Source organism: Nicotiana tabacum, chromosome 12, assembly GCF_000715075.1.
Source record: "Nicotiana tabacum cultivar K326 chromosome 12, ASM71507v2, whole genome shotgun sequence".
NCBI lineage: Eukaryota > Viridiplantae > Streptophyta > Magnoliopsida > Solanales > Solanaceae > Nicotiana > Nicotiana tabacum.
Genome location: NC_134091.1, coordinates 107,108,777 through 107,180,865, shown reverse-complemented (window position 1 = coordinate 107,180,865; position 72,089 = coordinate 107,108,777). Strand labels below are relative to the sequence as shown.

Below are 72,089 nucleotides of genomic sequence, written 5' to 3'. Positions count from 1 at the left end.
ATACTTATTTTTTTGTTTTAAATCCCTTCCAATTTAGGAGGATATATAGTGTTTTCATTTCTGTGACTAGAATTCAATAGATATATTTAAAACTTATGAGTGGGGACTCTTACCATTTATAAAGTCTATGTCTTTTTTTATTGAGTAAACAATTCTTGACCTCTCTCTGGCTGCTGTTATACTTGCAACTTGCAGATCAAATGATCTGTACCTCTTCTCTTTTAAGAAATAAAATTCCACTTGAGCATACAGACAAACCAAATATAATAAAGTAAAAACAAAAGTTTTAGGACAAATTAAACATGTAACGTTTCATGTTTATTTAATTTTATTTAAGGAGTCATATTACTTTAATTTTCCTATCTTTCAAAATCGTACATCGTCTTTACGCCCTTCCGATAAAATCATTCTCACATGCAATACTCAAATACTACAATAATAAGAAAGGCAAGTTCAAGAAGAAAAAGTAAATCTCAAACAATCACAAAAAATATATATATATATCGTTTGCACGTGGTGATTTTCAATAGTAGAGCATGGAATTTACTTAGTAAATATCCTATTTCACTAGAATGAAACAAGTATTTAGAGAGAAAATCCCTATCTAATGTCATCATTTTAGTAGGAAAATGACCTCAGTGAAATTCCGCAGCTAACATGCGCCTCTGACCGTCATCGTATCTGTAACAGTATTCACGAGAATCTGTATATCTTTTTAATCACAATTCACAACTTAGGATAACTGAGTGGGCGTTTGGACATAAGAATTGTAACATAAATAAAATAAAAAGTGAAAAATATTTTTAAGTGAAAATAGTATTTGAAAATTAGAGTTGTGTTTGGACATGAATATAATTTTGGGTTGTTTTTGAAGTTTTGTGAGTGATTTGAGCGAAAATTTTGAAAATCAACATTTTGAGTTTTTCAAATTTTCGAAAAATTCAAAAAAGTAAAAATTAAAAAAATTATGACCAAACACTGATTTTTTAAAAAAAAAGTAAAAATTTTTTGAAAAAAAAGAAAAATTTCTTATATCCAAATGGGCTCTGAATATGTCACGGCATGTTCAAGTTGATACGTATGGTACTACTACGATCAGATACTTCGAGTATAATTTCAGTTTATCTTAGAGTTAAAACATATCATGGAACAAATTTCATAACTAAAATCAGTACGTGGAAAATGCCAGTTTGAAATAGGGGTGGTATGTGGGCCGGTCCGGGCCCTAAACGGGTCAAGTGGGCCAGTCCAAATCGTTCCGATCCGGTCCCTAACTAAACGGGCCAAATGGTCCTAGGCTAAACGGTTTTTTTCTAGGAAACGGTCCGAGACCGGGCCACGAACTCATGGTCCCTGGCTAAACGGGCCGGGCCCGTGGCTAAATGGGCTAAGTAGGCCCAACGGCTAAAATATTATTTTTTAAAAAAAAAAATAGAATTGAAATTAGAGACAAAAAGATGTAAAAAAATATCTAAAGCAATGCCTTGTAAAATTTCTTATAAAATTGTGACCTAAACTTTTTAATTCAAAATTTAAAGACAAAAATATTATAAAGAGATATTTAAAGCAATGCCTTATAATTTTATTATAGTATTAAAAGAATATGGTAATATCTTTCTTAGTCTTCTTCCTCCCTATGGAATGAGCACAACAAGGTGCTAATACCACCATTGAGAAAAAAAAGAAACTAATCAAAGATGTGCCAAAATACAAGTTATATAATACACACTAATTTTTGTTCATACAAGTTACATGGTATCTCTTACAAACTTCATAAATCCTTCAAGGTTCGGAGAAATTTTCGTTGGTGGTGGCAGAAAAGTAGCTTGGTCATCGCCGCTTCCATTGTCGGGCGAAGCAGCATCCTCCGCAAGTTCAGCTAGCAGTTCTTCGTAAGCTTCGTCTTCCTCTAGTTGTGATTCAGCAAGTCCAAAATTTCTTCTTTTCGAACAGATCCAATCTCTGAAAAGTACTGATTTTTACAAGCTCTCCCTCATAGAAGCTCTATAATCACCGAGTTGAAGTCTTGCTTGACTGAAAGCGCTCTCCGATGCCACTGTTGAAGCTTGAATAGTTAAAATGTCTCGGGTCATCCTTGAAAGAATCGGAAAGTATTTTTCTTTGTCCTTCCACCATGGCAAAAGATTAAAGGAGCCGTCGGGATTCACTTCCTCAATTTGCTGCGACAAATAAAATTCAAGCTCATTTATTTGTGAAACATCATTACTACTAGAACCTTGAGAACCCCTAAACCCCGCCCAAGCACTAAGTGCTCTTACTCCCGCAGTTCTTTTAGATGATTGAGAATCAGAAGAAGAAGGAGTTGGAATATTTGTTCTAGCATGATTTAATGCAACTTGATAAGCATTATAAATAGTTTGAGCATTTGTTTTAATTGAGGCTATTGCTTCCGGAAGTCCAGCCAACTCAGCATCTTCAAGTACTAAACCATTATAAACAGTTTCATACCAAAATTGAGGACCTCCTAATTTCATAAAAGGATTTAACAAAGCAGCAACACCATAAATAGGGGGAATAGGAAAAAATATTTTTAAACTTTTTTCTCATAGAATCAATAGCAAGTTTATAAATTTTCTCACCCTCTGAAAAATGAGTAAACAAATTTGCAAGTTCTGCAATATAAACTAAACAGTTAGAAATAGTAGGATAATATTGCCCAGAAAATTCATTTGTAGCAATATGAAATTTTTCTATAAAATCAACAAGTATTTTAACATTAGCCCAATCCTCATTTGTAAGGTGCTCATCATCATCATCACTTACATGTGCATTAAACATTGAGTTTATGGGGTTTCTATATTCATTTGCAACAACCAAACTTTCATACATGTAATTCCATCTAGTTGGACAAGGTTTAGGAACCTTTCTTTCTCTTAGGCCAAATTCATCACATCTTTTAAAATATTCTCTAAGTCTACTTCTACGGTTTGAATAAAAAAAAATTATTTTAGAGCCATTTTAACCTTTTCAATTTCAATATTTGAAATTATCATACCATCACCCACAATTATATGATAAATATGACAAATACATCTAACATGAAAAATGTTACTAAATGCAGGATTTAGCGTAGTGGTAAACAAGTCTATAGCATTTGTGTTATTAGGAGCATTATCCATTGAAACCGGCATTATTTTATCACTAATGCAAAAATATCTGCAAATATCCGTAACTGTGCTAGCAATAAACTGCCCTGTGTGACATGAAGCAATTATTCTATAAGCAATTATGCGCTTTTGCATTATCCAATTCTCATCAATCCAATGACTGGTAACAGTAAAGTAATCACATTCATTGCCACTTCTACCAATATCAGTTGTAATAGCAACACGATAATTTATATGAGTAAATAAATAGCGCAAATATTGTTCATATTCATGCTTATATTTATAAATATCGCTCTTTACGGTTGTGCGAGAAAAACTTTTATAAGTAGGATTAAAAGGTTTTCTAATATAATGCACAAACGAAGGGTCAGAAGGAAAACTATAGGGTAGGCACATAATAGTTACCATTTTTGCCAATTCTTCATGTACATAATGAAGTGAAATCTCCTCTATTTATAAAAGAAAGGAAGTTGTTGTGGAAGCTGCTACTGCAAGCTGCTGTGTAAGCTTGTTGTAAGTTTTTATTGTACCAACGATAGATAATCTTCTACAGGAGGTAATATTAATTCATAATGGAGTACCGAAATGATAAGTTTCTTCAAGAGGCTTATTTCTAATAGAGTACTAAATAGATCAACATATTTACGGCGGAGTCCAATATGGATAAGCTTTTTCACGAAGCTTATTTACAACAGACTACTAAATGAATATCCATAATATAATATATTTATAACACTCCCCCTTGGATATTCATTAAAAGATAATATGCCTCATTAAAACCTTACTAGGAAAAACCCCGTGAAAAATAATCCTAGTGAAGGAAAAAGAGTACACATATTTAGTAATACGTATTGCTAGCTGCCTCATTAAAAACCATATAAGAGAAAACCCTGTGGGAAAAATCTTAGTAAGGGAAAAAAGAGTACAACGTGTATCTTACTCCCCTGATGAAAACCTTATTTCAAATATTTGAGTCTCCGCATTCCAATCTTGTATACCATTTTCTTAAAAGTTGAAGTTGGTAAAGAGTTAGTGAATAAATCTGTCGGATTATCACTTGAACGGATTTTTTGCATATCAATGTCACCATTTTTCTGAAGATCATATGTGTAGAATAATTTTGGTGAAATGTGCTTCGTTTTATCTCCTTTTATAAATCCTCACTTCAATTGGGTTATGTATACAATATTGTCTTCATATAAATTTGTGGGTCTTTTATCACATTCCAAACCACATTTTTCTCGAATAAAATGAATTATTGATCTCAACCATACACATTTCCTACTTGCCTCATGAATAGCTATTATCTCAGCATGATTTGAAAAGGTAGTAATAATAGATTGCTTTGTGGAGCGCCATTATATGACAGTACCTCCACATGTAAATACGTACCTGGTTTGAGATCGAGCTTTATGGGGATTGGATAAATAACCTACATCTCCATAACTAACAAGATCTATAGTACCTTTGTTAGCATATAATAAACTCATATCAAGAGTTCCCTTTAAATATCGCAATATATGCTTAATCTCGTTTCAATATCTCCGTGTAGGAGAAGAGTTATATCTTGTTAGTAAATTAATAGAAAATGTTATGTCAGACCTTGCAGCATTAGCAAGATACATAAGTGCACCAATTGCACTGGGATAGCGTATTTCAGGACCAAGGAGTTCCTCATCCTCTTCCAAGGTCAGAACGAATCCTTGTTCACTTCAAGTAATCGAACAACTATTGGTGTACTCAATGGGTGCGCTTTGTCCATGTAAAAGTGTTTTAAGATCCTTTCGGTATAGGCAGATTGATGAATAAAGATCTCGTCTGCTAAATGTTTAATTTGCAGACCAAGATAAGGTTTTGTCTTTCCAAGATCTTTCATCTCAAATTCTTTCTTAAGATATTCAATTACCTTTTGGAGCTTTTCTGGAGTTCCAACAAGATTTATATCATCAACATAAACAGCAAGTATAATAAATTCTGATGCCATTTTCTTTATAAAAAAATACATGATCAAATGACATCATTTATGTAATCCTCTTTCAACAATATTTACTGAGGCGATTATACCACATGTGCCCAGATTGCTTTAAACTGTACAAAGATCTTTGTAATATGATTGAATACATTTCTCGAGATTTTGTATATGCTTCAGGAATTTTAAATCCTTCAGGAATTTTCATATAAATTTCATTATCAAGTGAACAGTACAAATAAGCTGTAACTACATCAATTAGTTGTATTTCAAGCCTTTCATGTAGGGCTAAATTGATGAGTTATCAAAATGTTATGGCATCTATAACAGGTGAATATGTTTCTTCATAATCGACTCTAGGTCGTTATGAGAATCCTTGTGCGACAAGACGAGCCTTGTATCTTTCAATTTCATTTTTATCATTCCTTTTTTCGCACAAAAACTCATTTATGACCAACTGGTTTTATACATGTAGTTGTTTGGACTACTTTATCAAAGACCTCTCTTTTATCAAGTGTATGATTGAATTGTCTCTTGCCATTTTGGCCAATCAGATCATTGTTGACATTCTTTGAGATATCGGGGTTTAAGATTCTCACTATCTTGCATAGTATTAAGTGCAACATGATATGCAAAAATATTATCCACCACTATTTTAGATTGATTTAAATTAATCTCATCACATGTAACGATCCGATCCTGTTATTTTGAGCTCTGTATATTATCGAGATCGAGTTCGCCTACGAAATGAAAAGATAGGCTCGGAACATGACAATGCAAGACTGAAGATCGGCCCCGAGTCACGCCGGGCTAGAACCCGGGGTCAGGATACCTGCCTTCGAGAACATTGAGTCAGAGACTCCGGAGTTGACCCTAGCCCCGAACGAGCTCAGAGAAACATTGTTAGCATAACCAACGGAAGACCGAAATGTCCGTAACCGTGCAAATATTGCTGCGGGAATCTCGGCGCGTATCAGTGAGGAACCGGCAACCAACAAATCAAGGGATTTTTACCTTTTATAGAATTGTACCTAAAGTAGGACTACTCTACTATATAAAGGGGGTCTAATAATTTATTGAATACATTGTAATACGCACTCTAAACCAATACATGATTATTATTTCTCTTTAAGCTCTTGTTCTTCTGTGTCCCGACATCGATTGAAGCGTACCTGGCTCGAGGGTGATTAACTTTTCAAGGCTAAGACTATTCAATTCGTGTGGTTTGCATTTACTTTATCATTATTTATTTTAACTGCAATCTAATTTATCGTTCTGTGTCAAGTTAGTCCACATATCCTTAAAACCATTTACAAATTCAATTGTTATCCGATTTTGAGGGTAAACAGTTTGGCGCCCACCGTAGGGCCAAGGATAATAGTGGTTATTTTATACAAATCTCCATAACACACACTATTTTACACTTGTTCTTTGAAGTGTCTCTAATTGCAGGTTAAAACTCAAAATGTCGAGCTCTCAATCAGCACCCTACATGTTGAAAATGAGTCTGGTCATCGCGGTGAAAATAACAACATAGTGCCCGGTGACGAGGTACCGCCCGTTGATCCCATCGGAATTCCGACCGCGGACCCGATTGATACTAATTCACATGTGGCTATCGACACAAACCTGCCTACCGACCCTGAGAATAGTGTCCGTAGTGGAACCCGATCGGCAACTCAAAATCCACAAAACATTGGAGGAGATGGGATCAGTTTACGGGTGATCTTCGAAATGCTGCAGGCTCAACATGCGGCAATAGCTCACTAACAGAACCAAAGCCATGCACCGAGCAGAGTTAAACCCGATACACCCTGGGAAGTCACCCGCAGGGATGAACTGGTCGCAGAAAGGTCAAATGAAAATGAATCGGGGGCTAACTCCGAGATGATAAATATGCTCAAAGAAATGACAAAACGGGTAGAATCAGGGGAGAAGAAAATCAAAGCTAATAACAAAAAGGTGGAAACCTACAATTCCAGGGTAGACCAAATCCCAGGAGCACCGCCGATATTGGAAGGGCTAGATTCTAAGAAGTTCGTGCAAAAACCTTTTCCTCCGAGCGCGGCTCCAAAGTCTATCCCTAAGAAATTCCGCATGCCCGAGATTGCTAAGTATAACGGAACGACCGACCCAAATGAGCATGTAACCTATTACACATGTGCCATCAAATGGAACGACTTGGAGGATGATGAGATCGAGTCTATCACATTGAAGAAGTTTGGAGAGACCCTGTCAAAAGGAGCTATGATATGGTATCACAACTTACCTCCTAATTCTATTGACTTATTTGCTATGCTTGCGAATTCTTTCATGAAAGCACATGCCGGGGCCATCAAGGTTGAGACCAGGAAATCAAACCTTTTCAAAGTAAAACAAAAGGATAAAGAGATGCTCAGAGAGTTCGTGTCCCGGTCTCAAATGGAACGAATGGACCTGCCACCGGTCGCTGATGATTGGGCCGTTCAGGCTTTCGCCCAAGGGATCAATGTTCGAAGCTCGGTGGCTTCACAGCAGTTGAAACAAAACTTGATAGAATATCCGGGCGTTACTTGGGCCGACGTGCATAAGCGGTATCAACCAAAAATCAGAGTCAAAGATGATCAACTCGGGGCCCCTTCGGGGTCCGTTTATCCCGTCAGAACCATCGACAGAGTCAAGAGAGACATCGATCGTGAACTGAGATCAAACATGGATCGGTATCAGCCGTATAATGGAGACTGAGGAAGCAGTAGGCCCGGGCGGAACACTATGAGAAAAGAAAGGAGAAGTGATCGAGGTCAGAGCAACCGGGGACTCATGAGCAAAATCAGCTTCGACAGGCTCATCGGGCCTAAAGAAGCACCGAGGTTATCGTATTACAACTTTAACGTCGCTGCTACCGCCATTGTATCAACTATCAGACGCATCAAAGATACCAAATGTCCTTGACCTCTAAATCAAATCCAACCCAAAGGGATCCTAACCAGATGTGTAAATATCACGGCACTCACAGCCACAGAACGGAGTATTGGCGATAGTTGAGAGAGAAAGTAGCCCGACTATTCAACAACAGGCATCTTCGAGAATTCTTGAGCGACCGAGCTAAGAATCATTTAAGGAATAGGGATTCTAACAAATAGACCGAACAAGAAAAACCTCAACACATCATTAACATGATCATCGGTGGGGTCGATGTCCCTCAGGGGCCGATGTTGAAGCGCACCAAAGTGGCCATCACGAGGGAAAATCGGACTCGAGATTACATGCCGGAAGGAACCTCGTCTTTCAATGACGAGGACGCGGAAGGGATCGTGCATCCTCACAATGATTCACTGGTAATATCTATACTCATAAATAAATTTCGAGTTAAGCGTGTGTTAATTGATCCAGGTAGCTCGGCCAACATCATCCGATCGAGGGTCGTGGAGCAGCTTGGACTACAAGATCAAATCGTGCCTGCAGTCTGAGTACTAAAAGGATTCAACATGTCATGTGAAACCACTAAGGGGAGATAACATTACCGGTGAACACCGCCGGGACCATCCAGGAAGCTAAATTTTATATGATCGAAGGAGACATGAGGTACAACGCTTTGTTTGGGAGGCCATGGATTCACAACATGAGGGCAATGCCCTCGACTCTACACCAAGTGTTAAAATTCCCAACACCAGGTAGGATTAAAACAATCTACGGAGAACAGCCAGCCGCAAAAGATATGATTGCGGTCGAAGAGGCGATTCCGATATCCGCACTTGCAACGACAAAGAGGCCGGGTTCGGTCGCAAAGCAAGAAGCAAAATAGCAATTAACGACACTAGCACGGACTCGACTGGAGAAACAGGGGACTGATGAAGATGGTAATTGCGGGGTCCCAAATCTTTCATAGCCCCCGATGACTCCGACGCTACAAAATCAATGGTCGAGGAACTGAAACAAGTCGCATTGAGTGAACACTTTCCCGATCGAAAGATATACCTGGGCACGGGGTTAAGCCTCGAGCTCAGGAAAAAACTCATTCAATTTCTTATAGCTAATGAAGAATGTTTCGATTGGTCCCACCTTGATATGATAGGGATCCCGCCGGAGATAACCACTCAAAAACTGAGCTTGGACCCAAAGTTCCATTCGGTCAAGCAGAAGAGGAGGGCCCAGTCCGAGGTCAAACATGCTTTCATCAAGGAGGAGGTATCTAAGCTCCTTAAAATAGGGTCCATTTGGGAGGTCAAATACCCGGATTGGTTAGCAAATGTAGTGGTAGTCCCTAAAAAGGGAATAAATTAAGAATGTGTGTAGACTATAAGGATTTGAATAAAGCATGTCCCAAGGACTCCTTCCCTTTGCCCAACATCGATCACATGATCGATGCCACGGTTGGCCACGAGATCCTCAGCTTTCTCGATGCCTACTCCAGGTACAACCAAATACGGATGAACCCAGATGATCAGGAAAAAACCTCTTTCATCACTAAGTACGACACATACTATTATAATGTGATGCCATTCTGATTAAAAAACGCTGGTGCCACTTACCAACGCCTAGTAAACCAGATGTTCGAGGAACAAATAGGAAAATCAATGGAGGTTTACATTGATGATATGTTGGCTAAGTCCCTACGAGTAGAAGACCATTTAAAATATTTGCAGGAAACCTTCAGCATATTGAAGAAGTACAATATGAAGCTGAACCCGAAGAAATGTGTGTTTGGAGTTGGATCAGGTAAATTCCTCTGGTTCTTGGTATCCAACCGAGGAATCGAGATCAACCGCGACAAGATCAAAGCCATCAAAGATATCACGGTTGTGGACAACGTGAAGGTCGTGCAAAGATTAATCGGGCGCATAGCCTCCCTGGGGCAATTCATCTCAAGGTCCTCCGACAAGAGCCACCGGTTCTTCACACTATTGAAGAAAAAGAATAACTTCTCATGGACCCCGGAGTGCCAACGGGCCTTGGAGGAAATCAAGCAATATCTATCGAGCCCACCGCTGCTTCACATGCCGAAGACAAACTTTGTACTTGGCAGTATCAGAGATAGTGGTAAGTGGAGTCCTGGTCCAGGAAGAGCAAGGTACGCAATTTCCAATTTACTATGTTAGCAGGACCCTAGGTGAGGCCAAAACTAGGTACCCTTACCTAGAAAAGCTGGCACTCGCTTTGCTCAGCGCCTCTAGAAAGATATAACCATACTTCTAGTGTCACCCCATATGTGACATGACTACTTACCCGTTGAGGAATGTTATGCATAAGCCCGAGCTCTCGGGTTGGTTGGCCAAATGGGCCGTGAAAATCAGTGGGTACGATATTGAATAACGACCCCGGACCGCCATTAAATCTCAAATTTTGGCAGACTTTGTGGCCGACTTTACACCGGCCCTAATACCTGAGGCCGAAAGAGAGTTATTAATCAACTCAGGGACCTCCTCAAGGATCTGCACCCTCTTTACGGACTGCGCCTCGAACGCAAAAGGGTCCGGACTTGGCATCGTATTGAAGCCACCAATAGGCAATATAGTTAGACAATCTATTAGGACAGTGAAATTGACTAACAACGTGGCCGAATATGAGGCCATAATTACAGGTCTCGAACTAGCCAAAAGCTTGGGGGCATAGGTGATTGAAGCCAAGTGCGACTCCCTCCTCGTGGTGAACCAAGTTAATGGGACGTTCGAGGTCAGAGAAGAACGAATACAAAGGTACCTGGATAAGTTGCAGGTAAATTACATCGGTTCAAAGAATAGACTTTGCAACACGTACCTCAGGATCAAAACAGTGAGGCCGATGCCCTTGCTAACTTAGGATCATCGTCCGAGGATGATGAGTTTAACTCGGGGGCAGTCATACAACTTATGAGATCGGTAGTGGAAGAAGTCCATGCCGAGATTAACTCAACGAGCCTAACTTGGGACTAGAGAAATAAATATATAGAATATCTGAATACCGAAAAACTTCCCTCGGATACAAAAGAATCGAGGGCCCTACGTACAAAGGCAGCCCGGTTTATCCTGTCCGAAGATGAAATCCTGTTCAAAAGAACATTCGATGGCCCACTCGCAATATGTCTAGGACCAGGGAATACCGAGTACGTTTTGAGGGAAATCCACGAAGGCACCTGTGGAAATCATTCAGGCGCCGAATCATTGGTTCGAAAAATAATCAGAGCCAGCTACTACTGGATCGATATGGAAAAAGACGCGAAGGAGTTCGTATGAAAATGTGATGAATGTCAAAGACACGCTCCGATTATTCATCAGCCCAGGGAGCTGTTGCATTCGATTTTGTCACCATGGTCGTTCATGAAGTGGGGAATGGATATCGTTGACCCCCTTCCATGGGCACCCGGTAAGGCTTAATTTATATTGTTTATAACTAACTATTTTTCTAAGTGGGTCGAAGCCCAGGCATACAAAAAAGTTAGGGAGAAAGAAGTCATCGATTTCGTTTGGGACCAAATCATATGCCGGTTCGGAATGCCAACCGAGATCGTATGTGACAAAGGGAAACAATTCATCGGCAGCAAAGTAAGTAAGTTTCTCGAAGATCATAAGATCAAAAGGATCCTATCGACACTCTACCACCCTAGTGGGAACGGACAAGCAGAATCGACCAACAAAACCATACTCCAAAACCTCAAAAAGAGGTTGACCGATGCCAAAGGGAAATGGAAGGAAATCCTACCCGAAGTCTTATGGGCATACCGTAAGACATCGAAGTCCAGTACCGGGGCCACCCTGTTCTCACTGGTTTACAGCGCTGAAGCTCTGATACCGGTAGAAGTCGGAGAACCAAGTCTCAGGTTCCGATATGCAACCAAGGAATCAAAGGACGAGGCTATGAATACGAGACTAGATTTTTTAGACGAAAGGCGCGAAGCAGCCTTTGTCCGGTTGGCCGCCCAAAAATAGTAGATCGAGAGATATTACAATCGAAGGGCCAACCTTCGACATTTCAATATTGGGGACTTGGTATTAAGGAAGGTCACGCTAAATACCCAAAACCAAAACGAAGGAAATTTGGGACCAAACTGGAAAGGCCCTTATCAAATTATCGAGATCACCGGTAAAGGATCGTACAAACTCGGAACAATGAACGATGAGCAACTACCGAACAACTGGAACATAGCTCACTTGAAGCGATACTATTGTTAAGGTATGACCTCATTCATTTCCTTTCATTTATTTGCATCCCGAACTAACACTTACATGCAATCATCAAAGTACGATGCAATCTTTATGCCTGAAAACACGCATTACACTCTTTTTCCCTTGAACCAGTTTTGTCCCAAATGGGTTTTCCAGCAAGGATTTTAACGAGGCAACAGTAAATCGTGCTAACTTAGAATTGAAGGCCGGTTACGAATCGGTATCGAAGATCACGACAACAGTATTCGAGGCCTATCTATGGTCGGCCCGAACACTGGTGGGCATTACCCTTAGATAACAATTTTAGTAAGGAAAGAAGCTTTATGATTGAATGGTCTTGGTTTGAACGATAGGATTTACTGTAAGGGCCAAGCGGTCAAATGAATCGTTCCCGCATAGACTGCTCGAGTCCTGGCATAAAGCTTGTACACATGTGTAACTATTATGCATAAGAATAAAAAGAAGTCTCTACCTTGCGGATAAATATCTTGTCCCTTAAAAATTTCTTTTCTTTCTTAAGGAATTTCCTACATACGATCCCCTAAAGGTATCGAGCCCAAGGGATGCCTTATCCTGGTTCAAACGATCACTTCCAATCGGGGACTTATGTCCAAAAACAAAATCGGACGGCTCGGGCTATTAGAGCCCGGGGGTACAAGATCTATTAGGCAGCTCCCGAATCTTAAAGGCTACGGCCATACCCATTCGGGGACTTTTATCTTAGGCAAGCCTGGATAACTCGAGGTGACAACACCACTAGGCAACGTCCGAACTAAGAAGGCTACGGCCATATTAAAATGGCTCGGAGACGTCTGTGACACATAATAAAAAACAAGGCCTTGAAAAATTTCAAAATCGGTTCTAAATGCTATTCTCGGCAAACTATAATCTAAAAATTATAAGTACTTTGGGGAAAAGTTTCCGGTCATACCAAACCCTCGCGATGCCTTAAACAAAATAATGTCGAAGGCAAGGCCTGTTCGCACCTTCGAACATGACCTAACTATCTCATGCTAAGACATTTCGATATTTGCAAATATAAATAATAAAGCAAAGTTCACAACAAAACTCAGAGATTGCCGAAGGGAAAAACAAGCCTTGTATTATATACGTAAAGTCTTTACAAAGGCCAAACGGCCTTGACAAAAAGTACACAAGTACAAAAATACAAAAAATGTACAAGACACTTAAACGGCATGGTCTTTACCAGAGCCTGCCTCGTCGCCAGAGTCTCCTCCACCCTCGGATCTGCTCTAACCCTCAGAGTCTTCCTCGGGATAAGCCAACCTCTTGGCCTCGGCTTCGAGCCCCTTAACACTCTCGATTTGGGCCGACAAGTTGAAACCCCGAGCATGAATCTTCTTGAGGGCCTCCCTTCGAGATTGCCGCTTCTCATGCTCGATGATATATTTCGTTCGGACCTAGGCTGCCTCGGCATCGGCCTTATATTGGGCCACCATTTTATCAGCATCGGCGTTAACAACAATGATCACCGACTTAGCCGTTTCTATCTCCTTGGCAAGATTTCCTCGGTCGGAGACAACTACACTTAGATGAGACTGGAGCTCCTCAACCCTTTTGGCCAGAACCTCAGACTTTTCTTTTGCCGCTCGAAGCTGGGCCTCAGCGGAAGCCAGCTGCGCCCGAGCAGTCTCTTTTTTCGAGGCCAGGCGGTCCATCCCACCCCTTCATTAATCGGTCTCGGCCTTGACAGCATCCATCTCATCTCGCAATTGATCGATTCGATCGATTTTTTTGTTAGACCCTACCATTAGTCACCGATCCTAGCTCATCGTCACTAACCTCAAATTTTTTTTTACATGCTCGACCAAATCGGCATGCTCCTTCTGAGCCACCTCCAGCTCAGCTCAGAGGCTCTTAACCTCCCCCTCACGCTGCTCGCTGAAAAGTTTGTAAGAATCACTCCTCTCAGTGAGCCATCGGACCTCGGCCTCAAGCTTGTTTAGCTCATCCTGATATCGGAGAAAGGTCTCATGATGAAGCACCGAGGCCTGTAGACACAAAGACAAATGTTAAAATTATCTACAAATTAGTCTAAGTATGAATTGAAATCATCAAGAGATATTTGAAGTTACCCAGTTTAGAGCCTGTTGTGATTCATTTAATAGGAAGGGCGCATCTACTTCAATCATTTTAGCTTGGTCCTCCTCAATCACCAAGTGCCAAAGATAGCTGGCCATCCCTACAAGGGCGAAAAGGATCCGGGCATCCTCCGAAATGAAGATGACGATCAACCGCTTCCGGTCGGGATCCACACTCGGAGCAGGAAACCGGTTGACCAGCTTCGGGCTTGAAGAAGGCCCGCTTGTTCCCGAAGATGGAATTTTCTTCGGCACCTCCAAGTCACCCAACCCGGTGACGTCCTCCATGGCAGTAGAATCCACGCCATCAAAAAAGCCACGGAAGGGGTCATCCGCTCTAAAGACCCCTTGTTAGAATGTTCTTTCACCGTCTGAGCCTCATTGTACATGGACTCAATGAGCGAAGGCAACTCGATGGTGTCGATCATACCATGTGCTACCTTGGGGGCGTCTCCCATATCCCGAGAAGCTTCGGCCATAGCCTCCTTGTTGGCCTCCCTAACTTGAGGCAGATCGGCCTCATCTTTCTCCGGTTCGGATTCCCCTTGCCCTTCGAGTCGCGATGACATGCAGGCTATCAGATCGAAGGCTTCATCTTCTTCTTCGGATTCATCCCTCAACCGATAGAGTGAATCCGAAGAAGGTGCTCGAGCACTGGTGCTTTCTTTAGACTTGCGCACCATCCTTCTCATTGTTTTCTTCTTCTCCGAGCTCGGAGAACTTGGGGACCTCTTTCTTTTCTTCTCTTTGGCCTGTCTCATAGCAGCGGACTCGGCGGGGAGGTTCTCGCCACCGTATGGAGGCCTCAGTGTGGCATCCTTAGGTAAACCTGCAAAAAGAAGTAAAACAAGTGAGAACTTAATGAAGCAAAAAGGAACTCAAGTATTATTTACTCATGAAAGGGATCTCACCATGGGAACGGGCCTCCCATCGAAAGCTCGCGCCACGAACGCTCGGAATAAGGCCTTTATAATACGATGCCCTCGACCCACTCCTTCAGTCGAGGAACTGCATTCGGAACCCGAGCAACAGCTGCACCACCACAGAACACCGATAAGAAGGAAGGAAAAAAGTGATAAATTAAATTTTGGAAGCAAAATTATACTTACATGACATGTTCCACTTCTCAGGGAACGGCATGTGCTCGGTCGGGATCAAGTCCGAGGTCCTCACTCGGACGAAATGACCTAGCCTACCTCGATCCCTATCTTCATCGAACGGGGCTTTACTAGCTCGACGGGCAAGCGCGAGCTTGATCAGTCACCCCTGGTAGAGTCGGGGACTGTATAAATGCATGAGGTGGTCGATAGTGAAAGGGCACCCTTCGATCTTGCTTACAAATAAATGCAGGAGGATTACGATCCTACAGAAAGAAGGGTGAATTTGACCGAGGGTTATCTCGTATCTTTTGCAAAAGTCGATGATAACCGGGTCCAAGGGGCCCAGTGTGAAGGGATAAGTATAAACATTTAAAACTCCCTCGACGTGGGTGGTGATGACTTCATTAGGTTCGGGAACTACTACATGTTTGTCGACCCAGTTACAGTCCTTTTTTACTTCAGAGAGAACATCCTCGGTGATCGAGCATATATACCTCGAGACCTCCTCGCACCGGCCTGGTATGGAGGAGGTCTTCTTGACCTTAAATTCAGCGTTGACCGGGCACCCCCCACCCCGGATGAACATTTTCAGAGGAGGTCCCGGAACTGGTTCCTCGACAGCAGTACGCGAAACGGTCTCTTCGGTATCCGACCGCGAGGTAGAAGGAATTTCTTTTTTGGGGAACGGTTTTTGAAGTCTTCGCCATTTCTTTGAAAATGAAAGAAAAATATGGAAGTTAAAAGAGTAGACTTAATGGTTTGGGATGAAAACGAAACAAAAGTTCTTATAAAAAGATCTCAAATAATCGAAATATAAGTGCTTGAAAATATTAAGATTGCTAAGGTACAAGTGCAGAAGGTTTGAATGTAAAGTTTGAATGAGCAAATGAGGGGGTATTTATAGTTTTTCAAACGGCGGTTCACATCCAGGAGTGGCCGACCAACAACTGACAAATATTTAATGCCATTAAGACTTGACTGACGAGATGTTTCGACTATTTTTTTATTTCTGTCATGTGGTGTCAAAGAAAGAATCGGAGGCTCATGTTGTTTCTCTTCATCTACTCTCCGAAAAATGAGGGGACTATCTGTATACGGTCGAGATTGAGTTCACCTACAACATAAAAAGAGAGACTCGGAATATGACAATGCAAGACTGAAGATCGGCCCCGAATCACGCTGGGCTAGAACCCGGGGTCAGGACACCTGCCTTCGAGAACATTGAGTCTGAGACCCAGGAGTTGACCCTAGCCCCGAACAAGCCCGAACAAACATTGTTAGCATAACCAATGGAAGACCGAAATATCCGTAACCAGGCAGATATTGCGGCACGAATCTCGGCGCGTATCAGTGAGGAACCGCCAACCAGCAAATCAAGGAATTTTTACCTTTTATAGAATTGTACATAAAGTATGACTCCTCTACTATATAAATGGGGGTCTGATAATTCATTGAACATATTGTAACACGCACTCCAAAGCAATACATCATTATTATTTCTCTTTAAGCTCTTGTTCTTCTGTGTCCTGACACCAATCGAAGCATACTTGGTTTGAGGGTGATTAAACTTCCAAAGCTAAGGCTGTTCAATTTATGTGGTTTGCATTTACTTTATCATTTTTTATTTCAATTGCAATCTAATTTATCGTTTCGTGTTAAGTTAGTCCACATATCCTTAAAACTATTTACAAATTCAATTGTTATCCAATTTTGAGGGTAAATAAGCTCTAGCGCGTCGTTCAGTGATTTGAGGACTTAAGTAGCTTCACTTTATGAATTGTGACTTGTAAGTGTGATCGGAATTAAATTTCGGGAAGTTCGGAGTTGATTCGAAAAGAAATATTTCAATTTGGAAGCTTTAAGTTGGAAGAATTGTCCAAGGTTTGACTTTTGAGTAAACAACCTCGGAATTGGGATTTGAAGGTACCAATAGGTTGGTATGGTGATTTTGGACTTGGTTGTATTTCGGATCGAGTTTCGGGTGGACCGGGAGCATTTCAACGCTTATTGTGAAAAGTTAGCATTTTGAACTTTTTTGAATTTTCTAAGTTTGATTTGAAGTGGACTTTGGTGTTATTAACGTCTGTTTGGGATTTTGAGCCTTGGACTAGGTTCGTATCGTGAATTGTGACTTGTACGTAAAATTTTGCGTCATTTCGGAATGTCTAAGTGTGATTCGGACACGTTCGTCGAAGTTTGAATATTTGAAAGTTAAAAGAATGAATTTGATCATCAATTCATGGTTTTGGTGTTATTTGTGTTATTTTGAGCCTTTGAATAAGTTTGAATAAGGTATTGGGACTTGTTGGTGTGATTGGACGGGGTCTCAAGTGCCTCGGGTGTGTTACGGGGTGATTTCAGACCAAGTTTGGGTGATTTGCAGCTGCTGGTTTCTGGTGTCTTTGGCATGCTTCGCGATCACAAAGCGGGAGACGCGATCGCAGAAGGAAAGTGGGAGTTAATAGTCATTTGTTCTTCGCGTTCGCGGGAAAAGATACGCGATCGCGTAGTTTCCTGGGCTGGATCATCGCGTTTGCGAGTGGAGGTACGTGTTAGCATTATATTGAAGCGGGGGATGATGGAATTGGGCTAATCGAATGCGAAGTTGTCCCGCATTCGTGTTTGGTGGGCTAGTCGTGCTTCGCGATCGCGAGGAGTTAGACGTGATCGCATAGAGCATTTTTGGCGGCAGAGGTAGTATTGTTTCTCAATCGCAAGGCTTTAGACCGTGATTGCATAAGGCAATGCCTAGGCAGAATATATGTTACTCAATCGGAATTTTTGCTCATTTCTCTCTTGCTTGGGTGATTGTTGGACAATTTGGAGGAGCCATTTTCATCATCAATCTTGAGGTAAGTAATTTTTACAATATTGTGAGTTAAATACATGGACTATGTGTGGAATTAAACATGAAAATTTAGGGAAATTGTGGAATTTTAGGAGAAAACCTAGAAATTGGTATTTTTGGATTTTTACCACGAAATTAACATGAAATTGAGAATGAATTATATATTTGAGTTCGTGATGTAATGGATAATATTTTGCTTCTGAAATTTTCGGGATCCGGGCACGTGGGCCCGAGGGTTGACTTTTTTAGCTGAGTTAGGAATTGTTATAAATTGATTAATTACGAGTGGTGGAGCATATTTTGATTGATTTGAATGTTATTTGATTCGTTTTGGATCCTTCGGTATCGGTATGAGGTGTTAATGAGGCGTTGGAGCCGGTTATGGAATTTCAGAGCGAGTTAAGTCTCTTGTCTAACCTTGTGAGGGGGAATTTACCCCGTAGGTATTATATTTATTACATGCTACATGTTGTGGGATCTATGCACGTATGAGGTGACGAGTGTCCGTGCGTATGCTAGAATTCCTGATTATGTCCGGATATACTTAGACTCACGCCATGCTTTAATTGTACTATTTGAGTTACTCTTGCCTATCTAAATACTTTAATTTATATTTAACCTGACACTAGACTCGCGTAGAGTATCGGACTTGCTATTTTAGATACTTGACGAGATACTTGATTAGTTGTGGAAATTATACTTTCCTTTACGGATTACTTTCACGTTGTGCATATTCGTCCGATAGTTTTTCTTGAATTTTATAACTCACACGTGTATTCGTTAGTGGGGTCAGTGACCCATCAAAGTTTCATATTCTAAAGGGATCGGGATGAACGCCTCAGCAATACACTTGTGGGATCGGGTCGTTTGCCTCAGAGGTATCATGTAATTCACTCTAATGAGATCAGGCAGTTCACCTCGGCAGAGTAACATATTCTTATGGGATCAGGTCATTCACCTCGGCAGTATCATGTATCATATTATTATGGGATCGGGTCGTTCGCCTCGGCAAGATTATGTATCACACTCTTATGGGTTCGGGCCATTTGCCTCGACAGTTATATGAAACACTCTTATGGGGCCAGGCCGCTCGCCTCGGCAGAATCGTGTGAAATATTTGATAAGGAGTCCGCGTACTTATGAGTTTCCTGACTTGATATGTGACCGTTGATTTGGTGTTGACCATTACGTATTCCATTTGAGGAGGTATCCAATAATTGAGAACTTTTTGTTCACTGTTCAGTTGTAAACCGTATGATTTTCCTATATCTGTTCTCACTGTTTACTTACCATGTTTCATACTTGTCTATCTTATGATAGTTGAATTATTGGACCACTAGTAACTGTCAACGTCGACCACTCATCACTACCTCTTCGGGGTTAGGCTAGATACTTACATTGATTTGCGTACTCACGCTACACTTCTGCACTGAATGTGCGGGTACTGAGGCATGTACATTAGGTGGTCATCTTGGCACATTCGCTTAGCTGTTGAGGGGAATTTATGGTGAGCTACTTTCTACGATACGATTCGAAGCACACGGAGTCTCCATCTTGTTCACTTATTATATTTTATCTATTTTATATTCCAGACAGATGTTGTGGTAGTATTGTATTGTTCTAGTAGAAGCTCATGCTCTTATGACATCGGGTTTTGGGGGTTCCTAGTGGATGTTCATTATTTTATTTTACATTATTATTATCAATTTACTTTATGATTTATTTATATTCGGAAATTTGGTAAAGAAAAACACAGGTTTCAATGAGTGCAAGATTTTATTCTATTTATTTAATAAAATTCTTGATTTTAAATTTTTTAAATGGATAGTTAAGTGGAGGTTCACGCGTTGGCTTGCCTAGCAGCATAGTTGGGCACCATCACAACCTTTTATGGGATTTGGTTTGTGACAACTTGGTATCAGCGTGCTAGGTTCACTTATGTCTCACGAGTCATGATCAAGTCTAGTAGAGTCTTGCGTATCGGTACAAAGGCGTTTGTACTTATCTTCGAGAGGCTACATGGTTGTTAGGAGAGCTTCCCTTCCTTGATTCCTCATCGTGCGATTTGATTTTGTTGAAGCTTACGCCTTTAATTCCCTTTCTATTCATTCGTACGCGACGTCGAGAATTTGTTATCATTTGGGCACCAACGAGTTGTTAAGATGCTACAGATGTGGTGCGGGATGTTTTTCCCTACGTAATCGGGTAGACCACTATCGTCGCCTTGTGGAGGAGTGTTCTGTCATTTCAGCCCAGTGTTGGTGTTGCCTACGGTTTTGAGGTTATGCATAGTGTATCGTGATGTTCATGCGTTGTAATTGCACGGTGCCAGTATGAATTGTAGGGTGATTACTTATGTGTCGCGACAATGGATGATTCAAAAAAGAGGATTAGTTGGTTCATGATTGGGGATTCGGCAATTGATTCCAGCGGTAAGGAGGTAATCAGACTATGGATGTTCAGGCGTTGGTTGATGGAATCGTGAGATTTGATATTTCCAAATTTGGTGGAATTCTTGTTAATATATTGGTGTCCTCGTCCTTGATTGAATGCATTAAGGCTCGTCGGTATGTTCGTCTTTATTTGTCTTCTTCTGGGCACGGTGTTGTGAGATAGTACCTAAGAAGCAGTTATCAGAGGTAGCGGTGTGTTGCGACTTCAGAATTGAATTGGCATTTCCAGTGTTGATGGTTCAAGGGAGATGATCCCTGAGGTGGCTTCTGTACTAGAAAGTTTGAATGTGATGAGTAGGGCTTGATTTTAATGTAGGAAAATATTAATATTTTATTATTGTTTTGGATGCAATATGGCTACGAGTATTAAACATTTTGTTGGACTTTCGGGTGATGCTAATGAATTAAAGGATTCTTACGGCTGGCAGAATGGTGTGGACTCAGGGAGGTTAATTGATTTCATGATGGATGTAACTATGGCAATGACTTTGGAGGAGGACAATATAAGGTTTCACAGGTGGGCCATCTCCTGTGAGAAGGGTAGGGATTGTATGATTTCGAATAAAGTTCCTATGAAAAGTTTTACCTTCTATCCCACATGAGGCAAGTACGACAATGTAGGTTTGGGTTGCCTGAGAAGGATGGCACGACTGTTATGAAGTTGAGTATGCATTTTTGATTGATAATTCAGGATGTGTTATAATAAGTACAACAAGAGCTTGTGTGAAATTTGGCGGAGTAACGGTGCGAGATCCCTGTAGCAGAGAAGGAGGAATCATTGTGAACATAGCTTGAAGCTAAGTGGGGGAGCCTACCACCTACGGTTGGGTCACGTGGTTCTGTGCCTTGGCAATATCTAGTTACCGGTACGTTGGTGGGTTAGTTATGACTAAGGGAAGAAAACATCAAGTGTAATTCGGGCAGGGCATTTAATGAATGTGTGTTACATTTCACCTTATCAATTCATTTACAGATTTTGGGATGACTCAAATTTTATACTTCTTGTGGATGTGATATAGAAGGAAAAAGGATTCATTCAATTGCTTCTTTAGAGTGTTCACGTGCTAGCAGAGCACTAGTGTTTGGTTATATACTCGGGACTAGGTCAGAGTGGGTGATTCTCAATAATAGTTCTAATGGATTTGAGATTTTAGGTGTGGTGCTTAAGGATTTTTAGGTTCGTTATGTGGTTGAGGATTGGGTTTTGCAATAGAGTGTGAAGGGTACTTGGAGCATTTCTATGTTATCAACGGGTCTACCGTGCAGTATTAGAAAAATGGGAGAAACAAATTCGGATTCACAGAAGATCTAATCAGCGTAGGTGTATCAATTAGAGTTACTATAGACTGCATGAGGAGGGTATGCAATGGCTTATGGGAATTGAAATGACGTGGTCTCATGATTTGGGTCACTCGGGATGAGTGTTGATTGGGATTTGTTATGTGATTGAATAGAGGTATTGATTCTGAAGGCAAGTCAAGAAGAAATCGGAAGAAGTTGAGTCAACCTAGTAGTGGTTTGGATCGGCATGGGTAAGGAAATGATCGGTTCCTTCGGTGTGGTAAGGCAATGCAGGTGTTTCGTGGCTGTATGTGCGGGCTTAAAAGTCTTCGTAACTTGATTGATTTAGAGGTATTTGATTCTGGTGGTTTTGATTATGTGAGAATAGGCCCCGGAAGAGTTATGGCGGTTTAGAACACGACTTGAGTTCTATGTATTTTGCGGCAATGGGAAGTTGGTTATATGTTGCGATTTTTCTTCTAAAATGAGTGAAGTGAAAAGTTCTAGCTGATGAAGTTGGCTCAGGAGTTATGATGAAATTCTTCTACTCTCGTGTAGCAGCATGATAGGTGCAGTGGACGGTATAGAATTGGAATTTGGGGATCAAGGTTGTGATCCAGCTCTGACAGGACTGTCACGAGCTTGGAAGACCTGGGAGAGATTTCAGATGTTCAGAGCATGTTGGCATTATTTTTGTGTCACCTAAGAATGATGTTCCGTAGAAGAGGCATTGTGTATTAATTTATGGATTCTTGATTTGCATTACAGTAACCGTATGGTTGGTAGCCATGGATGTGCAAATTTTGCTACCTGGTGTGGAAGGTCGTGGGAGTATCTCCCGCGGGATGATTGTATAAGTGTGACGTGTCAGCCATTTATGTGGTAGAGATTGAAATCAGGTATGGAGATTCTAGTACTGTCAATGATGGGAGAGTTTATGTCTGAGAGGCTATTTCTTTGGTTGCAGACTGTGGGACTTTCTTCCAGGTTTAACGCTATATCGTATGTGTCATGAATAGGGTCATTGTGGATCTTTGGAAGGTTATTGGTCTATTTTAGGATGATCGGAATCGGTTTGAGGTCCGTTGGTAGACCTAATGTGAATGTCTATTTTATACTAGATCAGATATACTTATTCGGCATAGCATTGCTTATGTATGGGTCTTCGGACATAGTGGATGATATTCCTGGAGTCGTCTATTTCAAGTGCTACTCTCTTATGCCATGTGATTTGTGAGGCGGCTTGATTATTTCCATGTGTGTAGTGATCTTGTGCAGCTTGTGGTGTTATATCAGCGATATGGCTTTCGAGATGCTGATCTATTTATTGCACCTTAGTCATGTTTGGGCCCTTGTAGCGTATGACGCTATCTGTCTCCCCAGGGTTATATTTATGTACTCGTCATGCTTATTATTGATATACGTGTGTTTTGTGGGTATGAGCATTTTGACTCGATGAGTATTTCCCTTAATAATTGTTATATGTGAATCGGGTGGCTTGCCGCCATGGGTATGATGTTTGGATCGGGTGGCACACCGCCATGGGTATGATGTTTGGATCGGGTTGCACGTCGCAACGGTATAATATGTAGATCGGGTTGCCCGCCGCAATAGTAAGATTGAGTGCGGTTCCTTATACGTATTTTGTGTGTCTTGTTTCACATCTCTGAGTTAGGTTCATAGCATCTGTTTGGCCGTTTTATTCGTTATGCGGGCTGGATAGTTCTTTACCCGAGTTTATTTTTCCTTAATTGATCATATTCGAGTTGTGGCTTGTTGATGCATTGATGTCGTCGTATGAGATTTTAGGTGGTTTTTGATGTGGTTTGTCGGTCGAGCAGCTTGTACTGCGTAAGACAAGGTTGTTGGGCCTGAATTCAGTTCAATCGAACTTATATAAGATATTATAGAGGGGAAATGTCACTACTCAGTTCAAAATGAGGTAGACATGAAAAATTTTGGAAATTGTGGAATTTTAGGAGAAAACCTAGAAATTAATATTTTTAGATTTTGACCACAAAATTAAACATGGAATTGGGAAAAAAAATTATATATTTGAGTTCGTGGTATTATGAGTAATATTTATCTTCAAAAATATTCGTGATCTGGGCACGTGGTCCCGAGGGTTGACTTTGTTGACTTTTCGAGCATAGTTGGGAACTGTTATAAATCGATTAATTATGAGTGGTGGAGCATATTTTGATCGGTTTGCATGTTATTTGATTAGTTTCAGATCATTCGACATCTTTATGAGGTGTTAGTGAGGGGTTGGAGCCAGTTATGGAACTTCGAAGTGAGGGCTTGTGAGGGGGAATTTACCCCCTAAGTGTTATATTTATTACATGTTAAATGTTGTGGGAGCTACGCATATATGAGGTAACGAGTGTTCGTGCGTATGCTATAATTCCTGATTATGTCTGAGTACTATTAGACTTACGCCATGCTTTAATTGTACTATTTGAGTTACTCTTGCATGTTTAAATGCTTTAATTTACATTTAGCTTGAGACTAGACTTACGTAGAGTACCAGACATGCTATTTTAGATACTTGACGAGCTACTTGATTAGCCGTGGAAATTATACTTTCCTTTACGGATTACTTTCGAGTTGTGCATATTCGTCCGATAGTTTTTCTTGAATTTTATAACTCACACGTATATTCGTGAGTAGAGTCAATGACCTGTCAAAGTTTCATATTCTAATGGGATCGGGATGAACGCCTCAACAATAATCGTATGGGGTCGGGACGTTCGCCTTAGCGGTATCATGTAATACACTCTTATAGGACTGGATTGTTGGCCTCGGTAGAGTAACATATTCGTATGGGATCGGGTTATTCGCCTCGGCAGCATCATATATCATATGCGGTTCGCCTCGGCAGGATTATGTATAACACTCTTATGGGATCGAGTCATTTGCCTCAGTGGTTCTATGAAATACTCTTATAGGATTAGGCCGTTCGCCTCGGCAGAATCGTGCGAAATACTTGATAAGGAGTCCGCGTACTCATGAGTTTCCTGACTTGAGATGTGACCGTTGATTTGGTGTTGACCATTATGTATTCCATTTGAGGAGGTATCCGATAATTGAGGACTTTGTGTTCATTGTTCAGTTGTAGACCGTATGATTTGCCTATCTGTTCTCACTGTTTACTTGCCATGTTTCATACTTGTCTATCTTGTTATAGTTGATTTATTGGACCACTAGTAAGTATCAACGTCGACCCCTCGTTACTACTTCTTCGAGGTTAGGCTAGATTCTTACTGGGTATGCGTTGATTTACGTACTCACGCTATACTTTTGTACTGAATGTGCAGGTACTGAGGCATGTACATTAGGTGGTCATCTTGGCGCATTGGCTTAGCTGTTGAGGGGACTTTATGGTAAGCTACTTTCTATGCTACGATTCGCAGCACACAGAGTCTCCATCTTATTCAGTTATTATATCTTGTCTATTTTATATTCCAGACAGATGTTGTGGTAGTGTTGTATTGTTCTAGTAGATGCTCATGCTCTTGTGACACTGGGTTTTGGGGTTTCCTAGTGGATGTTCATTATTTTAAAATTTTTAAATGGATAGTTAAGTGGAGGTTCACGCGTTGTCTTGCCTAACAGCATAGTTGGGCGCCATCGCGATCTTTTATGGGATTTGGGTCGTGACATCACCAGTAGAACTTATTAAAAGTTCCTCGCTCACTTGAGTCTCGGGTTCATTGATTTCTTCAGGAATCTCAGAACTAATAAGATCTTGGGTCTCTTCAGGAGATCCCTTCATAGTATCATTTTGAATATTTGTCGATTTTCTTTTTCTAGGATTTCGATCCTTAGAACCCAAAGGAATACCACACTTTAGACGTGCTTTAGGTTCACTAGCTATTATGCTAGTTGATGGTCCTACTGGGGTAATCAATTTGGATAAGCACAATCTCTGCAGAGATATATGACTTAGTTATCTTTTTCAAATCAGTAAACGCGTATGGGATTTGATTTGCTATATTTTGTAAATGGATAATTTTTGGACCTCCTGGTTACATGTTTTAACGACCCGGTCGGTCGTTTTGAGTGTTGTAACTCTGTTCCCTCATTTACTGCTTATTTTGTGCTCAATTGTTGTTATGTGACTTGCCGGGGTGGTTGGTTTGATTCTGGAGATATTTCCGAATGAATTGAGACACTTAGTCCTAAGGTTGGAAGCCTAAGTTGAAAGAGTTGATCGAATGTTAACTTATGTGTAAATGGCTGTGGAATGGAGTTTTGACGGTTCTGATAGCTTCGTAGGGTGATTTTGGACTTAGGAGTGTGTTCGGATAGTGATTAGGAGGTCCGTAGTTGATTTTAACTTGAATTGGCGAAAGTTTGAAAAATAAAAGTTTGGAGAGTTGAGAAGTTTGACCAAGAATTGACTTTGTGGTTACCTAGCTCGGATTTTGGTTTTGAAATTTAGAATAGGTCTGTTGTGTCATTTATGACTCTTGTGCAAAATTTGAGGTCAATCGGAGTTCACTTGATAGGTCTCGACATCGAATGTAGAAGCTAGAAGTTCATAAGATAACGGATTGGAATTGGACTTTGAAGATTTCTGAATTCTTCTGATGTTATGTGTTCTAGTTTCCTTCTATGTGATCGCGAGGATAGGTCCGCGATCGCGAAGGGTCTTTAAGGTCTATTGAATTTTTCCTCTTTGCGTTCGCATATTGAGGGACGCGATCGCGGAAGTTGAGAAGCTTGTGCTTCGCGAACGCATACAGTGGATCGCGTTTGCATACAAGGAAGTGAAGCAGCTAGGGTCACGCGAAGTTGTTCTTCGCGATCGCGTAGGTATGTGAATTTGTGAATCGCGTTCGTGTGGAGTTATCCGCGTTCGCGAAGGCCATTTTGGAGGGGGGAACTTTGTTTTGTTCTTCGCAATCGCGATGGACTTTCCGCGATCGCGAAGAGGAATCATTGGGCAGCAGTGTTAAATTTAAAAAATGAGGGTTTGAACCCATTTTTCATATTTTGAGCTAGAGACCTCGGATTTGGGCGATTCTTGAAGGAATTTTCAAGGAGTTGATTGGGGTAAGTGATTCTAACTCGGATTTGATTAATATACATGAATATATCATTGATTTCATCATTTAATTAGTGTTTTGGGTTGGAAAAATGGAAAAAAATTGTAGAAACTTCAGAGGCTTTAATTTGAGGATTTGAAGGTCGAGTTGTGATCAGATATGAGTAATTTTGGTATGGTTGGACTCGTGGTTGAATGGGTGTTCAAATTTGGTTAATTTTGTCGAATTCTGAGATGTGGGCCCGGGGTTAACTTTTTGAGTTAACTTTTGACCTTAGTTAAAGATCGTAGCTTTATTAATTACAATCAATTCCTATAGCTTTTGTTGATAGTATTACATTATTTTTGGCTAGATTCGATCCTTTCGGAGGCCGATACGCGTGGGAAGGTTTGATAGCGGAATGATTTGATTTGCTTGAGGTAGGTATCTTATTTAAAGTCGGTTGAGACACTAGTTGCCTAAATTGTTGTGATAATTATGCGCTTCTGGTGCGCACATGCGTGGGGATGAACCCATGTGCGAGCACCGGGGTCATTTATTCATGTTCGGGTTGTGCTCGGGCTTTTAGAAGCCTAGAATTGACTGTTAAGCTTTAAGCTATGACACTTCTCATGTTCGTAACAGTTTGTGTGATCTATTTGATCCATGCTGGGGCTACATAGAGGTTTAATCCCTGATCGAACTTGATAAATACGTTTTCAGTGATGAAATTTTTGACTTGAGCTATGATAGCTCACTTTGCACATGCCTACATGTTAACACGTCATTTATACCAGTCTTGGAGCATGAGAATTGTTATTCATTCATGACATACATGTATATTTATTTATTTGCTCATGTATGATATGTTGGACTGGAGGCCTGTGACCATACCGGGCGGATTGTGATATTAGCACGTGAGTTGTCCGTGTGGATCCATATATTGATGTTATTGGCACGTGAGTTGTCTGTGCGGGTTCTATTATTAGCACGTGAGTTATCCGTGCAACACGTGAGTTGTCCATGCAACACGTGAGTTGTCAGTGCAGCATGTGGATACGGATCCATCCCCCTAGGGTCACCCTCTCATGTTTCTCTCTTGATTGTGTACATGCAGTTATTGAGAATATTGATCAGTCGTTTGGAACGGATATGGAAAGTTGAGAGAATCCGACTAGTGTTGTGTGGATTTTGCATTTCCTTGATCATTTACCCGATTTAACTTCTTATCACCTCTACATGCCATGATATTGTATGAGTAGAGTATTTGAGAAACTGTGCACATGCACACACGGTTGTTTCTTACGAAACTTGATGAGTAAGTTTCAATATTGTTCTGTGTTGGTTTAAAAGATGGAACTACACATGTGATAACTAGTATCATTAATAATTTATTCTTCTCTTACCTTGCCGTGTTTATTTAGGATACTTATTGAGTTGGTTGTACTCATACTATACTAAGCACTTCGTGTACAGATCCAGGTGCTTCCTGACACGGAGGTTGCTAGTGTTGGAGCTTATTTAGTTCAGAGACTATTGAGGTAGCTGCCTTGGCGTCCGCAGACCTTGACTCTCCTCCTTTTTCTTTAGTTTCGTTTGTACTGTTCTATCTTCCTAGACAGTGTTTCCGCAATCAGACCATGTAATTGTATAGATGCTTATGTACTCAGTGACACCCGAATTTTTGGAGAATTCTATAATGAATAGGCGCCATCATGACACATGTAATTTTGGGTCGTTACAAGTTAGTATCTAAGCCTAGGTTACATAGGTCTCATGAGTCATGAGCAAATTTAGTAGAGTCTTGCGGATCGGTACAGAGATGTTTGTACTTCTCTTCGAGAGGCTGCCAAACCCTTAGGAAAACCCTCACATTCTTGTATTCTTGTCGTGCGAATCTGTTGATTCCGGAAACTAAACTTCTGTTATTCTGTTCTCTCACAGATTGTGAGGACACGTGCTACCGGACCGGGCGGACAACCACCAGCACCACCAGCTAGAGCCACGAGAGGCCGGAGCTGCAGTAGAGGTTGAGGTGCAGCTCGTACAACAGCTAGAGCAGCACCTGTGGACCCACCAGTTGCTCCAGCTGAGGAGCAGATTCTAGATGTGGTTGAGCCGGTGGGACCAGCTCGGGAACCAGTTGTGCCCATTGTGATTCCAGGCCTTCAGGAGGCTCTGGCTCTGATATTGATTGGTTGCACTAGCCTTGCTCAAGCGGTTTCAGTTCATGCCACACCAACCACTTCTCAAGCCGAATGAGGTGCTCAGACTCCCGCCGCCCGTACTCCAAAGCAGGTAGTGCAGGGACTTCAGACACCGGGGGTACTACCCACCTAGCCAGTTACAGTTGCTCAGGACCAGGTGGGTCCTATTATGAGTGATGAGGAGCAGAAGAGACTAGATAGGTTTGGGAGGCTCAAGCCTCCAACATTCAGTGAGGCTGAGTCAGAGGATGCTCAGGACTTCTTGGATAGTGTCAGCGTATTCTTCACACGACGGGTATTCTGGAGACTAGTGGGGTCTCATTTACTACTTTTCAGCTGACGGGGGAAGCCTTCAGATGGTGGGAGACCTATGAGCGGGGCCGGTCAGCCGGTGCTGCACCACTTTCATGGCACGGGTTCTCCGTTCTTTTCTTGGAGAAGTTTGTGCCACCGACCTGCAGGGAGCAGTTGCATAGGCAGTTCACGCAACTACGCCAAGAAGGTATGTCTGTGACCCAATATGAGAGAAGACTTTCAGAGTTGGCTCGTCACGCGATCTGGTTAGTTCCCACATAGAGGGAGAGTGTTATGAGGTTCATTGATAGCCTCAGCTATCAGTTGTATTTATTTATAACTCGGGAGAATGCATCAGGTGCTAGGTTCGCTGAGGTGGTTGATATTGCTCGATGGCTAGAGTTGGTCCGTAGTTAGGAGCGTGAGGAGAGGGAGGCCAAGATGCCTCGTTATTCGGGTGGTTTTCGCGGTGTTTCATATGGGGGTCAGTCTTACTACAACAGGGGTCGTCCTTATAGGCCCGCTCAGATGGCTCGTCCGGTTCATCGTGGTGCATTAGTTAGCCATAGTTCTTGCAGTGCTTGTTCGGGTCAGTCATCATTCAGTGCATTACCAGCGCAGAGTTCTCACCATACATCATCTTCCCAGGCTTCTACAGGCGGTTCCTCGGGTTATCAGGAGCAGCAGCTCTGTCAGAGGAGGGATTGTTTTGAGTGTGGGGACTTGAGTCATCTCAAGAGGAATTGCCCTAGACTGTTGAGTGGGGTTCTATAGCAGAGTTCTCGACCGATGATACTGGCACCAGCAGCTACACCACCCGCTCAGCCAGCTCGAGGCGGGGCTCAGGTAACTAGAGGTCGCCCTAGAGGGGAGGCCGATCAGGTGGTGGTCAGTCTCGATTCTATGCCATTCCTACCAAGCTAGAGGTCATTGCTTCAGATGTAGTGATCATAGGTATTGTTTCAGTGTGCCACAGAGATGCTTCCACATTATTTGACCCTAGTTCTACTTATTTCTATGTATCATCCTATTTTACTCGTTATTTGGATATGCCCCGTGAGTCCTTAGTTTCACCTTTCCATGTATCTATATCGGTGGGTGATACTATTATTGTGGAATGTATGTATCGGTCGTGTGTGGTGACTATTGGAGGATTGGAGACTAGAGTTGATCTCTTATTACTTAGTATGGTTGATTTTGACGTGATTTTGGGTATGGATTGATTATCTCTATGTCATGCTATTCTGGATTGTCATGCTAAGACTGTGCCATTGGCGATGCCGGGGTTGCCAATGATCGAGTGGAGAGGTTCTCTAGATTATGTTCCCAGCAGGGTGATTTCTTATCTGAAGGCCCAACGGATGGTTGGGAAGGGGTGTTTGTCATATTTGGCTTTTGCGAGGGATGTTGGTACTGATACTCCTACTATTGATTCTGTTCCGACAATGCGAGACATTCCGGATGTGTTTCCTGCATACCTGCCGGGCATGCCACCCGATGAGGATATTGGTATTGACTTGGTGCTGGGCACTCAGCCCATTTCTATTCCTCCGTGTTGTATGGCACTAGTAGAGTTGAAGGAATTGAAAGAGCAGCTTCAGGAGCTTCTTGATAAGGGGTTCATTAGGCCTAGTGTGTCGCCTTGGGGTACACCGGTTCTATTTGTGAAGAAGAAGGATGGTACTATGCGGATGTGCATCGATTATAGGTAGTTGAACAAAGTTACAATTAAGAACAAGTATCCTTTGCCACGCATTGCTGATTTATGTGACCAGCTTGAGGGAGCGAGGGTGTTCTCTAAGATTTATTTGAAGTCTGGATATCACCAGTTGAAGATTCGGGACTCAGATATTCTAAAGATGGCATTCAGGACCCGCTATGGTCACTATGAGTTCCCTGTGATGTCTTTTGGGCTGACCAACGCCCCAACAACATTCATGCATCTGATAAACAGTGTATTTAACCATATCTTGATTCGTTTGTCATAGTATTCATTGATGATATCGTGGTGTACTCTCGTAGCCAGGAGGAGCATGCCACATCATTTGAGGATTGTACTACGAAGGTTGAGGGAGGAGAAGCTTTATGCCAAGTTCTCCAAGTGTGAATTTTGGCTTAGTTCGGTGGCATTCTTGGGGAACATGGTGTCCAGTGAGGGGATTAAGGTGGATCCAAAGAAGATAGAGGCATTCCAGAGTTGGCCCAGACCATCTTCAGCTACTGAGATTCGGAGTTTTCTCGACTTGGCCGGATATTATCGTCACTTCGTGGAGGGTTTTTCATCCATTGCAATGCCTTTGACCCGATTGACCTAGAAGGGTGCTACATTCAGGTGGTCGGATGAGTGTGAGGAGAGCTTTCAGAAGCTCAAGACTGCCTTGACCACAGCTCCAGTTCTAGTTTTGCCTTCAGCATCGGGTTCTTATACAGTGTATTGTGATACTTCTCTGATTGGTATTGGGTGTGTCTTGATGCAGGAGGGTAGAGTGATTGCTTATGCTTCACGCCAGTTAAAGCCCCAAGAGAAGAACTACACTATTCATGATTTAGAGTTGGCAGCCAACGTTCATGCACTGAAGATTTGGAGGTATTATCTCTACGGTGTGTCTTGTAAGGTATTCACGGATCATTGGAGTCTCTAGCGCTTGTTCAAACAAAAGGATCTAAATTTGAGGCAACGTAGATGGTTGAAGCTGCTTAAGGACTATGATATTACCATTTTGTATCATCCCGAAAAGGCCAATGTGGTGGCTGATGCATTCAATAGAAAGGTGGTGAGTATGGGCAGCCTTGCATTTATTCTGGTAGGTGAGAGACCACTTGCATCAGATGTTCAGTCCTTGGCCAATCAGTTCGTGAGATTAGATATTTCGGAGCCCAGTTGGGTTCTAGCTTGTGTGGTTTCTCGGTCTTTCTTATATGATCGCATTAGAGAGCGTCAATATGTTGATACCTATTTTCTTGTCCTTAAGGACACGGTTCAGCACGGTGATGCCAAGGAGGTTAATATTGGGGAAGATTGGGTGTTGCGAATGCAGGGTCGGATCTGTGTGCCCAATGTAGATGGGCTACGTGAGTTGAAGGAGGCCCACAATTCGCGGTATTCCATTCATCAGGGTGCCGCAAAGATGTATCAGGACTTGAGGCAGCACTATTAATGGAGGAGGATAAAGAAAGATATAGTGGGGTTTGTAGATCAGTCCTAAATTGTAAGCAGGTAAAGTATGAGCATTAGAGACCGGGCAGATTGCTTCAGAGGCTTGAGATTCCGAAGTGAAAATGGGAGCGTATCACCATGGATTTTGTAGTTGGGTTCCCACGGACTTCGAGGAAGTATGATGCTATTTGGGTGATTTTGGATCGGTTGACCAAGTTCGCGCATTTCATTCCAGTTGAGAATACTTATTCTTCGGAGTGGTTGGCTGAGATTTACATCCACGAGATTGTTCGCCTTCACGGTGTGCAGGTGTCCATCATTTCAAATTGGGGCACATAGTTTACATCTCAGTTTTGGAGAGCAGTGCAATGAGAGTTAGGCACACGGGTTGAGTTGAGTACAACATTCCACCCTTAGACGGACGGACAGTCTGAGTGCACTATTCAGATATTGGAGGATATGCTATGCGTTTGTGTCATAGATTTCGGGGGTTCTTGGGATAAGTTTCTGCCGCCTGCAGAGTTTGCCTACACTACTAAAAAAATCTAGTTTTAGCGACGGACAAATTTTGTAGCTAAACAGAAAAATCCATTGCTAATCTTATTTGGCGGCGGATTAGCGACAGATTATCAAGAAATTTTGCTAGCTACGAGCGATTTAGCGACATATTAGCGACGACGTTCGTAGCTAATTCTAGTTTTTTTGTAGTGCTATGACAACAGCTACCAATCGCATATTCAGATGGATCCGTATGAGGCTTTGTATGGGAGACGGTGTCGGTCTCCGGTGGGTTGGTTCGAGTCGGGTGAGGCTAGGCTATTTGGTACTGACTTGGTTCAGGATGCTTTGGACAAGGTTAAGTTGATTCAGGATCGGCTTCGCACAGTGCAGTCTAGACAGAAGAGTTACGCCGATCGGAAGGTTCGCAATGTTGCTTACATGGTGGGAGAGAATGTATTACTCAGAGTTTTGCCCATAAAGGGTGTTATGAGGTTCGGGAAGAAGGGCAAGTTGAGCCCTCGGTATATTGGCCCGTTTGAGGTACTTGAGAGGATTGGGGATGTGGCTTACAAGACTTTCATTGCCGCCTAGTCTATCGAGTGTTCATCCAGTGTTTCATGTATCCATGCTCCGGAAGTATGTCGGCGATTCGTCTCATATTTTGGATTTCAGCACGGTTCAGTTGGATGGTTATTTGACTTATGATATGGAGCCGGTGGCCATTTTGAATTGACAGGTTTGAAAGTTGAGGTCAAAGAACATAGCTTCAATGAAGGTGCAGTGGAGAGGTCAGCCAGTCGAGGAGTCTACTTAGGAGACCGATCGGGAGATATGGAGCAGATATCCATGCCTATTTTAGACTCCGGGTATGATTCTAGACCCGTTCGAGGATGAACATTTATTTAAGAGGGGGAGGATGTAACAGCCCGGCTAGTCGTTTTGAGTGTTGTAACTTTGTTTCCCCATTTACTACTTATCATGTGATCAATTATTGTTATGTGACTTGCCGGGGTGGTTGCTTTGGTTCCGGGGATATTTCGGAATGAATTGGGACACTTAGTCCCAAGGTTAGAAATATAAGCTGAAAGAGTTGATCGGATGTTGACTTATGTGTAAATGGCTCCGGAATGGATTTTTGACAGTTCTGATAGCTCCATACGGTGATTTTGGACTTAAGAGTCTGTTTGAATAGTGATTTGGAGGTCCGTAGTTGATTTTGGCTTGAATTGGCGAAAGTTGGAAAATTAAAGTTTGGAGAGTTGAGAAGTTTGACCGAGAGTTGACTTTGTGGTTACCGGGCTTAGATTTTTGTTCCGGAAGTTGGAATAGGTCTGTTATGTCATTTATGACTTGTGTGCAAAATTTGAGGTCAATCGGAGTTGATTTTATAGGTTTCGGCATTGAATGTAGAAGTTAGAAGTTCATAAGTTTGTTAGGCTTAAATTCGGGTGCGATTCGTGTTTTTGATATTGTTTGATGTGATTTGAGGCCTCGACTAAGTTTGTATCGTGTTTTAGGAATTGTTGGTATGTTCGGTTAAGGTCCCCGGGGCCTCGGGTGGATTTTGGATGGTTAACGGATTGGAATTGGACTTTGAAGATTGTTGAAGTCTGTTGATGTTATGTGTTCTAGTTTCCTTCTATGTGATCGCGAGGATAGTTCTGTGATCGCGAAGGGTCTTTGAGGGCTGTTGAATTTTTCCTCTTCGTGTTCACATATTGAAGGATGCGATCACGGAAATTGAGAAGCTTGTGCTTCGCGAACGTGTACAGTGGATCGTGTTCGCGTACAAAGAAGTGAGGCAACTAGGGTCACGCGAAGTTGTTCTTCGCAATTGCGTGAAGCTATTCGCGATCGCATAGGTCTGTGAATCTGTGAATCGCGTTCATGTGGCGTAATCCGCATTCGCGAAGGCCATTTTGGGGGCAGCTTTGTTTTGTTCTTCGCGATCGCGAAGAGGAATCGCTAGGCAGCAGTTTTAAATTTCAAAAATGAGGGTTTGAACCCATTTTTCATATTTTGCGCTAGAGACCTCGAATTTGGGCGATTCTTGAAGGGATTTTCAAGGAGTTGATTGGGGTAAGTGATTCTAACTTGGATTTGGTTAATATACATGAATATATCATTGATTTTATCATTTAATTTGTGTTTTGGGTTAGAAAAATTAGGGAAGATTGTAGAAATTTCATAGGCTTTAATTTGAGGATTTAAAGGTCGAGTTTTGATTGGATTTGAGTAATTTTGGTATGGTTAGACTCGTTGTTGAATGGGTGTTTGGATTTTGTTAATTTTGTCAAATTCTGAGACGGGTCTTGGGATTGACTTTTTGAGTTAACGTTTTTACCTAAGTCAAAGATCGTCGCTTTATTAATTGGAATCAATTCCTATAGCTTTTGTTGATAATATTACATTATTTTTGGCTAGATTCGATCCTTCCGGAGGCCGATACGCGTGGAAGGGCTTGATAGCGGAGTGATTTGATTTATTTGAGGTAAGTATCATATTTAAACTCGGTTTAGGCACTAGTTACCTAAATTATTGTGATAACTACACGCTAATGGTGCGCACATGCGTGGGGATGAACCCATGTGCGAGCACCGGGGTCATTTATTCATGTTCGGGTTGTGCTCGGGCTCTTATAAGCCTTGAATTGACTGTTAAGTTTTAAGCTATGATACTTCTCATGTTCGTAACATTTTGTATGATCTATTTAAGCCATGTTAAGGCTACATAGAGGATTAATCCCTGATCGAACTTGATAAATGCTTTTTCAGTGATGAAATTTTCGATTTGAGCTATGATAGCACACTATGCACATGCCTACACGTTAGCACATCATTTATACGAGACCAGGAGCATGAGAATTGTTATTCATTCATCACATACATGTATACTTGTTTATTTGCTCTTGTATGATATGTTGGACTGGAGGCATGTGACCATACCAGACGGATTGTGATATTGGCACGTGAGTTATCCGTGCAGCATGTGAGTTGTCCGTGAGGATCCATATATTGATGTTATTGGCATGTGAGTTGTCCGTGCAGGTTCTATTATTAGCACGTGAGTTATCCGTGCAGCACGTGAGTTGTCCGTACAGCGTGTGGATATGGGTTCATCTCCCTAGGGTCACCCTCTCATGTTTCTCTCTTGATGGTGTACACACGATTATTGAGAATACTGATCAGTGATTTGGAACGGATATGGAAAGTTGAGAGAATCCGACTAGTGTTGTGTGGATTTTGCTTTTCCTAGATCATTTACCTGATTTAACTGCTTATCACCTATATATGCCATGATATTGTCTGAGCTGAGTATTTGAGAAACTGTACACATGCACACACGACTGTTTTCTTAAGAAACTTGATGAGTAAATTTTCAATATTGTTCTGTAACGGTTTAAAAGATGGAACTACACAGGTGATAGCTAGTATCATTAATAATTTATGCTTCTCTTACCTTGCCATATTTATTTACGATATTTATTGAGTTAGTTGTACCCATACTACACTCTGCACTTCGTGTGCATATCTAGGTGCTTCCGGACACAGAGGTTGCTAGTGTTGGAGCTTATTCAGTTCTGAGACTATCGAGGTAGCTGTCTTGGCGTCCGCAGACCTTGACTCTCCTCTTTTTTCTTTAGTTATGTTTGTACTGTTCTATCTTCCTAGATAGTGTTTCCGCAGTCATACCATGTTATTGTATAGATGCTCATGTACTCAGTGACACCCGGACTTTTGGAGAATTCTGTAATGAGTTGCGATGATTTCTTTCAGTTATTATGAGATTTTATTTACTTAAGCCTATTCATGTATATTTAAATTAAAGATGCATGTTATTTGTGAGTTTTCGGCTTGCCTAGTATCGCGATAGGTGCCATCACGATACATGTAATTTTCCACATACTTAGGGGAAAAAGGAAATTAAAATGAGATAATGATGAAACTTTCCACACAATTTCACTTTGGATTTTCTTTTTCTCTCCCCCTAATTGTGGGAAATTTATTTTATCAAACCGACAATCTGTAAATCGAGCAGTAAATAAATCTTCCGTCAATGGTTCGAGATAGTGAGGTGATTCAAACCCAACATATTTTCCTATCCTTATCTGGGGGCCATCTTACTGCGTTGTGGTGGTGCTACTGGCACATATACAGCACATCCAAAAATTCGCAGGTGAGCAATATTTAGTTTGTGATCAAAAACTAATTATAACGGAGAATATTTATTATAATGTGTCAGTCTGAGACAGACAAGTAATGTTGCATGCAAGATAGCATGGCCCCAAACAGTTGTGGGCAATTTTGTTTTCATCAGTAGTGATCTTGCTATCAATTGCAAGTGTTTAATAAATGACTCTGCAAGGCCATTTTGAGTATGAACATAAACTATAAGATGTTCAATTTTTATCCCAACTGATAGACAATAATCATCAAAATCTTGAGATAAGAATTCTTCAGCATTATCAAGGTGAATAGCCTTTATAAGATAATCTGAAAATTATGCCCTTAATCGAATTATTTGAGTTAATAGCTTTGCAAATGATAGGTTGCGAGATGATAGTGGCATACATGAAATCATCTTGAAGATGCATCTATTAGGACCAGAAAATATCTAAACAACCCAATTGGTGGGTGAATAGGTCCACATATATCCCCATATATACGCTCTAAAATGGCAGAGGATTCAATGCCAACCTTCATTGGTGATGGTCTAATGATTATTTTGCCTTGATAACATTCATCGCAAGAAAATGTATCATTTGTAAGAATCTTCAAGTTCTTTAATGGATGCCCACTCGAATTTTCAGTAATTCATCTCATTATTATTGATCCAGGAGGTCCCAAACGGCCATGCCAAAGCACAAAAGTATTTGAATCAGTAAACTTCTGGTTTACGATAGAGTGTGCTTCAACTGTACTAATCTTTGAATAGTATAAGCCAGAAGATAAAGCTGATAATTTTTCTACAATGCACTTGTGGCCGAAAATATTCTTTGTAATACAAAGATATTTCACATTCATTTCATCTATCATCTCAACTGATACCCATTTCGGCGGATATCTATAAAACTCAACAAGTTTCTTCGGGATTTGGAGGAGAACAATTCATTTTCTATAACAAGTTTTGTTCCCTTAGACAGAAATATAGTGGCTCTTCCGGAGTCTTCAATCAAACTTATATTACTAGAAATTGTAGAAATATTTACTTTTTTCCTATGCAAATAAGAAAAGTATTTCTGATCTTTGAATATGGCATGAGTTATTCCACTATCAATTACATAAATATCTTCATGATTATTCTTTGATCCAAACATAATTTGAGGATTATCCATATTCTTCAAAATGACATAAACAAAATAAATATTATAGAAAATATCATTATCAAAACTTAGTTTTTATTCATGTACAATAATTACATAACCATACTATCTAATATAAACAACAAAAATTAAAATATTTAAATTTTATATATTCATCACCGATCACATGACTTGTTTCTCCTTCTGGGAGTGCAAAGTAATCAGCTACATCTAAATGCATGAAGTCAACATTATCTTCAGAAATAAAATTTGCTTCAGCATTTTTCTCTTTCTTCTTTAGGGAGGCTTGATAAAGCTCAACCAGGTGCTTTGGCGTACGACAGTTACGTGACCAATGCTCTTTTCCTCCACATCTATAGTATGCATTTTTTGCATTTTTTGCTTGCACCGTTTTATGCTTTTGTTCCTTTTTTTCTACTACTGGTAGTGAGGAGAGTTCTTTGGTGCATTATTATTACCATGATTAAAGTTTCTTCCCCAACCACGACTGGGGCCACGACCTCTTCCACGCTTAGCTTGGTGGAAGTTCATCTCATTCACTTCAGGGAATGGACAAGAACTAGGAGGTTGTCTTTTATGGCTTTTCATTAATAGCCTATTATGTTGCTCAGCCACAAGAAGATGTGAAATAAGTTCTGAATATTTTTTGAATCCCATCTCTCGATATTGCTGCTGCATGAGCATATTCGAGGCATGAAAAGTGGTGAAAGTTTTCTCCAACATATCATGATCAGTAATATTATCGCCACATAATTTCAATTGGAAAATAATTCTGAACATAGCAGAATTATACTCACTGATAGATTTAAAATCTTGTAGCCTTAAATGAGTCCAGTCATAACGTGCCTGTGGAAGAACGACTATCTTCAGGTGGTCATATCTATCTTTCAAATTATTCCACGATATAACTGAATCTTTAATAATAAAATATTACATTTTCAAACCCTCATCAAGGTGATGGCATAGGAATATTATTGCTTTGGCACGATCTTGATTTGATGCCTGGTTTTTATCCTTGATGGTGTCTGCCAGACCCATCGCATCAAGATGAATTTCAGCATCAAGCACCCAAGACATGTAGGTTTTGCCCGATATATCCAGGGCTACAAATTCAAGTTTAGAAATATTTGACATTATTTAGACAAATAAAGTTCGTACCTTCGATACATTCAAAGTATTTGCTCGAGATGACAGAGTCTCATATTGATAACGTGTTATAAAATAAAAAGTGTAAACTAAAGACAAGTATAGAGAGAAACTGATATATTATTCAACTTCAAACTGATATAAATAATGAACTGAAATCTCCTCTATTTATAGAAGAAAGGAAGCTGTTGTGGAAGCTGTTGCGTAAGCTGCTACTGCAAGCTGCTGTGTAAGCTTCTTGTAAGTTGTTATTGTACCAGCTATAAATAATCTTCTATAGGAAGTAATATTTATCCATAATGGAGTACTGAAATGATAAACTTCTCCAGGAGGCTTATTTCTAATAGAGTACTAAATAGATGAACATATTTACGGCGGAGTCGAATATGGATAAGCTTCTTCAGAAAGGTTATTTACAACGGAGTACTAAATGAACATCCATAATATAATATATTTATAACAACCTATAATATCTACTAATGAAATTATATATTTCGCTTTTAAATATTTAATTTAAAGGAAATTAAGAAATTTTTATCCATGTTAACATGTTACCAAAAAATTACCAAAAAAAATTCAATACAAATCCTCGCACTCTGAAATTGGGCTTTTTTCACTTTTACCCCGCTACAGTTGAAAAATAGTATAAAATTTGTATAATTTTTATATATAACATACATAATATTTTATATATATATATATATATATATATATATTATTTTTAAAACGGCTATACAATGTCATTTCCCCGAAATTTGACACGGAATTGAGGGAGATAGGTGCGAGAGTGAAGTGAATTTTGGGCCTATCAGTAGTTTGTTGAAAACTACTATGAATTTGGGCCGATCTACAAAGCTATCTAATTGAAAACAATAATAAGAACAAAATATTAAAAAGGCATTGGAATAACAGCTAACATAGACCTACCGTTCAACTTCATAGATCAATGATCACTTTTTTGGTGTAGAAAATCACCGATCAGAATTGAGTTTGAAGTTAAATCCTCCTTCTTTCTCTAACAGATAAAACTAGTATGTGCTAAAATTCATAACAAAATTGTGATTTATATGTTATTATTTATCACAATTTTGTAGATTTCTTTGACTCATGTCTCTACTGAATCAACTCTTCAACAGGGGACTTCAAGGCTCAAAATGGTCAGTCAAAGACTCCATCTTTTTGTCTATCAAGAATTTAATCGATATTTTTATTTGAATTTTTGGTTCATATGTAATAAAAGGTAAGAGCTTTATGTTTATGGATTTTTTAAAATTTTCTGAGATTTCAATGTCTTAAAGCCCCAAACAATGGGTTTTCAAAAATTGTTTTGTGTTTACATGAGTATGTTAGTGTTTTGTTGAATCATAATTGATCTCCTTAGATTGGAGTCGTGTCCTTTAATGCTATAGTTAATCTTTGTATATAGCTTATAATGTTACAAACTAATTATTCTTGTTACTATGTTAGAGAATGTAGAAAATATCTAGCTTCAGAGAACACCTAATTAGTCTGTAAAGAGAAATTACTAAGCATTGGAATGAAACTGGTCCGAATGAAGCAGAATGGTTAATGAGGATTCGTATAACCCAACTTATTAAAGAGAAGATTCACACCACTGACCCCAACTAGTTCGGGAGTGAGGCTTAGTTGATGTTATATTCTTGTGACTCTATTTGTGAATGTAACTATTGATATTGGTGGATGGTTTTGTAGCAAGACATGCTTGACCTTGGCGATCTCACGAATCAAATTATTACAAAACAAGAGAGATGCACAGCTCAAACTTATGCGCAAAGAGATAGCCCAATTTCTGCAAGCTGGCCAGGAAGCCATAGCTCGAATTAGGGTAGAAATTCTGAGGTACTTGTACTTGTTAATCATTCCATTACGTTTTCCTCTTACTGGTATTTCTTTTATACAGGTTGAGCATATTATACGTGAGCAAAATGTATGGGCTGCTTATGAGATTTTGGAGTTGTTCTGCGAGTTCGTTTATGCCCGCGTGCCTATACTCGAAAGCCAAAAGTAAGTTATTTTTTACTGGACTTTGCTTTGAGAATGAAGTTTCATTACTTATTAGGTCTGCGACTTTGCGTTGTAATAACATTATTTAGCCAATTGAGATTAGGAAATGTTTTGTAGTGGCAAATGTGGTTTATGTTCTTATGTAGAATGTTCTCAGCTTAAAATTAGCTTCAGATATCACTTTCAAAAAAGGAAACGAATTAGCTTCAGATACCCTTTTCAAGTTGATTTATTCATCCCTCAGCTAAGTATAATATATGCAAGGTTATACAGTTATTTTCTTCTTCTCCTCTTTCAATTTCAGGGTTGGGGCGTGGGGGAGGGCGTTGTTGTTCTAATGTGATTACCAACCAATTGAGGCTTTCTCTATAATATTCTTATATTCCTCAAGGCATTTATTATCCATTTCTTTCACATAGAGACTCTAAGTTAAGATCATGTTCTAGTCTGTCGGTTCATTTAATACTAGCAACAGCCACTTGGTATCTTTAATGAAATTTTCCAGGGGTAGTAGGAGTATCCCCTTCCAAGTAAACAAATATCTTCCACATGCTTTCTCCTCTAGGCTTCAATAGTTCTTTAAAAGTCTAATATTGTATATGCTTATTTATTTTTCTACTAACGATCAGTGCTACTTACCCAGATGAATTACTTTAGTAGTTTCTCTAAAACAATGAAAAGATGATTTAAACCCCATGCCCGCGGCGTTCTTTCTCTTCAAAAAGTTAAGGAAAGATGTGGACTCTTGAGTATTCAGAAAGAATGTTTTCCTTTAGTTTATTGAATTACCAGCTTTCAGAGGAAAATTAGGTAGCATTTGGTCAAAATAAGCCCTTTTGGCATGGGGAAAGCGCAAGAGGAGGAGCATAGTGCTGCCTCAGGAAGGGATTCCCTGTTGTGGCGAAGTGAAAGAGAAATATAGATAAAATTTATGCATACAGGTCCTTTATAGTAAGCTATATGTGAAAATATTGTTTTGTTATACGACATATTAGTATAGGAAGGCTTATACAATATCTGAAAACCAAATGAACTATTTTTTACAAGCTGTAACCTCAAGAGAGGTTTCTGTGTTTAACCCTCGTCACATTAGTACACATCCTTAACTAGCTCTAAATGTTGAATGCCCTTTCAGATTTTGACCAATGACTACTCCTGCAACATGACATGATACAACTGTTGGCTGTACAATCTTTCCCCTCTATCTAAATGTTAAACATCTGTCTCTCCATTTATTGTCATCTCTTATTCATTTGCAGCTACCCTTACTCTTCTTCCCTTTAATCTCAGCCTTTAGCACCAATATCATTTGCAAGCATTCATCTCTACAACAATAATGCCTTAATCCCAATCTGGTCAAAATCAGCTATATATATTCTGTTGTATGGTCCCCGGGCCTTTGGTCTAGTGGTAAGAGCGCACCAAGTGATGTGTGGATTAGTCACACATCACAGGTTCGAATCTTGTCACAGACAAAAGCCTGTTATATAAGTGGAGAAGGGTGATAGGCAGGCCCATCATCCACTGAGTTTCAAACCGTGCACCACAAGCTATATTTATATATTCGGGTCTATTTTTTCTGAATTCTGACAAATTACGGGTTATTTAGAACTACGGATTCTTTAAAATTCACGCTTATCTCTAGACTGACACGCAATATCTAACCAAACTAGTAAAAGATTCTACCTAGTGTCCCAACAAGGACTAAACCGGCTATGCAGATACTTCGCGTCCATTGTGTTTAGTTGTTCATTAAATCCGCATATATTTCAAGAGGTAGGTCCATTGAGATGCCTTCCTCCATGTAATTTTAGATCTATCTCGTTCCCTTTTTAGTGTCCTCAGTCATCATAGTGTAACTCTTACGTATCAGTGCATTTAGAGTTCTACATGGAGTAGACGTGATCAAATCATCTTAAATGACTTTGAATTTACCTGCACCTTGGTCAAGTGTGATCTTTGGGCAGTTAAAATTTATATATTACAACAAGCATGTGACCCTTCGCGGACTTGAACTTTTTGCCGAGGTCTAGTGACCTTGTTCCTTCATAAATTGCAAAGTCTAAGTTGACCACCTAACTAGTCTCTTTAACATCCTTTTATTTGACCTGGTAGGTGAAGGATGTAAGGCCCCACTAGGGAAAACACGTTATTAAGAAAGAGTAGCTACATTTTCTCCCTTAGGCAGTTGCGCATTTCAACAAACTCATGTCCAGTGGTTTATTATTTACTATAGCTGTCTATTGGACACAAGAGTTTGTCTAATTAGTTTCTATAAGCTAAAATACATATGTGATGAAATCTTGCAAATATCTCTTTTGGTGTATCAGAGAATGCCCTTCAGAGTTGCGGGAAGCTGTTGCAAGTATAATCTTTGCAGCTCCAAGATGTTCAGATTTGCCAGATTTATTGCATGTCAGGAATCTATTTGCAGCCAAATACGGAAAGGAATTCATAGCCGCCGCATCTGAGCTTCGGCCTGATACAAGTGTTAACCGTACAGTTAATTAGCTCTCCTGTCTTCTTCATTGTGCTAATTATATATTTGCAGGGTTGACTATTTTAAACTGAATTTTATTCTTTGAACATTCAGATTGTTGAGAAACTTTCAGTCAGCGCTCCATCAGCTGAAATAAAGCTTAATGTATTAAAGGAAATTGCAAAAGAGTACAACGTGGAATGGGATTCTTCTAACACAGAAGAAGAATTGCGTAAAAAGCCAGAGGACCTTTTGGTACTTTCCTTTGTTAAATCTTCTAATTGTATGTATGTCTTGAATGTTTAGTCTTCCGTCAGAAGCTTGATCGTTGTCTGAATTAGGGGTAGGGTCCATGGTCCATCTCTATTTTCTTCTGGAGTTCGCGACTTGCTTTTCCTTTTATGTGATGTTAATGAAATGTCTAACCTTTGTTATGCACAAACTTAAGAATGACAGATTTAGCGGTTGTTACTGGACAGTAATAATATAAATCATGCAATATGCTAATGACTTGGGGCTGACACCTAGCTGCTCGTTACATATACATGCATGTTTTGCAACAAGGAAGGAGTTTAAAGTTCTGTAACTGGTTCTTATGCTGACACAGTTGAATGCATATGCATGTAACGATCTCTTAAATTGGTCAAAACCAGCCTTCGGCAATAGAAATTAGTTCTCGAGATTTGCTTGAACTAACATTTTGGACATTCACAAGGATCATTTCCACTATATTTCACCATGTGTTGGGACATTATTGATTTAGTCAATTCTTGAAACTCCCCCCCCCCCCCCCCCCCCCCCCCCGCGACTATTGGACTTCTAGAGTTTTTTTGATTTGACCGATATATTATCTGATGCCGTGATAATACATGATGTAGAATGGACCAAAGCAAATTGCTACACCTGCTCAGGCATCTGTAGAACCAAACACTCGTGATCATCCACCAACTTCTGAAAATACTGTGCCGTCTCGAAATGGCAATCCGGGAGCTAGAAAACTTGAATCTCCAACTTCTGTAACTGAAGCACCTCTATGGCCTAATAAACCATCACTTGGTGATACTTGGTGACAGCAGTTTGGGCGCACCAATCGATATAAAGAAGGATACAAGACCAGAAACATCAGATGTATTAGAGAGAGCTCGGGCTGCTATTTCTGCTGCAGAGCGTGCATCTGCTGCTGCCCGACTTGCTGCAGATTTGGTCAACGTCAAGTTCAGTTCTTCAATTGTAGGGGATAGCAAGAGTTAGTGAAGTTGTTGTTTCGACTTTAGATCTGAGGTTTCATGCCTCTGTTTTTATGTGTGTTTGAGAGAGAGAGAGAGAGAGAGGGAGGGAGAGCGATAGGATCCTAATTCTAATTTCATCGTCATGGCAGCTTCTGCGGATGAGACACTGTTATAGAAGAAAAAGGCACATAATAAGTTGGTTATTCACTTCCTCGCTCCATCCTGATGTATATTTCGAATGTTTATACATATGTTGGTGTTTTTGTTATTCTCAAGTGACCAGTTGTTTGTAAAATATGAATTGTAAGAATTCTGAGTTTCATTGCTTAAGTAAAACTTTATCGTGCTTCATTCTCAATCTTATCTTTCAGTTGCCCTCCAGCATATATACCACCTGTGAATATGTGAACAGCAAGGTTCAATTCAACTAGTCCTTGCTCTTGGATCAATTTTTCTTGTCATGTTTTGGCTGCTGACTGCACTTAGCTTAGATGGTATAATATGGGATATAGTATTTAACTTGGTTTATAATTTCCCCCTACAATTATAAAGGGCAGTTTGAACCAAATATACAATCCAGTAGCATTGAAAAACCACTAATTTCTTTATAATATATATGTAAAGAAACTAGACATGGTTTCTTCAAAACTATGTGAACAAAAATCTCAACAATAATCCTAATGTCTTTTTGCACTGGAAGTCACAGATTGATATTTCTATGAGATCGTTGTAATATATATTTACCTATAGTGGAAGACAAAACTATATATTATATATAGGAGGTTACTTTCACCTAAATTAGATAGCAAAGACATTAAGGTCATTAAATTTATAACTTATAACATTATAATTCGAATTGTGACATATTGACAGCTCCAATTTTGTTTCCTTTGAAACTCTTCAAGTTCTATCTATTAGCTTAGCAAAAATAAGTATAGTGGTTCAATTTCTCGTTTTTTTTTCCGCATAAAATTAAAAGCTGAAAATGGTCAAAGGACTTTCAAGTGTGAGAAAATTATTTTTTTAACCAAATAATTTGTTAGTCCTTCATATGTACTTTTCTTTGTTTATTTGTTTGTTTTTGTTTCATTTTGCTATGCTTTAACTTTGCATTGGGCAGTTTTAGGATAAATGTATCTCGTTTTGTTAAATGCTTATTAGGTGATTTTCATATAGACGATTTTCATAGCGAACCTTGACTATTTTAAGACTATTATTGGCTAGTTATTTTTGTTGTCATCAACATATTGAAACTGGTGACTAAATGCTTCTACTTACTAAGAAACATACCTAGGATTGTGGTTTCTTTATATGCTGTGAAAATGGTTCTTTTTCAGCTAGGTGATGATGGTGCAAAAGTAAATTTAAGAATGAGATAAACCATTTTATCGCCAATTCTTTATTCTTATTTGTTTAAGTTAGTAAAATGAGTTCCATTTCTAGCCCAAATAGTTGGCACTAGAACTGTGATATTGCTACCTGACAGCAGTTGAGAAATTACACCCTCTTAAGTTTAAGTTTACTCTGTTGAGTGTTGATAGTTATCGAAAAAGAAAAGAAGTATATTCTGTTCACATAGGGAGATGACATATAATTGCATGGATAATCATTTGGTGGATAATATGTCAAGTTGCTGACTCTGGTGCTTAATGATTAAAGCTGGAATTGCAATGACCAAACGAAATTTCTTGACTTAGTAGGCCTTAAAACATTTGCCATTGCTTGGACCATCTATGGTGATTTGACATAATATAGAGAAGAAAACATATTTACAATGTCGGATTACTGGGGTATATATAGGGATGTTTAGTCTAGTTTCTTTGGCATTTCTTAAATAATTGATCGCCAGTTTTGCAGCTAACATGGAGATTTTTCTGTAATGTACAGCTCACTACTAGAAAATGGCTGAATTCCGACCGTTTTAACGGTCGGCAATCACGAATTTTCGACTACTTTCCGACCAAAATTGATCGGAAAAAAATTTCCGACCGAATCCGTCAGTGATTTCCGATCAAAGTAGTCGGAACGTTCAAAAGATCAGACGACCAAATTATTTTCAAATTTTCGATCAAATCAGTCGTAATAATATAAATAAAAATAAATATTTATTTAAAATAAATAATATATATAATTTCCGACCGAATCAGTCGGAAATTAATAATTAAAAAATAAAATTTATTTAATTTGCGACAGAATCCGTCGAAAACTGTTAAAAATTAATTAGTCTTTTTGTCATTTCCGACTTATTCGGTCGGAAATATGGGTATTTTTGAAAAAAAAAACTGGACAGCTGTCCGACCGTTTAATTTCCTTCAAAAATCAGTCGGATTTTTCTGTAAAACTGGGCAGAATGCTTCTCAATTTTGAGCTACACCACCTATCAAACAATTACAATACAATAATACCAACAACCAATCAATAAATATAACATCTAAACCAATAAATCCAACCATTAACACAATCTAAACCAACAAATCCATTAAACCTAATAATTTTGGGCACAAAAACATTCAAATAGTAGCCCACATTCAAGTTTTAAAACAAAACATAAACTCGTCTCTCACGATAAGTAAGTTTAGCTATTTTGGTTTGTTTGGATTGAATCAAGTATAAACCTCCCTGCTGAGATCAAAAGTGAACGGACAACTACACCCTACTACCCAATTTCAATTTGAAACAATTTTTTTTTGGAAAAAAAAAACCCTCACCTGTTCGCAGAAGACGCAACAAAATCCTTTCTTTAGAGAATTTTCGCCTCCTATGATCCCTGCAAAAAAAGCAAACAAACATATTAAACCACGCAAAACCTACCATACCACTTCAAAATAGAGTACTACAAATTAGATTCAGTTTGTTCATCCTCATCATTAGATAGATCATGCCCATGTTTTTTCATAAATTTCTACATCTTATTAACAAATGTTCCAAATTGTGAGTCCAACTGCTGCTTCAAATCATGAATTTCTTTTCTCATATCTTTCATTTGCTCTTGATTTTGAGAAGAATTGGGTAAGAGTAAGTTTGGATGACCTGTAGGTCGACGTACTCTAAGTCCGTAGACTCTGCCTGTGTTTACTCCACCCGCTGTCTTTGTTTACTCCACTCGCTGCCTCTGTCCTCCATTCTAAATAATATAAGTCTTTAACTATAATAATTAAATTTGAATAGCTTCTTAAATGTTCATATAATCAAAAATAACTAATAATTTCTCAAATTTATAAATTAATCTTAATGTTGAAATTAAAAAATTTAAATTTAATATCATTATAATAATAAAATTAACAAGCAACAATGAACCTAGTACAACAAGCTTTACACTAAAGCTTTAAACTATAACTAGTTAATATAATTAAAATCAATAAACTATAAAGTTAATATATCAATCCAATAAGGCATGTAGAACTTTTCATTTATTTCTAGATTAATAGCCCACGCTTTTGAATTGCAGCCTTTGAATTCTTCAAATTCTTAACAATCTTCTTTCTTCTATTCTAGTATACTTATATATAGTCCTCCATCCCTTTGGCTTAATTACCGTTGGAAGTGAAAGTGAAATTTTATTTTTCTTCTTTCCTATCGTTGTTTTCTCAATTACTTTATGCCAACATGTCACCTTTTTTATTTCGAAAATAAGTTAATCAATCGCTAAAGTTAGATTTACGATTTCTTAGCATATTCTTGTTTAACCCAAAATTAAGTGACTATTTATGACATTGGTTTTTTGGACAAATTGGGCAATCTAATTTACATTATAATGGTGTCAAAAGAATTTTGCAAAATAAAATCCCTATAGGAACAGCATATATTCTTCTCTCTTTTTGTTTTATATTAAGTATCATTCAAAAGCTAAAATCCATAAAATTTCAACCATACCTAATTCAACTAGCTAGGAGCCTAGGATGTTCATATATAGAAAATATAATAAGCCTACAACAACTAAAATTACTACAAATTTAACAATGAAAATAAGATATATATGTCAACAAACTTACCTCGACGAAAACAATGCAGGAGAAGAAATGTGCAGCTGCCACCGCGGAACCACTGCTGAAAACGAGAGAGAGAGAGAGAGAGAGAGAGAGAGAGAGAGAGAGAGAGAGAGAGAGAGAGAGAGAGAGAGAGAGAGAGAGAATACATTACCTATAATGAGGAGTATGGTGAAGAAGGACGAGAGTGAGAGAGGAGGAGGATGAGAGAAGGAGGAGGAAGAAAAGAAAAGTTTCTGTTTTTGGGGAACGGGGGTCGGGTAGGGTTATTAAAAAAAATCCGATTGATTCAGTTAGTCTTATATATATATATATATATATATATATATATATATATATATATATATATATATATATATATATATATATATATATATATATATATATATTTGGATAAACTACCAACCAAATCGGTCGAAATTGAAGTCAAACTGGTTTTTGCGCCAAATATTGCGATCGATTTGGTCGGAAATATGGTCGAAAAAAATTTAAAAACATATAATTGATATTTTAAAAAAAATTCCGGCGGATTGCGTTGGAAATTTCCGACAATTTGTTTCCGTCGAAAATTGCAGTCGGAATTTTATGATTTTCTAGTAGTGAGGCATGCATTCTGGAGTTCCCAAATTCAAGTTCAAGCTCAAGAACGAAGAACAAATCAACATTCAATGAGTACGAGTTCAAATTAAAGTTCGTACTAGTTGAATTCAAGGTCACCGTTCGTGGCAACAAATATAGATTCAAGATCAAGCTCAAAGGCCTTGAATTTATTTACTATCAAAAAAAAGAATCAGAGGATTCATAGAGATTGTAACACTCAAATTGTTTAAAATCAAATACTACGATTGTTGCAATATCTTTCGGTCTTGATTTTATTTTTTCGACGCAATTTATTAAAATTCTGGCACGCCAAGTGGGACAATCTCTACCTCTCATCTCAACTTTTCAATCACCAAAGTTCAAGAACATCAAAATAATTTCGAAGAAAATCGACTCCAAATCAACTTCCACCAAGGCTGCTAATTTCAGGTTCTATGCTGATGTGGAAAGCATCCTCGATGTTACTTTTGAAAGTTTTGGACCAGTTACGAGGAGCAAAGTAGACTCTTTAGGACAACAAGCTCTCCAAGTGTCGTCCGTATCAACCCCTATTTTCAGATCTCCATCCTCAAAAGAGCTAGATCCTTTACGAACGTACCCGAAGGAGAAAGAGATATTGCTGAAAAGATCAAGAAAATTCTAGCTCTACTTGACCTCTCCAGATCCAAGAACCCAGCCGCGAAGGACGATGATGATATTTCAAGTGATAAATCCTCCCCGCTTACACCGCATAATGTGAGCCAATCGAGGATCAATGTGTGTGACAATACATGCTACCCTCAATTGTCCACAACAATCATGCAAGCCATGGTGACAAATGCTTCATCTGTGGAGGAGTGGTTGGCAAACTTGACGGAAGCAATCCTAGCTTGACCAATGCAAAATCAAGAGCTAGAATTGACAAGCTAACAGGTAGGGTAAGAATCTTGATGGAAGAAGACCCATGCAGCTGGAAAGCTCCCAGAAGTTCCTAATAGTGATTCTCCTCCAAGACAAGTAGCATCCGCTAAGGCTATCCATGTCTCATCTGAAGGGATGATTCCAATCGATCAACTAAAGGAGTTCATTGAAGGGTTTATCAAAAATAAATATGAAGTTACTTCCTAGTCCTCCCTTACCTATGCAAAGCTATACACTTCAAGGATTGATATGTTGAAGATGCTTGCTGGCTATCAACCTCCAAAATTTTAATAATTTGATGGCAAAGGCAATCCAAAGAAACATGTGGCGCACTTCGTTGAGACGTGCAACAATGCTGGGACTCATGGAGATTACCTCATCAAGCAGTTTGTCTGCTCACTAAAAGAAAATGCTTTTGATTGGTACACAGACCTCAAGGTTGGATCTATTGATAGCTGGGATCAACTAGACAAGATTTACTCAATCACTTTTATAGCACGAGGCGTACTGTGAGTATGATAAAACTTACAAATACTCGTCAACGAAAGGGTGAACCAGTTATCGATTTTATCAATCGTTGGAGGAATGCAAGCCTCAACTGCAAAGACAGGCTTAGCGAAGCTTCTGGCATAGAGATGTGCATCCAAGGCATGCATTGGGAACTGTGCTACATCTTGTAAGGTATCAAGACTAGCACATTTGAAGAACTTGAAACTTGTGCCCATGACATGGAATTGAGCATGGCCTCCGCTGGAAATGAAAGGCTACCCATCTATGAACCTTGCAAAGGGAACGACAAGCAAGAAGTCAGGAAATGGAGCAAGTTCGTAACCAAGTTTGAAAACAAGAAGCTATGAATGTCAACACATCATCTGTGAAGTTCACGACGAAGGTGAGCAAGAAGCAGAGTATGAAATCCATTTCTTTTCAAGATAAGCCAAGTGAAAAGTTGACTCTAAAAGAAATGCAAGAGAAGGAGTACCCATTTCTGGATTCTGATGTGCCTATAATTTTTCGAGTTAAAGCTCATTAAGCTTCCGGAGATGAAGTAGCCAAATGAAACTGGGAAAATTGATGACCCAAAGTACTGCAAATATCATCAACTTGTGAGTCACCCCTTGAGAACTGCTTTGTCTTTAAGGACAAAGTTATGGATTTGGCACGTGAAAAGAAGATCGTGCTTGAAGATGAGAAGGCAAGTGCGAACCATGTCTCTATCACCTTTGGCTCATTCAGTCAAGATGATCTATGTAGTTTAAAAGAAATTAAAGATGAAGAATTACTGGAGAATAACAAAGTCGAAGTAGATCAGCATGATGATGATAATGAAGGTCGGATGTTAGTGACTCGTCGTAGGCACCACAAAAGGAGCCCACAAAAAGAATCAATAGAACAACCAACAAGGAAAATGATGGTAAAAAGACCAAGGAGACAGAATCCAGTTAAGCATTTGAAGAAATCAAAAGTGGAGGTGCACCACCCTCAAAAGCCACAACATCCAGTGACCATGGAAGAATTCTTACCAAGTTGGTTCCGCATGAAGATTTCCCATGATGGTATTGATGCCTCTTGTTTCCATGCTGACAAAGGGGGAGAAAAGAGTGATGACCTACCATTGGCACCATCTTTGAAAAAGCTCATCAAGTCCATTCCTCAAGAAGTTAATGCTTGTGAGAAAAGAGTTGCGTTCACGAATGACGATCGTCTACTAGGAGACACTCCTCATAACCGCCCATTATACCTAGTTGGCTATATGCGCGATGAAAGAGTAAATCGAATTTTGGTTGATGGAGGATCCTCAGAGAACATCTTGCCAATTCGCACTGTGAAAAAACTTGGCATTCTGTCACACCTCATTTTTTCCAGGGGGATAGGGGATTTTTTTTCAATTAAAGTGATATTAATGGAAATGAGATTATTTATTTATTTCAGAGGCGCCACTTGAAATAATTTATGGTGTCCCAAGTTACCAGTTTATTTTTAAAATGGTCGATCGAACCTGATGTGGGTTGCCTACGTATCATGTGAGAACATGAATCAGATCTTGCATAGTTCGTGAAGATCAGCAATAACGGAAATAAACTAACTCTCTTTTCTTTTGAATTATTTTTCGAAACAAAGACTTATAAAGAAGAAAGAAAATATTTTTGGATTTCGATTTATTTATTTTTTTTAAGAATTTTTGAAAAGAAAGACTTCTAAAGAAGAAAGAAAATATTATTTTTTTGAATTTTGACTTTTTTTTTTCTGGAATTTCCAAAGAAAAAACTTCTAAAGAAGAAAGGAAATATTTTTCGATTTTTGGACTTTTATTTTGAATTTATGAAAGAAATACTTCTAAATAAAAAAGAAAATATTTTTGAATCTTGAACTTTCTTTTCAATTTTCGAAAGAAGAATGAAAATGTTTTTGGATTTTGAGAAGAAATTAAAAAGAAAATATTTTTGTATTTTTTTTTTAAAAGTTTGGTTCTAAAAGAAAGACTTTCTAAAGAAGGAAGTAAAGGAAAATATTTTTTGATTTTTTGAAAATTGTGGGCCGGAACCGATGTGGTTTGCCTACGTATCTCACATCCGGTGAGAATCAGACCCGCGTAGTTCTGTCTGTTTTGATGGAATAGGGGAAGCTTGATTTTTGAAAATATTGGCTTATTTTCTTTCTCTTATTTGTTTTTTTCAAAATTTCGGCAGAGTTTCGGATTTTTTCAAATACCTACCTCTGACTCGTTTTTTTTTCTTTCCCTATTCTAGAAGTTAGTCAACATGCAAGTCGAAACAAATAAATGCGCAAGTAGCACTTAAGATGCATCAGGATGGTCTTTTAATTTGGGTACACCTTTCCTAAATGGACCCAACCCCTGTGTTGAGTTCTCAAAGTAAAATGCATGTGATGCAAACAAGCGTACCTACTAGGTATCGGGCATGAGGATTAGTTATTCTAGGTTTAAAACCTGGGTGTATTGTTCTAGACCAGGCTTATCCGAGCGGACAACTCGAGCCGGGGGGGGGGGGGGGGACAGCGTACTGAGAATACAGAAGCTTCACCGGCTTTGTAACTTGTCCGATCCTCATTCTAAAATTATGGGTATGACTCTAACAGAAAAGAAGCCACGCGAAATGCACGCTTCCCAGAAGATTTAGAAGACTAAGAGAGAAGAAGGGTGTTATTACAGTTTTATATGCAGTTCACGGCAATATAAAAGCGATAAAGAGCGGCAATTAGCACATTAGGCCCAAACATGTAATATCAGACCAAGAAAGCCAATCATAACAGTTATTCTAAGCTAGAATTCTGAACCCTGAACCAGAGATTCTGGGTTCGATTCCCTAATAGAATCGCCAGAGCTCTCACACCTCCTTTTTCCATAAGGGAGTTTTTTCCAATTAAAGTTACATTAATCGAAATGGAATTATTTATTTATTTCAGAGTCGCCACTTGAAATAATTTATGGTGTCCCAAGTCACCGGTTTATTTTAAATCTCAAATCGAGGAAATTGGACTATATTTTTGGTCTGCGAACACAGAAGACTGGGTAAGGAATTCTGTTAACCCGAGAGAAGGTGTGAGGCACTCCCGAGTTTCGTGATTTTAGCACGGTCGCTCAACTATTAATAATTGGCCTAATTATCTTATTTAATACATGTTTTAAACATATGTGCATTTTTATTTCTTTTACCGCTTTTATTACATTACTGTATTTTAAAATTTTATGAAATTAATATGAGATGAGTTACGTTGTCGTACACTCGTTGTTTATACACATCGCAAATCGCGTCACGTGAAACACACCCGCAATATACAACGTGTTTAATTTTATTTATTATTGTTTGAAGTTGTGGTCTGTTCACGTGAAACGCACACCCGAATTGGGGATTACATATCATGTCCATGCCACGGAAACCGTACCCATGGCTACGATAATTTATTATTAATCGCGCCTAAAGCAACTACGTATGTTTATGAGTTACTACTTCTTAGATTCTGGGATTGCTGTGGAAATCTAAACTTAAGGAATTTTTATTTGTAAGCAAGAGCATGTAAAATCCCAGTTAAAAATTGCTGGACACTAATTAACACATCCAATGAAGACATGATGAAATCCTCGTTGCGATTCTATTTCCAAATTGCGTCATGTAAAATACACCCGCAATCTACAACGTGTTTAATTTTATTTATTATTGTTTGAAGTTGTGATCGGGTCACGTGAAACGCACACCCAAATTGGGGATTACATATCATGACCATGCCACGGAAACCGTACCCACGGCCATGATGATTTATTATTAATCGCGCCTAAAGCAACTACGTATGTTTATGAGTTACTACTTCTTAGATTCTGGAATTGTTGTGGAAATCTAAGACTTAAGGAATTTTTATTTTTAGGCAAGAGCATGTAAAGTCCCAGTTAAAAATTACTGGACACTAATTAACACATCCAATGAACATATGATGAAATCCTCGTTGCGATTCTATTTCCAAAAGATGAAACACATAGAAGCAAAATTTTGATATTTCTTAACAATTTTAAAAGAATCCAATCTTTGCAATTGAAACTGTAGCAATACTTGTAATTCACAGAACTTTACCAAAGTGCATCTCTATAGCTAACTGGATTCAACACTTCATTGGAATTTATATAAAATCAACATACATATGCATTGGACTAAAGATATATTTTAGCTTAATTCCTTTTAACGCTATTTTCACCAAACCACAACAAAAGAAATAACAATCACAATCAAACAAAACTCACGACAACCATAATTGAAATCAAGGAGAACAGAATTTCAATTTTTCATCTCACATACTACAAGTTCAACATTTGAAGTTTCAGAACATACCTAGATATAGGCAAAAATAAGCCGAAGGCAACAAGCAAGGGTATGAAGTAGAAGATGAGATCCAACAACAGAAACAACAACGAACCAGCAATAGCAATTGCAACGGAAATCGAACGGCGATTTGAATCGAACTTCTCTTTAAAACCCAAAAGTGTGGAATAAGACACAACAATAGAAGATTAATTTCAGAAAACTGCTTTTGATTCTCATCTCTCTCTGTTTTCTGAATCTTTTGTTCAAAATCTTGGAAATGCTTCCGAACTTAAAAAATGATTTCACACATTAATCATGTACTTTGAACGCATGTGCAGAGAAGCAATGAGTCTATGAGGGTAAGTGAATGAGAGAAGTGTGCAGATTAGAGAGAGTAGAAAGAAGAAAGAGGGGAAGGCTGCTAGGTGTTTTCTCGAGGGGAGGGTCTGTTCTCTCTTGTTCTCGTCCAAGCAGAGGCGAAAGGAGTGACGCTGGGGGTTTTATAGGTTAACGGGGTCTGTTCTCTTGTGTCTGTGTGTTCTTCTCTTTAGGAGGTGCTTTAGAATTAAAAAGTAGGTTAGGGTTTGGTTATAATTTGGGTTTAAATATGGGTGTAAGAATTGACATGGGCCATTAGATTGGAGGGGAATCGATGGCTACGATTAAATCTTGCATTTAAGTGGAGAGTGGGCTAATGGGTTGGGAAGAATGGGCATTTGTCTTGATGGGCCACTAAACCCGAAAATGAGCTCCCAATTGGTCCAAATTCAATTCTTTCTCATTTTTCTCATTGAACAAAAATAAAAATAAAAATACTACCAAAATATACTAATTAATAGGATAAGAAGTATTATAAAATTATTTTTGTATTTTTAAACTTATGTTTTTTTTAAATTAAAATTAAAAGTTGACTGAAATCCTAATAAAATAAAAATAAGTAAATACTACTTTTAAAAGTTGCGCGAGTCAAAAATTACGTGTTTAGGTGCTTGGAAACTCGAAGCATTTTTTAGCAAAGAATTTAGTAAGCAACGTAATTGACTTCTGACCCGACACTTATTCTCGAGGGGAAGGTCTGTTCTCTCTTGTTCTCGTCCAAGCAGAGGGGGAAGGAGCGACACTAAAATTTTTTTATGTTAAGGGGGTATGTTCTCTTGTGTCTGTATGTTCTTCTCATCTGGGGGTGCTCTAGAATTAAAAGGTAGGTTAGGGTTTGGTTATAATTGGGTTCAAATATGGGTGTAAGAATTGACATGGGCCATTAGATTGGAGAGAAATCGATGGCTAAGATTAAATCTTGTATTTAAGTGGAGAGTGGGCTAATGGGTTGGGAAGAATGGACCTTTGTCGTACTGGGCCACTAAACCCGAAAATAATCTCCTAATTGGCCCAAATTCAATTATTTCTCATTGAACAAAATATAAAAATAAAAATAAAAATGCTACCAAATATACTAATTAATAGGAGAAGAAGTATTATAAAGTGATTTTTGTATTTTTAAACTTATATTTTTTTTTAAAATTAAAATTAAAAGTTGACTAAAATCCTATTAAAATAAAAATAAGTAAATACTACTTTTAAAACTTGCGCGGGTCAAAAATTACGTGTTTACAGCTGCCCCTCTTTGCTTGAAAACTCGAAAAGTTTTTAAGCAAAGAATTAAGTAAGCAACGTAATTGACTTCTGATCTGACACTTATGCTCGAATGGGGGGTTTTTTTTCTCTTGTTCTCGTCCAAGCAAAGGGGGAAGGAGCGGCGTTGAGGTTTTTTAGGTTAAGGAGGTCTGTTCTCTTGTGTCGGTGTATTCTTTTCTTTGGGAGCTGCTCTAGAATTAAAAGGCAGGTTAGGGTTTGGTTATAATTGGGTTTAAATACGGGGTGTAAGAATTGACATGGGCCATTACATTGGAGGGGAATCGATGGCTAAGATTAAATCTTACATTTAATTGAAGAGTGGGCTAATGAGTTGGGAAAGAAGGACATTTGTCTTGTTGGGCCACTAAACCCGAAAATGAGCTCCCAATTGGTCCAAATTCAATTCTTTCTTATTGAACAAAAAATAAAAATAAAAATACTACCGAATATACTAATTAATAGGAGAAGAAGTATTATAAAATTATTTTTATATTTTTAAACTTATGTTTTTTTTAAAATTAAAATTAAAAGTTGACAAAAATTCTATTAAAATAAAAATAAGTAAATACTACTTTTAAAAGTTGTGCGAGTCTAAAATTACGTGTTTACAGCTGCCCCTATTTGGTTGGAAACTCGAAGAGTTTTTGAGTAAAGAATTAAATAAGCAAAGTAATTGACTTCTGACCCGACACTTATTCTCGATGGGAGGGTCTGTTCTCTCTTGTACTCGTCCAAGCAGAGGGGGAAGGAGCGGCGTTGGGGTTTTTTTTAGGTTAAGGGGGTTTGTTCTCTTGTGTCTGTGTGTTCTTCTCTTTGGAGTTCTAGAATTAAAAGGTAGGTTAGGGTTTGGTTATAATTGGGTTTAAATATGGGTGTAAGAATTGACATGGGCCATTAGATTGGAGGGGAATCGATGGCTAAGATTAAATCTTGTATTTAATTGGAGAGTGACTAATGGGTTGGGAAGAATGGACATTTGTCTTGCTGGGCCACTAAACCCGAAAATGAGCTCTCAATTGGTCCAAATTCAATTCTTTCTAATTGAACAAAAAATAAAAAAATACTACCAAATATACTTATTAATAGGAGAAGAAGTATTATAAAATTATTTTTGTATTTTTAAACTTATGTTTTTTTTTAAATTAAAATAAAAAATTGACTGAAATCCTATTAAAATTAAAATAAATAAATACTACTTTTAAAAGTTATGCGGGTCAAACATTACGTGTTTACAGCTGCCTCTCTTTGCTTGGAAACTCGAAGAGTTTTTGAGCAAAGAATTAAGTAAGCAACGTAATTGACTACTCACTCGACACTTATTCTCGAGGGGAGGGTCTGTTCTCTCTTGTTCTCATCCAAGCAAAGGGAGAAGGAGCGACGCTGGGGTTTTTTTTATGTTAAGGGGGTCTGTTCTCTTGTGTCTGTGTGTTCTTCTCATCGGGGGTGCTCTAGAATTAAAAGGTAGGTTAGGGTTTGGTATAATTGGGTTTAAATATGTGTGTAAGAATTGACATTGGCCATTAGATTGGAGGGGAATCTATGGCTAAGATTAAATCTTGCATTTAAGTGGAGAGTGGGCTAATGGGTAGGGAAGTATGGACTTTGTCTTGCTGGGACACCAAACCCGAAAATGAGCTCCCAATTTGCCCAAATTCAATTCTTTCTCATTGATCAAAAAATAAAAATCAAAATAAAAATACTACCAACTATACTAATTAATACGGGAAGAAGTATTATAAAATTATTTTTGTATTTTTAAACTTATATTTTTTTAAAATTAAAATTAAAAGTTGACTGAAATCCTATTAAAATATAAATAAGTAAATACTACTTTTAAAAGTTTTACATATCAAAAATTACGTGTTTACGTGCTTGAAAACTCGAAGAGATTTTGAGCAAAGAATACAAATACTACCAAATATACCAATTAATAGGAGAAGAAGTATTATAAAATTATTTTTGTATTTTTAAACTTATGTTTTTTTTTATAAATTAAAATTAAAAGTTGAGTGAAATCCTATTAAAATAAAAAAATAAGTAAATACTACTTTTAAAAGTTGCACGGGTCAAAAATTACGTGTTTACGTGCTTGAAAACTCGAAGAGTTTTTGAGCAAAGAATTAAGTAAGCAACGTAATTGACTTCTGACCCGACACTTATTCTCGAGGGAGGGTATGTTCTCTCTTGTTCTAGTCCAAGCTGAGGGGGAAGGAGCGACTCTGGGTTTTTTTTATGTTAAGAGGGTCTGTTCTCTTGTGTCTGTGTGTTCTTCTCATTGGAGGTGCTCTAGAATTAAAAAGTAAGTTAGGATTTGGTTATAATTGGGTTTAAATATGGGTGTAAGAATTGACATGGGCCATTAGATTGGAGGAAAATCGATGACTAAGATTAAATCTTACATTTAAGTGGAGAGTGGGCTAAGGGGTTGGGAAGAATAGGTCTTACTCTTGCTTGGCCACTAAACCCGAAAATGAACTCCCAATTGGCCCAAATTCAATTCTTTCTCAATAAATAAAAAATAAAAATAAAAATAAAATACTACCAAATATACAAATTAATAGGAGAAGAAGTATTATAAAATTATTTTTATATTTTTAAACTTATGTTTTTTTTAAATTAAAATTAAAAGTTGACTGAAATCCTATTAAAATGAAAATAAGTAAATACTACTTTTAAAAGTTGCACGGGTCAAAAATTACGTGTTTACGTGCTTGAAAACTCGAAGAGTTTTTGTGCAAAGAATTTAGTAAGCAACGTAATTGACTTCTGACCCAACACTTATTCTCGAGATGAAGGTATGTTCTCTCTTGTTCTCGTCCAAGCAGAGGGGGAAGGAACGACGTTGGGTTATTTTTATGTTAAGGGGGTCTGTTCTCTTGTGTCTCTGTGTTCTTCTCATTGGGGGGATTTCTAGAATTAGAAGGTAGGTTAGTGTTTGGTTATAATTGGGTTTAAATATGGGTGTAAGAATTGATATGGGCCATTAGATTGGGAGGGGAGGGGAATCGATGGCTAAGATTAAATCTTTTATTTAAGTAGAAAGTGGGCAAATGGGTTGGGAAGAATGGGCCTTTGTCTTGCTGGGCCACCAAACCCGAAAATGAGCTCCCAATTGGCCCAAATTCAATTCTTTCTCATTGAACAAAAAATAAAAATAAAAATAAAAATACTATCAAATATACTAATTAATAGGAGAAGAAGTATTATAAAGTGATTTTTGTATTTTTAAACTTATGTTTTTTTAAAATTAAAACTAAAAGTTGACTGAAATCCTATTAAAATGAAAATAAGTAAATACTACTTTTAAAAGTTGCGCGGGTCAAAAATTACGTGCTTACTGTCATGGGCTGCTTTCCAGCCATGCCCCATGACCCCTTGGACACGCCCCGTGGCGTCCTGGCAAGTATCCCAACGCCTAGCACGACGGTAGACCTCATGGTCTCAGCAGCGCGCATGCGCCTCTGTCGCCCCACCGATAATCAGTGCTAGCGCCCAGCGACTGGCGAGTGCCAATAGTGTCGCGCGCACAAACCATCATGTTGCCAACAACGCCGCATGCACAGACAGTTCCCCGTGCGCAGATCCAATGCCAAGCACCAGCGCCCAGCCGCTGGCAGATCCAAATAGTGTCGCGTGCGCCCACATCAATGCGCGCGTAGACCCTGATGCTCATAACAAAGTTGCTTCCATCGGACTAGCTTTCACCTTGTAGAAGACTAAGTCCTTTTTATTGTAATTATATAGTAGTTTTACTTCATTCATTTTTAGTGTGCTTCTACAGCTTTCATAGGTCAACTCATGTAACTTTGGTTTATTTTTTTTAAGCATTATTAAGAGGGACCAAAGTATTCAAACAATTCTTTGTACTGGTGTCTCTCCCCCCCCTCCCTCCCGACACCGCATAGCATCTTGTAATAGCTTTCATCATCATTATTACAATCATCAACTTTCATCATCAATTGCTCACGACATTAGTTTTCTCGTTCGGCACTGACAATCTAGTCTAGCATACGAAGGGGACCTCAGTTGGCGCATAGCAACCGCACTGACATCGGTTGCTTAGCCTTACGTCGCCCTTCCAAGGAACTTCAGGAAGGCGTCGCGTAACAGTTGGTATCAGAGCTTAGGCTCGACATCGGACGAGGGAAATCATTGCCATCATCATCACCATTTCTCACCATGGTGAATTATGTTGATCGCATCACGGTCCTCGATGAGACGGTTGACGTACTACGACCCATCATGGATACGGTGCCTGATCTAAAAACTAACCTAGTGCAAAGGCTGGACGACCTGGACCGCAGAATGCGGTAGGCCGAAGTTGACATAGCAAACATCAGTCGCGACTCTGAGAAAGATCGGCAAACGGCTGCCGTCGAGGTAACCGAAACTCATGGCAAATTCGAGGACCTCTAACAGGAGCGTGGCGAGGATTTAGCCCATCGGGAACTAGAGCCAGACAGACTGATAATCATGCAGCAAACTATAGATAACGTGATAGGCCAGCTCAATGTTGTCAATGTTGCCCTTCAAAGCCTGCTCAAAGGAAGCGAAAACCAAATCAGGGGTGCCATGAACATTGCCCCCATGCCACAAAAGCTGAAAATTTCGGAGCCAAAGCCATACAACGGAGCCCGGGATGATAAAGAAGTGGAAAACTTCATCTTCGACATCGAACAATACTTCGATGTCCTAGGACAGTTGGAAGAATCCAAAAAGGTATCAACTACTTCCATGTATCTTCAGGGTGATGCAAAACTCTGGTGGCGAGTCAAATACGAAGCCATCAGGACCGGTGAAGATACTCTCAACACATGGGCAGAACTGAAGGCAGCCATACACATGTAGTTCTTCCCCGAAAACGTGGAATACAATGCACGGAGAAAGTTGCGTGAACTCCGTCACACCAGGTCGGTGCGGGACTACGTGCGTGAATTCTCCGCACTCATTATGAACATACGGTATATGGGGGACAAAGACAAACTGTTCGCATTCATAGAAGGTTTGAAACCTCATGCTCGTATGGAGCTGCAAAGACAAAGGGTGGATACACTGCCCAAGGCCATTCAAGCTGCAGAGTGCCTTGGGGATTATCAGTTGGAAACTCAGAAGGATAGGCCCCATCCGCCTATCCGAGGGGGGATACAATGGGAGCCAACCTAGCAATGGTGGTCCTAACAGAAACAGAGGAGATCGAGGTGCATCCAAATCTAAGACTCCTTCCTCAAACAGCAACAGTGCCGCATCAGTCAACAACAATCAGGGGAGAAAGCCCCCTTCAGAATGTCGTCATTGCGGCAGGGAACATTGGAACAATCAATGCCCTAATACACAAATCAATGCTCAACAAATTGTTGATGATGATGAGTCAGATCAGGACGGCTCAGTCGGCGCAGAACAAGTAGGTGCCTTCAACGCATTTGTTGGCTCCATTCATGATACCTTGGCGGGAAGCAGTGCTGGTAACCCCAAGAAGAACGCATGACCAATCATCAAGAAAGGGAAAGGAAAGGCGGATGATAGGCCTCCCACAACACAAAAGAGGACCTTAATGTTCGTTGACATGAAAGTAAACGGTATACCTATTCGGGCATTGATAGACACGGGTGCTACCCGTAACTACCTGGCCTCAACTCAGGTGCAACGCCTCGGTCTAGCAGTGCAAAAATGCAAGGGTCGTGTCAAGGCTATCAACTCTCCATCTCAACCAGTGAGTGGAATAGCCAAAGAAGTGCCAATGAAGCTTGGCCCATACAAGGGAATATTCGACCTACGCATAGCTATCATCGATGACTTCGAACTGATAGTGGGATTGGATTTCCTCAGGCAAAAAAACACCATCCCGGTACCATATGCCAACATGCTCCTAATGATGGGAGACAACGGGGCCAAACCCCGCACCATACCATGCATACCCATAAAGACGGCTGCTGAAAACATCTCGGCCATGCAAGCAAAGAAGGGAGTAAAAATACAAGAACCTATGGTTCCGACTGCCCTTAACATCATCAATCAATCATCAGATGATCGGCGTCCAACAACTCATGGAGCCCCTCAGTGTGTGAAGACTTGTCAAGCATGCCAAAAGGTCAAGTCGGATCACTCAGCACAAGCGGGAGTCTTGGAGATGCTACCTGTCCCACAGAGACCTTGGGAAAGCATTTCCCTGAATTTTATCACAGGATTACCCAAGGTCGAAAATCTTACAACCATCATGGTGGTAGTAGACCAGTTTTCCAAGTATGTTACCTTCATAGCAGCCCCACAGAACATATCGGCAGAAGATACAGCTCGACTCTTCTTCTCTCATTTTGTCAAATATTGGGGCATGCCCAAAGACATCATTAGTGACTGCGACTCACGCTTCACTAGCAAGTTTTGGACCCATCTCTTCAGGTGCCTCGGATCCAAATTGAGTCATAACTCAAACTTCTATCAACAAGCAGATGGCCAGCCAGACCGGTACAATGACATGCTGGAGGAATATCTCCGCCAATTTGCAACCGGGTCACAAACAAATTGGATGAAGCTTCTGGATGCTGCTCAACTGTGTTTCAATTCTCAAAAGTGCTCCATTTCAAACAAAAGTGCTTTTGAAATTGTTACTAGATAGCAATCGCTACTCCCACAGATGGTTAATGCACCAAACAAGCCAACATCGCCTCGAGCTGCCAGTTTCTCAAAATAATGGGAGCAAACGTTGGAGATAGTGCGGAGCTATCTTGTCAAAGCCCAAAAGAGAGCAACGAGGTATGCAGAATAAAACCTTTGCTTTGTCCAACATCAAGCATGAGACAAAGTAATGGTGAGAACCCCAAGGCCGAACTTGTTTGCAAATAGGACCCATGACCATCGCCTATTGCAAAGATTCATCGGACCCTTTTCCATTGAAAGGCGCATCGAGAAATCCACATACCAGCTGAACACAACAGCCTGGTAGAAAATCCATCCAGTCATCCATGTCTGCCGCCTCAGGTCAATGCAGAAATACATGAAACATCATTCAGAAAGCCACCCCACAACACCGAGGGGAACAGACCTCCCATCCAACAAGAGCCTGACCAATCATCATCATCCTGCAGGTAAGGCTCCGATGACGTCGCCAACTCAGGTGGGGGAGAATGTCATGGGCTGCTTTCCATCATCGACCCATGACCCCTTGGACACGCCCCATTGCGTCCTGGCAAGCCTCCCAATGCCTGGCACGACGATCGGCCCCGTGGTCTCGGCAGCGCCAAGTGACAAGCGTGCATGCGCCTCTGTCGCCCCACCGATAATCAGTGCCAGCGCCCAGCGGCTGGCGAGTGCCAACAGTGTCGCGCGCACAAACCATCATGTTGCCAATAGAGCAGCACGCATAGACAGTGCCCCGCACGCAGATCCAATGACAAGCACAAGCGCCCAGCCGCTGGCAGATCCAAATAGTGCCGTGCGCGCCAACAGCAACGCGCGCGCAGACCCTGATGCTCAAGACAAAGTTGTTGCCATCGGACGAGCTTCCACCTTGTAGAAGACTAAGTCCTTTTCATTGTAATTATAGAGTAGTTTTACTTCATTCATTTTCAGTGTGCTTCTACAGCTTTCATAGGTCAACTCATGTAACTTTGGTTTATTTTTTTTAAGCATTATTAAGGGGGACCAAAGCATTCAAACATTCAAGCATTCAAACAATTCTCTGTACTGGTGTCTCTACCCCCCGACACCGCATAGCATCTTGTAATAGCTTTCACCATCATCAATACAATCATCAGCTTTCATCAATTGCTCACGACATTAGTTTTCTCGTACGACACTGACAATCTAGTCTAGCGTACGGAGGGGACCTCAGTTGGCGCATAGCAACCGCACTGACATCGGTTGCTTAGCCTTACGTCGCCTTTCCAAGGAACTTCAGGAAGGCGCCGCGTAACATTACACATTCCATGAACGAACTCTTAGAAAGTCGTGTGATGATTCATGGATTCAACCAAAAGGGAAAAGAGCCATAGGTGCGATCAGGATGGGAATCACCATTGAAGATATACAATCAAGTGCATGGCTACTTGTGATCGATGCAAAGACTTCATAGAACGTCTTGCTTGGAAGGCCTTGGATACATGAGAATAAAGTGGTTCCATCTATCTACCATCTATTTGAAGTACTACGAGGGTGAAATCGAGAAGAAAATAGTTGTTGATGACAAGCCATTCACCAAGGCTGTGTCACACTTCGCCGACGCAAAGTTCTACTTGAAGAACCGCATTGTGAAAGAGCTAAAAGCTGATGATGTCATGAAGAGCAAGAATGACGAGTCCACGACTAAAAGAGCTGAGGTGACTGCTGGTAAAACCAAAGTTGTTGCTGAGGAGGTAAACCCTAACTCGAATAAATCTTATAGAGGGATATTGTGTCTTATGGCAAGAAAGTAACTTCTGCACTTCAATGTCCCTAGAAAGAAGAAAGATGAAGGTGAATCATCAAATCTCCAAACAAACATGCTAAAGGGGTTAACTCTTCCGATCAAACGGATTGAGGCGATAAAGTTGTCCTCGAAGTTACTTAGAAAGTTTATGTCTCAAAATTTTCCACAAGATATAGCACTTCCTATGAAGCGTACGGATGAAGGTTTTGATCCCAATCCTTATAAGTTATTTGCAAAGGCTGGATATGCCGTCAAAATTAGGGAAGCTCCCATCAGAAGCTGCTATGAGGCAACCACATGAAGGTTTGGGATATAAACAATCTTCACCGGTGCGCATCTCCATAAGAAGGTCAAGCAATAATTATATCACTATAGAAGATGAATATACCGCTTCTAACAGACCTTCTATCTTTGATCAACTTGGGAAATCAACTGTGAGGACTTTTGTATTTGTTATAACAAGAAGTAAGAGAGAGCTCGTGGATCAAACGCTGTAAATTTCTATACAAATTTCAAGCTTCAAGCAATAAGTTCAAGTTCAATAATTCAAATTCAAGCTCAAGAACGAAAAACAAATAAACATTCAAGGAGTATGAATTCTGTCACGACCCAATTTCCCCTATGTGTGACGTTGTGACGGCACCTAGTCTCTACAACTAGGTAAGCCTAACGTTTTGCGAAATAATAAAATAAAAATAAAAATTTAACCAACTATTCAAAAATACACAACAAATCCCAAAACCCGGAACATCGTGAATCCCAAACTACAGAAGGAAAAATCTAGTGTCTCTATACATCATAGTCTAACAAGGAAAAATACAGAAGATAATGGACATGAGAGAGAGTAGAAAGGGACTCCGGGGTCTGCGGACGCGGCAGATATACCTTGAAGTTTCCAAAGCAGTCCCGGCTTACTGATAGTGCGGTTGATAAGGTGCACCTGGATCTGCACACGAAAAACATGTGCAGAGAGTAGCATGAGTACAGCACAATCGGTACCCAGTAAGTGCCAAGCCTAACCTTGGTCGAGTAGTGATGAGGTCAGGTCAGGGCCCTACTGGTAAATATATATAATAAAGACAATATAGAGTGTAATACCGCAATAAAATAAAGGCTGAAATTTAACAACAATGAAATCATAGAAGGTAATAGCTCAGTACATAGAAACACAACAGGGGATCACCCGAGATACCGTCTCGTAGTCCCAAACGTAAATGTGCACGGGGATCTCCCGGAATACCGTTCCGCAGTCCCAAAGTAAATGTGCAGGGGGATTTCCTGGAATACCGTTCCGTAGTCCCAAAGTAAATGTGCAGAGGGATCTCCCGGAATACCGTTCCGTAGTCCTAAAGTAAATGTGCAGGGGGATCTCCCGGAATACCGTTCCGTAGTCCCAAAGTAAATATGCAAGACAGGGGGATCTCCCGAAATACTGTTCCGTAGTCCCAAAGTAAATATGCAGTATAAGAGGATCTCACGGAATACCGTTTTGTAGTCCCAAAGTAAATATGCAGCGCAAACAATAGAAGTGCAACTACATCACGAAATCTTATGATTTAGACTAAGTGCCAGTCAAGGAAGAAGCAGGAAATTCACTAAGCATGCTGCACAGAGTTCACATAGGCAATTAAGACAGGTAGACATGCTGTATTAGACTAAACAGGATAGCTACGCAATTGGGAATAACTCAATTAAGAATGAAAATAGATTAATACTCATAAAAATAGTATAACTCAAAATAAAAGGAAAACAGGTTGCTGCTCAGTAAGAAAATCGGGTTTTTCCACAACTAGCACGTGTACGTACTCGTCACCTCACGTACACAGCGCTCACATATCATAATAGTTTTAAATCTTAAGGGAATTTTCCCCATACAAAGTTAGGCAAGCCACTTACCTCGAGTCAAGCTCAATCCGTAAGAATGCCCTTTCCACGAATATCCGGCTCTGAATGGCCCAAATCTAGCCAAAATAAATTACATATCATAATTAAAATCATAATAGACTCATCTAATTAATTAAATCAATACTTTAACAAAAATTCCGAAATTAACTCAAAAATAGCCCGTGGGACCCATGTCTCGAAATCGGGTAAAAGTCATAAAATACAAAAGCTCGTTCACTCAAGAGTCTAACCATATCAAATTTACTAAAATCCGACACCAAATGGTCCTCCAGATCCACAAATCAAATTTTCAAATCTCTAGCCTCCAAATCTCAATTTTCACTTTAAATACACACTAACTAGGTGGGAAAATACATGGGGAAGCAATATTATTGATTAAAAATAAGCACAAGGGACTTACCTCAAGAAATCTCTCGAAAATGCTCTCAAAAATGGCCCTAAACCAAGTTGCAAAGTCCAAAAATGACAAAAATGGCGAAGCCCTTCGGGTTTAACCACTGCCCAGGTCTTTCCGCACCTGCGGAGCCTGGGCTCGCATCTGTGCAAATCACTTACCCCCTATGCCTTCGCACTTGCAATGAAAGGTTCGCACCTGCGAGTGCGTGCCTGCAAAATTCCCTTCCGCTTCTGCGGACCTTGCGCACCTGCAATGACCCTAACGCATCTGCGGGCATCGCAGATACGGAATTCACCTCGCACCTGCGACCCCTGGCACTCCTCCATTTTTCCGCTTCTGCGCTTGCCTCTCCGTACGTGCGATCACGCACCTGCAGTCTCTCCAGCGCAGGTGCGAAAATGACATATGCCTGAAGACTTCAGCAACAACTCAAATCCAACTTTTGATCCGTTAAGCACTCGAAACTCACCCGAGGCCCCCGGGAACTCAACCAAACATATCAACCAATCCTAAAACACCATACGAACTTAGTCGAGCCCACAAATCACATCAACTAACGTTAAATTACGAATCACTCTCCAATTCAAATTTAAAGAACTTGAAACTTCAAATTCCTACAACCGATGCCGAAATCTATCAAACCACGTCCGCATGACCCCAAATTTTGCACACAAGTCATATTCAACATTACGGACCTACTCCAACTTTCGGAATTGGAATCCGATCCCGATATCAAAATTTTCACTACCGGTCCAAATCTCCAAAATTTGACTTTCGCCATTTCAAGCCTAAATAAGCTATGGACCTCCAAAACACAATCCAGACACGCTCCTAAGTCCAAAATCACCCAGTGGAGCTAACGGAACCGACGAAATTCCATTCCTGAGTCGTATTCACATAGTTCTGACTACGGTCAAAATCCTAAGACTTAAGCTTTCGTTTAGGGACTAAGTGTCCCAAATCACTCCAAAAACTAAAACGAAACCTCCCGGCAAGTCACAAGAGCAGAAATAGATATGGGAGAAGCAGTAAATAGGGGATCGGGGCTGTTACTCTCAAAACGACTGGTCGGGTCATTACATCCTTCCCCTCTAAAAATAATCGTTCGTCCTTGAACGAGCATAAAGACATCCCTGAAGTGGTGAAAAGGTGGGGGTAACGGCTACACATAACATGCTCGGTCTCCCAAATCGCCTTCTCGACCGGCTGTCCCATCAAAATAAATTCTGACCTGCATGTCTAAAATAGCCACTGGCTCCTCAACATAAGATAGATCCTTGTCCAACTGGACTGAGCTAAAATCTAACACATGAGACGGATTGCCGTGATACTTCCAGAGCATAGAAACATGGAATACTGGATAAACTCCTGCTAGACTGGGAGGCAGGGCAAGCTCATAAGCAACCTCCCCAACTCGCCGTAACACCTCAAATGGACCAATGAACCTTGGGCTCAGCTTGCCCTTCTTTCCAAACCTCATAACGCCCTTCATAGGCAAAACCCGGAGTAAGACTCGCTCTCCAATCATGAATGCCACATCGCGAACCTTTCAATCCGCATAACTCTTCTGTCTGGACTGGGCTGTGCGAAGTCTATCCTGAATCACCTTCACCTTTTCCAAGGCATCCTGAACCAAGTATGTACCTAATAATCTGGCCTCGCTGGGCTCGAACCAACCTACTGGAGACCGACATCGCCTACAGTACAGAGCCTCATACGGTGCCATCTGAACGTTGGACTGATAACTGTTGTTGTAAGCAAACTCCGTAAGTGGCAAGAACTGGTCCCAAGCACCCCCAAAATCTATCACACATGCATATCCTCTAATATCTGAATAGTATGCTCGGACTGCCCGTCCGTCTGAGGGTGAAATGATGTGCTCAACTCAACCCTAGTACCCAACTCATGCTGTACAGCTCTCCAGAACCGTGATGTAAATTGCGTACCCCGTTCAGAGATAATAGATATCGATACGCCATGAAGCTTGACGATCTCACGGATGTAGATTCGAGCTAGTTGCTCGGAATATTAGGTAGTCATCATAGGAATGAAATGAGCCGACTTGGTCAGTCTATCCACAATCACCCAAACTGCATCAAACCTTCGCTGAGTCCGTGGGAGTCCAACCACGAAATCCATAGTGATCCGCTCCCATTTCCACTCCGGAATCTCTAACTTCTGAAGCAATCCACCTGGTCGATGATGCTCATATTTTACCTGATGGCAATTCATACATCGAGCCACATACTCTACTATGTTCTTCTTCATTCTCCTCCACCAGTAATGATGTTTCAAGTCCTGATACATCTTTGCGGCACCCGAATGAATAAAGTACCGCGAACTCTGAGCCTCCTGGAGAATCAACTCAAGCAAACCATCTACATTGGGCACACATAGCCTGCCATGCATCCTCAATGCACCATCATCCCCAATGGTGACCTCCTTAGCGTCACCGTGCTGGACCGTGTCCTTAAGGACAGGCAGATGGGGGTCATCATACTGACGCTTCCTGATACTATCATAAAGAGAAGACCGAGAGACCACACAAGCCAATACTCGACTCGGCTCAGAAATATCCAATCTCACAAACTGGCTGGCTAAGGCCTGAACATCCAACGCCAATGGCCTCTGTGTTACTGGTAGATATGCTAAACTCCCCAAACTCTCTGCCCGATGACTCAAAGCATCGGCCACCACATTGGCCTTCCCAGGGTGGTACAAAATAGTGATATCATAATCCTTAAGTAGCTCCAACCACCTCCGCTTACGTAAGTTAAGATCTTTTAGCTTAAACAGATGCTGCAAACTCCGATGATCAGTGTAAATCTCACAAGGAACACCGTACAAATAATGCCGTCATATCTTCAAGGCATGAACAATAGCTGCTAACTCAAGGTCATGGACATGATAGTTCTTTTCGTGCACCTTCAGTTGTCTAGACACGTAGGCAATCACCCTACCGCCCTGCATCAACATTGCGCCGAGACCAATCCGCGATGCATCACAATATACAGTATAAGACCCCAAACCTGTAGGTAATACCAATACTGGGGTTGTAGTCAAAGCTGTCTTGAGCTTCTGAAAGCTCTCCTCACATTCCTCTGTCCACCTGAACGGAGCACCCTTCTGGGTCAGCCTGGTCATAGGTGCTGCAATAGATGAGAATCCCTCTATAAAGCGACGGTAATACCCCGCCAAACCAAGAAAACTCTGGATCTCTGTAGCTGAGGACGGTCTGGGCCAACTCTGCACTGCTTCAATCTTCTTCAAATCCACCTGGATCCCCTCACTCGATACTATATGACCCAAGAATACTACTGAGTCTAGCCAAAACTCAACACTTTGAAAATTTTGCATATAACTTCTTTTCTCTCAAGGTCTGAAGTGGAGTCCTCAGGTGTTGCTCATGATCCTCCCGACTCCGAGAGTATACCAGAATGTTGTCAATAAACACAATGACGAATGAGTCAAGATAAGGCCGGAACACACTGTGCATCAAGTGCATAAAAGCTGTTGGGGAATTGGTCAGCCCAAAAGACATAACAAGAAACTCATAGTGATCATATCTGGTCTTGAAAGTAGTCTTCGGGATATCCGGCTCCCGAATCTTTAACTGATGATAACATGAACGTAAGTCAATATTGGAAAACACTCTGGCACCCTGTAACTGATCAAATAAGACATCAATACGAGGCACTGGATACCTGTTCTTCACTGTGACTTTGTTCAACTGGCGGAAATCAATACACATCCGCATAGAACCATCCTTCTTCTTCACAAATAAGATAGGAGCACCCCAAGGTGACACATTAGGCTGAATGAAGCCTTTATCAAGCAATTCTTGTAACTGATCTTTCAACTCCTTCAATTCAGGAGGAGCCATACGATATGGAGGAATAAAGATGGGCAGAGTGCCCGGCAACAAATCAATGCCAAAATCAATATCTCTGTCAGGCGGCATGCCCGGAAGATCAACTGGAAATACATCTGGAAAGTCCCTCACTACTGGAACTGACTCAATTGTAAGGGTATCAATATTGACATCTCTCACATAAGCT

The 72,089-nt window shown here is 40.0% G+C and overlaps 1 protein-coding gene across 1 annotated transcript; it reads left to right on the top strand.

The window, feature by feature from the left end:
* The first annotated feature begins 40,537 nt into the window (after window positions 1-40,537).
* LOC107778212 (uncharacterized) lies at window positions 40,538-45,751 on the top strand. Its single transcript, XM_016598427.2, is given in 7 exon segments — window positions 40,538-40,817; window positions 41,374-41,506; window positions 41,582-41,685; window positions 44,016-44,187; window positions 44,279-44,419; window positions 45,043-45,231; window positions 45,233-45,751. Coding segments are annotated over 7 exon segments (972 nt in total). The 5' UTR covers window positions 40,538-40,767; the 3' UTR covers window positions 45,416-45,751.
* The last annotated feature ends 26,338 nt before the right edge of the window (window positions 45,752-72,089 follow it).